Source organism: Euphorbia lathyris, chromosome 3, assembly GCF_963576675.1.
Source record: "Euphorbia lathyris chromosome 3, ddEupLath1.1, whole genome shotgun sequence".
Lineage (NCBI taxonomy): Eukaryota > Viridiplantae > Streptophyta > Magnoliopsida > Malpighiales > Euphorbiaceae > Euphorbia > Euphorbia lathyris.
The window spans coordinates 81,256,891-81,328,979 of NC_088912.1; the positions used below are offsets into that span (position 1 = coordinate 81,256,891).

Consider the following 72,089-nt stretch of genomic DNA (forward strand, 5'->3'; position numbering starts at 1 on the left):
GTATAAATAGAAACCCTAATCTATCATAATTCCAAGAGAATTAAAAGAGAGTCAGAAATTAGGTTTTGAGATACAGGATCTCCAGAGAATTTTTTCTCTCCTCTTTTTCCCTAAGCCGCCGCCCCTCTCTCTATTTTTGGGATTCGCCGCCGCTTTAGTTCGTGAACCAATTGTCATCCTCTCCCAATTCTATTGGCGTGGTTGAAGGCTTAACCGGTGATACTAGATCGGGTGATTGATCCGAAATCCTTCCGCTGCAAATCAAGAACGGGATCTGCGCTACAAGAGGTAACCCATAAACCCGTTTACTTATTCGGATAAATATATATGTTGTGAATATATGCTTATCCCAACACTATTCTTGCCCTTTATTCCCCTACAATACATATATTAACATATTTGTATGAAACAAAATTATTTATAACAAAACTTATTTTTTAAATAGCAAGACGCATTTCTGTACCTGATATATTCGGGATGAGACTTTTAAAATATGTATATATACTAAATATCACTTCCAAATTGTAACGATTTAGGTAAAAATTTATACACACTACGTTATACCATTTGCTCTTTCACATCTATATTGACGTCTTTTTCACATTTTGTCAAGATGAATTATGTAAATATAAAGCGTAACGGGGTATTTCCAGTATAGATTTAAATATGATGTTGTTTTAGTTTATATTTGGGACAAAGTTTAATTAATTTCAGAAGCAAAATATAATTTAGATGGATTGGACTTCAAATTCAATGTCTTATGTTCGTCCAGGCCCATGGGCTAAGAAACTTAGGAAATCCAAAACTTTTGCATGTTGGCACGGTCAGGATAACTCAGTGCACTTAATTAATATTTACATAACTATGTTGTAACTCAATTATTTATTCTCTTCAAAAACAAAACAAAAAAAAAGAAGAAAAACTCATTTATTCATTTATTATTTATATAGTCAAAATCTAATTAAATCGGTTTAGTTTGCGTTGGGTATAAATTGAACGCAATTTATTTTCTTTTTTTAAAAGGTAAATGGTTTTTTTTTTTTGAGCTTATAAATAGTTTTTTTTGGAACCATTATAAATAGTTTATTAGTAACTGAGTTTATACGTATTATATTAATTAGTCCATTTATATTTAAAAACACGCAAGGCCGGTCCTGGGTCTAGGACAGGATGCAATGGCCTAGGGCGCATGGGTGTAAGGAGGTCCACATTTTTTTTTTATTAACTATATATATTTATGCTGCAAATATTTATATCCAAACCAAGTAGACCTGTTCATGGGTTGGGCCGGGCCGGGCTCGGACTGGACCTAATCGGGTTTATCATGTAATTATTTTGTCCAAACCCAACCCAACCCAACCCATACTATATTTATATCGGGCTCGGGCCGGGCTGAGCTTGACTATGAAAAGTATTTCTCAAGCCCGGCCCAATCTGTCCAGCTAATATATTAATATTAAAAAATAATACTTAAAAAAAACTATTAATTTTTTTCCTTCATCAATCTTTTCCTCTCTTCTGCCTAGTATTATATTTCTTCAATTACCATCTGAACCTTTTTTATAAAATCCATCAAACTTATAAAATTCTGATTATACCTTAAAAAAACTGATTATACTAATTAATTAATTAGATATATTATTAGTATTAATTTATTCTCTATTTGTTATTTTAAATTTTCTATTTTTTTATCTATTTCAATCTATTACATGTAATTAATAAAATAAATAAATATATATAAATAAATAAATAAATAAATAAATATATATATATATATATATAGTTAATAATATATATAACATAAGATCGAGCCGGGCCGGGCTCACTTGGGATTTTGAGACAAATCTCAAACCCAACTCATTTTATGTGCGGGTTTAATCGGGCTTGGGCCGAGCCAGGCCAAACATTAAATATGAATGTTCAAGCCCAACCCATGAAGAGCGGGTCTGGACGGACTGGGCGGGCCAACGGGTTCATGAACAGATCTAAAACCAAGAAGTATCCTAATAGTTAAAATCACTTTCTCCATTGAAAGGGCCCAAGTTTGACCCATTCAAACTGCAATTTTTTTCCCCAAAAAATATAATCAAATATTTGGGTTTCTAAAAATATATATATAAAATATAATCAAATATTTGGGTTTCTTAAAAAAAAATATATATAAATTTTTCTTAGAATTTATGACTAAATATTTGGGTTTCTAAAAAAATATATATATATATAAATATTTCTTAGAATTTATGAATTAGAGTCTAATTTTTTTTAAATAAAAAATATATAAATATTAATATTAAGAAATTTATTTTTTAAAACTTATTTACAATCATGTCAAACTAATAAAATTATTATTTTTAATATATTTTAAAGATTAGGACTTATAAATTAAGGGGCTAGCATATATTTACTAAGTTTTAGCATTTTTTTTTGAAAGAACTAAGTTTTAGAATTTATGAATTAAAGTCTAAATTTTTTTTTTTTTGGTAGAAAAGTCTAAATTTTTTAATTTGAGTATAAATATACTTTATTTCTTATATATGAAAAATAATAATATATTGAAAATTAATTTTGATGATATGATTTAATTGTAATTTTGTAACCAATTGTGATATTAATGTAAAAAGCTCTAAAAATTATTTAGGTTTTAAAGGATCAAATAATTAATATTTTAAATTTAAAAAAGATCAAATTGATATTTTGAATATAAATTGAAGGTTAATTTAAGAATTAAACTCATATTTTGCTTTTGTGATATGCACAATTTTGTCATACCATTTTGTAACATTTTCCGCTTAAAGTATTTCCATAAGTGAAATTTAACTTGGATGAAAAATTAATCGATCTTGTTAAATTTTTTTTGGCTAAATAACACAACTTTTGATATGTGATATATATAAGTGACAATTGATTTAATTTTTTACCAAATAGATTTAATACGTAGATAAATAAGAAATTAATGAAATACTTTTTTGTTTATCATGTACTGAAATATAGTTTAAATATTTTTTATGTAAAATATTTTTATTAAAAGGGCCCTTATTTATTATTCTGCCTAGGGCCCATGAATTATCAGGATCGGCCCTGAAAACACGGTGAAATATTTATTAATTTTGACAAAACTAACTACTTAGTCCATTAATTTACAAATTTTATATAAAATGAAAAGTTTACATTTCTATCACTAATTAAATTTTATATATGTTTAATCAAGTTTTATATAAATTTTTTAGGGAAAATTACAAAACTAGACACTTGGTGAAACCCATTTACATATTTAGACTCATTTCATCACATGCTACCTAATTAGATTCTTCTATTATTAATTTTCCAAAAATACCCTTAGTATATATATAACAAACACTTGCAAGGATCAATCACTCTCAAGGATTTATCTTCCAATCAATTTCAAATATTTGTCTCCAAATCACTCTCAAACATTTGTCTTCAAATCACTTGCAACATCTGCTCCAAATTAGTGCAACATTTGTCTCCGAACATAAGGTAAGTTATTTTCTTGTTGAAGAAAACATATATGCGATTTATGTTATTCAACATTTTGATGTATATAACAGTTACATATTTAGGGTTCAAGGATCGCAAATCAAAAAATGTGATCCGATTGAAAAAATACGATAATCGCAATTAATCAAATGCGATCGCATTTATCTCATTGCGGCTCGCACTTGATCAAATGCGATCACATTAATCTCGTTGCGGCTCGCAATTGATCAAATGCGATCGCATTTATCTCATTGCGATCACTCACTTTCTTGAACTTTAACCCATTTTCAAACTACATTTTTCACAGATATGTCTACAGATATTATTATTTGTACGGTATCTTGGAATGGCCATTGGAACGAACTCGCATGGTTCTAAATATGTAAATGGGCTTCACCAAGTGTCTAGTTTTGTAATTTTCTCTTTTTTTTAATTATATTAATACAAGTATGAAAAGTAATATTAGTAATTAAAAAAAATATTAGTAATAAAATTATATTATTATTTAGTGTATTTTTAACTAAAAGTAGATAATAAATTTTATAATAATTTAGTATTTTAATTTAAATATATCTTTCATATAATATTTATTCCATGAGATGTTTTTTTTTTATTTACGTACTATTGAATTTCTAATTTATTAATTTATGATCTATTAAATGAAACATAAATTAAATTATCAATAATTTTTTTATAATCTAATGAATAAAATTAAAATTTATGAGATAGTTAATAATTATTTTCAATACATATTATTTTAGTAATTTTTTTTATAATTAAAGAATCATAAATGTTTTTCTCTCTGTTCATGTGAGAGCTAGGGTTTCTTTCTCTTTTTGTTAAGAGTTGCATCTTTTTTTCACCTGATAGTCGGCTTGCTTTTCGTCCACGTTCCCTTTCATTTATGCTGCCGATTTAATGGAGGACTGCATGGCAAACCTATCGATGTGAGAGGATGAAGCAGATGAAATTGTTTTACATAGGAATCCTTTAGAGTGGGCGGTCAGCATAGTTCATGAGATATGCCTCGTGGGATCCCTTTTGACTGATCAGATGGTGCACTTCCCATCCATAGAGCATAGACTTGCTGGCATTTTGCGCCCTGTGGAAGGCATATGCATTCATCGGTTAGTGGACAGACGATTCCTCTTCCAATTCTTTCATCTCGTGATATGAAAAGAGTTATGGACAGTGGACCTTAGGCATTCGACAATCACCTCTTGATCTTACAACAAGTTTCTAGTGGCCAGGACCTGACACCGGTGGACCTGTTCCATTCCTATTTAGGTATAAATCCATAACCTTCATGTGGGTTATATATCATTGGCTATAGGTAAACAATTGGGTGACTTCATTGGTTCCTTCTTAACATATGACTTGAATAACGACACTTGAGGATGGTGTAATTTTATGCGGGTTCGGGTTATGATGGACATACGTAACCCATTGAAATGTTGGAAAAGGATTAAAATGACTTCTCGCTCAATGCACCTTGCCTAGTTTAAGTATGAACATATGCATATTTTTGCTACTACTGTTGAGTGCTAGGCCACACAAATAACTTTTGCCCCAATCTGTTTGAAAAGGATGAGGAAGTTGTTAATAAGGAATGGGGCCCTAGCTAAAATCTCAACCATGCAAAGGGGGTGTATGAGGGGTGAAAAGTGGCTCAGGGGTGCAGATGGGAGTTTGTTATCTTCAAACAAGATGGGTGCTTTTTACTCACCAGGATCCCGAGCTGCGGAGGGGAAAAATTCAGGCTCTATCCCTATGATTACACGTAGTCGGGAGAATGAAGACAATGAACTAGATTTTGATCAAATAGAGGATAAAAAGATCAAACATCATATTAATATGGAGGTGGGCCCTGTGGGCCCCTAGGGGATAATCACCTTCAGAAAAAGGATATACCTTGATCAGTTGGGCCAGTTGATGGGTCTCGTTGGGAGCCATGACATGCATTAGCTGGAACTGTTATGGAATTGGCAACCCTCGAGCAGTATTGACTCTATAAAATATTTTTAGGAGTAATAAGCCCTCTTTTATGTTTTTAGTAGAGACGCTTGTTTAGGCGAGTAGGTTTGAACGAATTAAAAAAATAGTTGGTTTTAATAATTTCTTCTGTGTTGATCAAGAAGGTCACAGTGGTGGTCTCGCTATTATTTGGAATAATAATATCAACATTTTTATTTTGAGCTATTCTATTTTGCATATTGAATTTAATGTTCATGACTCTTCGTTGGGTGATTGACGTTGTACTGGATTTTATGGCCAACCCGATCATTCAAAACATGCTCTATCGTGGAGCCTCCTCTATGAACTTTACTTGCGATCTCCCATGCCGTGGTGTATCATTGGTGATTTGAACTGTATTTTACACCCTAATGAAAAAGGGGGTGGAGCTTACTCAGATCAACTTATTCGTCAATTTCAAGAGGTGGTTACAGATTGTAGTCTCTCTTATGTTCCCCTTGAGGGATATGGTTATAGTTAGGAGCGGAGTAGGGGTTCTCTGAACTTTGTTGAGGAACGCTTAGATATGTGCTTGATTTCCCTAACATGGCTGTCTTTATTCCTGATGTTCTCTCTCCATAGTCTTCCTTTCTTGTCTTTGGACCATTTACCAAATGTAATTTGGACAACACCAGATTCTATTACACTGAGTCGGTTGCGAGTGTTCCATTATGAGAACTGTTGGGTCTGCGAGCAGAAATTTATAGAGTTAGAATCTTAGTGCTGGGTGAATTTGTCGAGTCGGACTTCCTGTCTCGAATGGATAGTTCCTGTGGTGATATGCGATAATATGGGGTGGAGTTTCAGACCCAATTTTCATATGGTTAAAGGCCATGAAGAGCAGACTGGCCAGTATCTGATGACAGACTAGCCTGACTCGGTGTTAAGGCTCACAAACTGTCGATAGAAGCTTAACAAACAGTTAAATCAGGAAAATTATTATTGGCAACAACGGGCAAAATTGCAGTGGCTAAAAGACAGAGATTAGAGAAGCAAGTTCTTTCATTAGTTAACTTCCCATCGTAAGCGTGTAAACATAATTTCTTGACTTTAGTAGGTGGATGGGTTTTCGGTGGAGGATACTGCGAGTATCAAAATAGATGGTTCATGAGTTTTATTTGTATCTTTTCAGATCTCGTGATATTGACTCGGAGCGTGTGATCGACTATATGAACACTCAAATTTCTAGGGTGGAAAATGATTTGCTTATCAGTCTGTTTACAATTGAAGAGTTTAAAGTTGCAGTCTTTTAGATGCACCTTACCAAATCCCAGGCCACGGCAACTTGAACCCGGGGTTCTTCCAAAAATTCTGCCATCTTATAAGTCAGGATGTTTTTGCTGCTGGTACCTTATGGTTGGAGTCAGGTTAGTTTCCTCCCTCTCTCTCACACACTAATCTTGTATTGATCCCAAAAATTGATTCTCCAGCTAATGTGGGTCATTTTCGGCATATTGCTCTTTGCAACATACTTTACAAAATTATTTCAAGGGTCCTAGCTAATCTACTTAAGGAAATTCTTCCAAGTCTTATATTAGAGGAGTAATCGGATTTAATCCCCGGGCACCTCATTTCGATAATATCATATTTGCTTTCAAAATTATCCACTCTATGAAATGTAAACAAAAGGGTAAATCGGGTTCAATGGCGGTTAAAATATACATTAAAAAATCCTATGATAGTGTCCATTGGGATTTTTTGTAGGAAATGTTAAGGAAATTCAGATTCTTTGAAAAATGGGTTGGGTAGATGATGATGTGTGTAAGTTTTGTATCTTATATGATTCATGTTAATGGGAAAAGTGTTGACCCTATTATCCCAAGTCGGGCTCTCTCACCGTATCTTTACGTTACATGTGCTGAGGGCCTATCTTATTTGCTGCACCAGGATCAAAATTCTAATATTCTTTCTAGGGCCCAGGTTTGTCGGGGTGCCTCGGTGCTCTCACACCTTTTGTTTTCCGATGACAGTTTACTCTTTTGTGGTGCATCACTAATAGAGGCAACATGACTTAAAGTCATTTTGGATCGTTATGAAGTAGACTTAGGGCAATCAATAAACTATCAGAAATCTAGTATTTTCTTCAGTCAAAAGGTTTTGAAGATTGATCGTTTGGCAATTAGTGAGGTTTGTCAGTATCCATTAGGTTTTGGATACGAGTCGATACCTAGGTCTCCCTACTATGGTGAGAAGGAATAAACAGGCTATCTTTGTTTATATAAAAAATCATATGTGGCATCGATTATTTAGTTGGTTGGGTAAGTTGTTAACTCAAGTAGGGAAGGTTGTTCTTTTGAAAGCCGTAGCCCAAGTTATCCATACTTACTATATGAGTACGTTTCTGCTCCATGCGTCGTTGTGTGACGAGCTCCAAAAAATGATGAACTCCTTCTAGTGGTGTTCGAATCCTTTGAGAAAGAAATAGATTCATTGGGTGTTATGGTTAAATCTTTATATTCGGAAGGACCGGGGATGGTTAGGTTTTAGACATCTTCTCTCCTTTAACTATGCAATGTTAGCTAAGCATGGGTGGTCACTTGTCTCTAGGCCAGATGCACTTTTAATCGTGAGTCGGCTCTAGTCCGAGCCTAATTTGGTGAAGAATCTAGAAGTCAAGGGATGTTCTCTCACGAGGTTTGTGTTGGCGTATTTGAAATGGGTTGCAAATTCAAGTTTGGCACATCCCATAGCTCAAGGATAAACCTGAGTTTCAAGTTCAAACATTAATGGTGGCGGGTATGGAGAATATATCGGTAGTGGACCTACGACTGCCAAACTCGGCTATCTAGAATTTTCTTTTGTTGCAATCTATATTTAGTCAAGAGGCTATGAGGTTAATTATGGCTCTGCCTACAGGTTATATTGGTTCGAATGATCGATTAATTTGGAATTTTGATAGAAAAAGAATGTATTCGGTAAAGTCCGGTTATAGAGTGGCATGGGAGAATGCATTTGCTGTTGTAATGTCTCTGTCACAGGTGGCTTGGGAAAAAATGTGGGATTTTCTTCTCCCGCCTCAGATTAAAACTTTTATTTGGAAAGTTTGCAATGTGTTCTTCCCAATCAAGGAAGCTTTAATCATGAAAGGTGTCTTGAATGAATTGTGAATATGCTTCCAAACTTTGGAGTTTCCTATGGATCGATCACCAAGCGTCGGGTTCTGTATTTTTTGTTGATTTTTTGAAGGTTTTATAATATCCCGATCTGGCCGTGAAAACTAGTTAATGTGTATGGGACTCTAGGAGATTTGGTGCCAACAGAATAATGCTGACGGGAACAATAGATCATGTGCCCTGCCTAACATTATTGCATCTTGCTATCTTGATTATTTAAAGAATTGTGTTTCAACTGCTGCTGTAGAACTGTCGGTAGTAGCTCTGCCATGGATCTCGCCTTGACAACGCCACTAGAAGGACATTTGAAGCTCAACATCGATGCAACCTGCAATGGTAACTTGAATGTTGTTGGTCTATGAGGGGTTCTACACGATAGGAGGGGCCGGTTTGTTTCGGCTTTTGCGATCCCCAAAGTGGGACGTTTCCCAGCAGCCCTTGAAGAAACCTTCTGCCTTTAGTAGGCCATGTATTTCATTCGAAAGTGGCATATCATGGGAGTCGTTATCGAAATGGATTTCTACATGGTGGTCAAGGTCGTAATGTCTCGCTGTCAAGATTTCTCAAAGTTTGGGGGTACTTATTGCTGAATGTCGCAGGCTTTTGTCACTCTGTAATGAGGTGTTTGTAACCTTTTCTAAAAGGACAGCCAACAAAGTGGCGCATTCTATTGGTTCTTCCGCTTTGTCCTGATGAGGGCATCTCGTCATCAAGCATGAACTCAGAGACTAGAAATGAGACACGAAGAGATCCATTGGGGGAAGCAAGAGCGAAGGCAACCAACCGAACATGCGGGGCGTGTCTAAGAGCACGCGGGGCGTGGAGACCCCTGTTTTCGAAGGAAAGCCCAGTGACTCATCCACGCAGAGCACCCTAACTAGTACGCGGGGCGCGGAGAGAGACTTCAGGAGTGAATCACCCCAGGAGGTCAAGTACGGGGGGCGTACTCTCTTAGAAATCATGCATGACCCGCACCAAGTTGAGTCCTCAACTCTAGGAGGTCAAGTACGCGGGGCAGGTACCCAGACACGCCACGTGTGGAGTCCGTCTTCGTGAGCTCCCAATCCCAGAAACTCCTATACGCGGGGCGTATTCCAGGTGGCGCGGGGCGTGCTTCCGGAATAAGACTTCTCCTCCAAGTTCCTTCTTGTTGGGGACCATTTTCTGCCTCAATTGAAATTACTGTTTTTCCACTACTACTATTTACCCACACTACCCTTGCTATTCTCTTTCCCCATATGACCCTATCCTTAATGCTAACCTAGAAACCCTACTTGGGGCTTTAGGGTCATTTCCCTTATTATTTGGGAGAGTATATAAGCTCTTTTGTTTGTAATGGGAACCAACTTTGATATTATTTGAAATTAAAGCCTCCATTGGAGCACCAAGGTTATCCTTGTGGGTTTATTCAACCTTCTAATTGAGCTAGAAAAGCTTGTAATTTTTGTTGGTTTATGATTAAAACCTTCATCCGACTTCAATCTACATAAGTTGGTATCAGAGCCGAGTCTTTTTCCTTCCCGGAGACTTCTTCTCGGAAATGGTTTAACCCTGTATCACAAACAAAGCCACCAGACCCATGGAACAATGAGTTGATGCATTAGAAGGTAATGTGAGGCACCTAACAGAATCTCTAAGGGCGTTGGAGGAGAAACATGACATGAGTACCCGAGATATCCTTCTTGCCATTGAAGAGCTAAAGCTTGAGGGTCGAAACACTCAAGCTCTCCTCACCGGAGAACCTCACCGGCGACACGAGGAGCAAATCCGCCCCCAACTTGAACGACAACCAACACCACCCCCTAGGAGAAATCATGCACCATAACCAATGGGCCCTCGGGTTCAAGAGGTAAGACGAACTAATCTCGTGAACATTAGGAATGTTGATAGTGATAACGATGGAGATCTATTTGATGATTTTGAGATGCCTAGGATTGCTAGAAATATGGGGATTAGAATGGAGGATGATATTTCGAATGATAGGCATAGGGATAATATGCATGTGAATAATGTTGTTGATCCCGCGCACGTGCGTGCCGGGAATATGGATATTGCGCATGATAATGTTGTAGGTGGTTATGAGAGGGAGAATTTTGGTTTGAATGACCCGTATGGGGGTCGAGGTAATGAAAGAGGCGGATATAGAGGCGAGCCGAATCTGAGAATGGCTTATAGGGGAAACTTTGAGAGGGATGATGCCTTCAAGTTGAAAGTGGATCTACCGTCCTTTGGGGGAGAACTCGACATAGAGGGATTTCTCGATTGGTTACTAGAAGTGGAATGTTTCTTTGATTATGCGGGAATACCGGAGGATCGGAAAGTCCGTTTAGTGGCTTATCGGTTGAAAGGAGGAGCTTCGGTTTGGTGGGATAACATGAAAGAAGGGAGAAGAAGAGGAGGAAGGGAGCCGATTAGATCTTGGCTTAGAATGAAGTCGATGTGGAGGGAGAGGTTTCTACCACCCGACTACGAGCAATACATTTACAGTTCTTATCGGAATTGCTCTCAAGGTGCAAGGAGTGTGCACGAGTACACCTCGAAGTTCTCGCGGCTTTCGGCAAAGGCTAACTTGTCAGAAACCGAAAGCCAAAAGACTTTAAGGTATCTTGAAGGATTGAGGTATAACATCCAAGACCGGATTGGAACGCAAATGGTGATTCAGGTGTAAGACGCCCGTAATTTAGCATTGAAGGCCGAGTCACAGTTGAGTGTGAGGGGGCATGAGGGCTATAGGAGAGCCGGGGTTGAAGGTACTTATGGAGGGAGAGGAGCTCCTAAGGGGATTGATAAGGGCAAGGGCATTGCAAGTTTAAGCGATCCAAAGGCGCCAAGTGCGGGAAAGGCACCTAGTGGGGATGTGAGGCCTTTTAAGGCGACACAACCCCCTAGGGGCAATAACCCCTATGCGAGACCGGCTCCATTCAAATGTTTCCGATGCAATGAGCCGGGTCACCATTCTAATGAGTGTCCCAAGAGAAGAAGTGCCAACATGGTTAAGCGGTATGAAGATGATGATGAGTATGATGATGAAGGGGATGTTTGTTGTGACCCGATTGATGATGATTGTGAAGGGGAGTATGATGGTGGGCAAGCCATACATGTTGTGAGAAGACTCTTGATCTCGAGTAGAGTGGAAACGGACCAAAGGCATCAATTGTTCTGAACCCGATGTCTAGTGCAAGGGGTGAAATGCAATGTGATCATCGACAGTGGCAGCCAAGAGAACATCATTAGCGACACCGCGGCTAAGAGGTTTGGGTTGGTGACTGAAGTGCATCCTAGTCCGTATAGTGTGGGGTGGATCAAGAATGTAGGAGAGATGAATGTCACTCAAAGGTGTAGGGTACCTCTTGAGATAGGAGAGTACCGGGATGAGGTTTATTGTGACATTGTGGAGATGGATGTTGCCACCTATTGTTGGGACGTCCGTGGAAATTTGATAGGGATGCTACCCATGCCGGAAGAAAGAACACCTATCGGTTTGTGAAGGATGGGGTTCGTTATGTGCTCACACCTCTTATAGGGGAGTCCAAAGCCAAGGAGAAATCTACTTTGATCATTTACCCAACTCACAAGGCGTTTATTAATGAGTGTGAGGAAAGTCAAACGGTCTATGTAGTGATGGTGAAATCTAGTACACCGTCGGAAAGGGTAGGTAGCGAAGGTGAAGAAGTTCCGAAAGAAGTGGGAAATTTGCTTAATGAGTTCCGTGATGTGTTTCCGGAGGAGTTACCATATGGGCTACCACCCCTATGGGACATCCAACACCATATCGATCTTATGCCGGGAGCTAGTTTGCCTAGTCTTCCTCATTACCGGATGAGTCCCAAGGAGAGTGAAGTGATGAAGGAGAAGGTGGAAGAGTTGATAAGTATGGGCTATGTTAGAGAGAGCATGAGTCCATGTGTGGTGCCGGCTTTGTTGACACCCAAGAAAGATGGTTCGTGGAGAATATGTGTGGATAGCCGAGCCATCAACAAGATCACCATTCGGTACAAGTTTCCGATTCCCCGACTTGACGACATGCTAGACCAATTGGGTGGGTCCAAGGTCTTTTCGAAGATTGATTTGAGGAGTGGGTACCACCAAATTCGGATCAAGGCGGGAGATGAGTGGAAGACGACGTTTAAGACGCGTGATGGATTGTATGAGTGGCTAGTGATGCCATTTAGGATGACCAATGCACCGAGCACTTTCATAAGGTTGATGAACCAAGTCTTGCATCCAGTGATTGGGAAGTTTGTAGTGGTTTACTTCGACGACATTCTCATCCATAGTAAGACGTTGGAAGAGCATGTGGAACACTTGAGGACCATATTAGCCTTACTCCGGGAGAATCAACTCTTTGCCAACACTAAGAAGTGTGACTTTGTGATGGAGAGTTTGGTGTTTCTCGGGTATGTGGTCAGTGGGAATGGAATCCGGGTTGATGAAGAGAAAGTTAGAGCTATTCGAGAGTGGCCGACTCCGAAGATTGTTGGGGATATTAGAAGCTTCCATGGGTTGGCTACTTTCTATAGACGGTTCATCCGGAATTTCAGTGCTATTGTGGCTCCGATGACCGAGTGTTTGAAGAAGGGTAGAGGTTTCAAGTGGGGAGATGAACAAAAGAGCAATCTTGCCTTGATAAAGGAAAAGCTAAGCACCGCTCCGGTTTTAGCATTTCTAGATTTTGATAAGCTCTTTGAAGTTGAGTGTGATGCGAGTGGAGTAGGAGTTGGGGGAGTATTGATGCAAGAGAGGAGGCCCATTGCGTATTTTAGTGAGAAGTTGTGTGACTCAAGACAAAAGTGGGCCACCTATGACAAGGAGTTCTATGCGGTAGTGCGGGCTCTCAAGACGTGGGAGCAGTATTTTATTGGGAAGGAGTTTATGTTATACACCGACCACCAAGCCCTTAAGTACTTGGGAAGTCAAAAGCAACTCCAGAGCTCCATGCATGTGATGGGGCATATATCTAGGTAGAGTGATAATAATATGTGATATGACGTGTGTGTGCTTTGGTTATGGATATGATCTTTCTAAATGCTTTAACTCTACTAGACACTACCATATAGGGGCAAGTGTACCCCGTCGTATCAAGTAATAATCCGGTTAAGACCGGGTATCGAATCCACGGGATTTATACCTACAAGTATTAAACTACTCGGTTCTATTCGTTATCTAGGCGGTGAATACTTTAGGTTGGTTTGGGTGACAAGTACAAACTACTCCTAAACTACGGTGAGACAGACTTGTATAACCGAACTCTACGGACTATGATAAGTTATAATTATAATAAGCAAAGACTCCGAACATATACGATTGATACTTTACTCTTGCAAAGACGACTATGTGTAGACGGACCACACCGAAGTACTTAGACGATGTGGTTCCTAGTCAAGGCGTGTCTAATGCTGGGGATCAGAAACTAGGGCCCGTAAGTTCCGCGGCTTGTCAATTCCTACGGTTTCCGGAATGTTACTCCCGGTAGGGCATCACCTATATGAATCCCTAAAGATAACCCGTCCCTACGGGTCACCGGAAATCGTGTCTCCCCTACACAATAATAAATTAAGAATATCAAAACAAGTAGCAAATATCAACACGTATAAAGAACGGGAATTGCAAATCATATATTATAAATATGGAATGAAAAGAATATGAGTACAACCAAGCCTAGTACATAGGAAGAGTGCAAGCTAATTAGCAAGTAAAAGGGAAGAATCGGCCCTTAGAACTAGCTAACCGGACTCAAGGCCGTCACCTAGGTCTTGGAGGTGGAACTTCTCGAGCTTGGTGGAAGAGGGTGAAACGGAACTTCGGCGGGATGGCGGAACAAATGAACAAGCTCTCAAAGTGGTAGAGTTTAGCTATACAAAAATCTGAATGAGGAAATGAGTGCTAATCACTCTTATTTATACATATCAAGCTCGGGGGTAAAATCATAATTACATAAGTTATAAATAAGAATTCACACTATTTTTGCAGGTTTCACAAGGTACGCCCCGCGTGGATGGTGGTACGCCCCGCGTCTGTGCCACATTAGCCCATATCGTTGATAATTTCTTCTGCGTGGACTAGATTTAGACTTGTTGACTCAACCACGCCCCGCGTAAACTGGGATATGCTCCGCGTGGTTGAGCTCCTGGAACTTATTTGCTCGAAATATGCCTTGTACGCCCCGCGTGGTCTGGGTTACGCCCCGCGTAGTTGGGTTCCTGGAACTTTTGTCTTTAATTCACACCTTAGATGCCCCGCGTAGTATGATTTACGCCCCGTGTGGTTGGTGTTGACCATGTGGGAATGCTCAATTGACTGCCATGTGTTAAAGGGCATTGTTTTACGCACCGCGTGCCCTGTTTTACGCCCCGCGTAGTTGTGAATTAGTGCTTGATGGTTTTCTTCTTTGTACCTGAAAAATACGATCTTCGAGAACCGAGTTAGCTTGACGTTTATTTTTCTGAAATTAATCAAAAACTAAAGAAATCAACTAAAAACGTAGAATTTATTTTTATTTTGTAATTTATTTGAAAACATGCTATTTTTGTAATTAAACTTATCTATTAGGCTCGAAATTAAACCGTAAATCACGCTAAAAGATAGGGACAAAATGTCCCTATCAGCATGCTAGATGGTCCGCTTTTGTGGACAAGTTCCCTTATAAGCTTCTCCACAAAGCGGGTCAACAAAACAAGGTGGCGGATGCCTTGAGCCGAAGGGTAGCCCTCTTGAAAACTGTAGCTTTGGAGTTAGTGGATTTTGAGCACATCAAGGGAGAGTATCATGAGGATCCGGACTTTGGAAGTGAATGGGAAAAGTGTAAGAGCAGCGCCAACGGAGGCGAGTATCAGTTAGTGGCCGGGTTCCTCACGAGGGGTAGCCAATTGTGCCTTCCGAGTACGTCCATACGAGAAAGAGTGATCCGAGAGCTACACGGAGGGGTGTTAGGGGGACACTTTGGAAGGGACAAGACCTTTGAAGCGGTTAGCTCCCGTTACTTTTGGCCTAGGATGAGGAGAGACGTGGCGTACATCGTGGAGCGATGCAAGACGTGCCAAACATCCAAGGGACATGCTACTAATGCCGGATTACGTATGCATCTCCCGATACCTGAGACCATTTGGGAGGATCTCTCTATGGACTTTGTATTGGGGCTACCAAGAACACAACGGGGAATGGATTCCATTTTCGTGGTGGTGGACCGATTCTCAAAAATGGCTCACTTTATTCCGTGTAGAAAGACTAATGACGCCACCGCCATTGCCAAGCTGTTCTTCCGAGAGGTGGCGAGGCTACATGGGGTTCTGAAGAGTATAGTGTCGGATAGGGACACGAAGTTCCACTAGTGGAAAAATGGCCATTTGCATCGGCCCTTTCAAAATACGATGCAAAAGAGTCATTTGCATCGGCCCTTTATAAAGGACCGATGCAAAAGAGTCATTTGCATTGGCCATTTATAAAGGACCGATGTAAATGTCATGATATTTAGTATTTGCATCGGCCCTTAATAGGGACCGATGCAAATAACTACATTATTTGCATCGGCCCTTTCAAAAGGGCCGATGCAAATATTAATTGAATTATTTGCATCGGCCCCTTAACAAAGACCAATGCAAATATTAATTGAATTATTTGCATCGGTCCTTTATAAGAGACCGATGCAAATAGTATTAGTATAAATTTAAAAAATCAATAAAAAAATGAGGAGGGTATCTGTAATTAATTGTGGTCAATTTATAAAATATAAAAAGCTAAGTATAAATTTGGATTTTAGGGTTAATTTCTAATTTTCAGCCGCCTCCTCATCTCTCTCTTCTCCTCCTCAAAGGACCTAAGCCCAACTCCCTTTCATGGCTAGGTTTTCCACCTCCGACTACTTCATTCTCTTCTCTGTTCTCATTCTCATCTTTCGGCGACGAGTCTCAAATCCGTGCCTCCAATTCAAAACCTAAGAAGCTTCTACAATGGGGGCAACCTCCCTTGTCTTTGTTCGTGCTCTCTTCTTATTTCCTCTCCTCTTGTTTCTTTAATCTACAATACCGTCTTCCTTTAAGAAGGCGCAAGGAGGACTGTGTTCATCCGATCGGAATCAGACAAAGGTTCCCTGGGCGGTTAGGATCTGATCTTCAACTGTGATACTGGTATTTTTCCTATCCTCAGTGATTTTTATTTATTTCATTTGATTTGAGATTTGTGTGTATAAGTTGCGACTCTTTTCTTTTCTCGAATTATTTCTCTTAGCCTTTGTTTGGGAGTTTGGAGGTTAAAGGAGGTGAGAGTTAATGGAGGTAATGGAAAGGGAAGGGAAGTGATGGAAAGGAAAGTTAAAAATTAACCTTGTTTGGGAGTTTATAGGATGTTGTTTGGCTCTTTTGTGGGAAATTGCGGGCGTGCCAGATAATTATAGTATTATCAAACTATGGAATGAAATTGAGTGCGCCTAAATAACTTCTAATCATCAAACGATTGTATGGAATAAAGAGACCGAAAATTCCTAAAGGGTTCAATTATCAAAACGATACCGACCTTACAGAAAATGATTGAACAACAAATAAAATAAAATTGTACTGGAAAAGATGAATGAACTTTGACCTTGAAAATTAAATCTAAGGAAACAATCGAGAACTGTAAAAATGCTGAAGTCTAAAGGTAATTTGCTAGAGTTTTGGGTAGTTGTGTTGAGTTGTTGAGTTGGTTGATTATCATCGTGGTTTCTCCTTTTATAGACACTGGAGGTAACTTCCTGCTTCTTTCCACTACTCCACGTTCTCCACCACATTGAGTAACCGCTCAATTTCGACTTCCACTATGAATTGATTTTCACGCTTTCTATTTTTCCTGTTTTTCAATTGGCTCATAAACACACGTTAAAATATTAATTGGCTCTTGGTTCTCCTAAGTTTACTTCAAGTTTCCCTTGATGTCCACTATAGGAAGTTGGTTTTGTTGAAACACCTTTCCACAAGATTTTGATTTGACAAAATCATCCATGATTAAGAGGCAATTAAATTTAAATGCTTTGATTTAATTGTACTAATGTGTTTGTTCAATATTGAGTGCAAAAATATATATATAAAGTTAGACAGGACAAAAGTCAGCATAAGCCAAGCTGAGTGGAACGGAACTCAGCATGAAAGAATAGAAGCTGAGTGGAGTAGAACTCAGTATCAGAAGTCTTCTTCAAAGTTGCAGAACGAATCTGACTAAATTAGAAGACTCCTTCAGAATTGTATAAACAGAACGGAGCTGACTAAGAAGGAACTCAGCATGTAAGTTGAACATTCGAAGATAACGAATGGAGCTGAGTGATAGTCAGGATAGCATGAAGGATCCGTTCACTAAAGGACAAAGTCTACCAATCTTCTGCACCAATAATTGAAGCCTCGAAAATACACAGAAGACTAATTCCAAGAAACATGGGTCAATGGATTATTGGTAAAAGACAACTGCCACAAAAAGACAAGTCTGTAGGAAGAAGACAAGGCTGACACCTGAAGAAAATAGATGACAGGATTGGCCTGCAAAACTGAAGCTGACCAGAAGCTGTCTACTAAAAGAGCCGTTTTGGAATCAACGGACACACCAAATTCAAACGGTCTAATCTCCAGAATTCATCTATAAAATGGACAAGGATTTCACTTGGACATTTGCCGAATTACAAAGAAGAAAAATCCAAGAGAGAAATCTTCAAAGCACTCAAATACAAAGATCTTACACCAAATCTTCTATTCTTTGTGTAAATGCTAGATTGATTGTTATGTAATCATCTAAAGTGTTCTTCTGTTGAGAAAGAACAAGTTTATCAATTGTAATATTGAGAGTGTATGCTGAGTGCTTGGTTGTAAGCATTCAGTGGTAGAAAAATCTAAGTGATGGGTTGTAGTACTTAGTAGGAGCTGAGTAGACGAATAAAGGACGTACTCTTGCATACTCACTGCCTTGTAAAGGGTTTGTGCTCTACCTTGAAAGAGCTCAGTATTGGATTGAAAATCACAGGAGGAACTGGGGACTGGACGTAGGCAGAGAGGCCGAACCAGGATAAGTCGTGCTGAGTAACTTCTAAACTCTTTCTCTCAATATATATATATATATGTGCATGTGTTGTTTGTGGTATTTACTCAGCATATAAATTGTTAAAACTGAAACTGAGTAAATCTGAGTGCTGAGTTGGAAGCTGACCTCTCAAGAGTCAATTCCCAACTCTCAAGTCAAGCAGTCTTAGTCAGCATAGAACTAAAACTGTCTGACTAATCAATCGGCCGTGCTGACCAACACGCTGAGTTAACAAACTCTTAAAATAACATTAAGTCAGCATAATTAAAAGCGAAAAAGTTACATTAGTTCCTATCCCCCCCCTTGGAACTAATTACTAGGGACCAACAAGTGGTATCAGAGCTAAAAGCTCACTACTCAAAGATTTAACAATCTTGAGCTGATCCCGATAAATGGCTAAAAACAGCACTCGTTTCCTTCCAGGGAACCAAACAACACAGATACTCCCTGAGGGATTATCAATTAGTCGGCCTCCCCTATTCTTTGGATCTAATTATACATTCTGGAAGAATAGGATGAAGAACTTTATTCAAGCCACAAACATGAGTGCATGGCTTGCAATAGTTCAAGGTCCACATATACCTTACAAAACTGTTGATAATGAGAAAGTTGTCAAGAGTGAAACTGAGTGGACAGAAGATGACCTTAGAAAATTGCAAAATAATGCTTCGGCTATCAATATGCTTCACTGTGCTCTAGATGCTACAGAATACAATAAGATTTCAGGTTGTGAGTCAGCACAGGAGATCTGGAAGAAGCTGGAAGTGACTTATGAAGGCACAAGCAAGGTCAATGAGTCCAAAGTAAACTAGCACATGCAATTGTATGAACTGTTTGAGATGACTGACAATGAGGTCATCTCAGCAATGAATGCCAGGTTTACCAACATAATAAATGAGCTCAAAAGACTCGGGAAGAACTTCACTGAAGAAGAACAAGTGAAGAAAATCTTACGAAGTCTTCCCAAAAGCTGGCAAGCTAAGAAGACAGCTGTAGAGGAAGCTCAGGACCTGACCACATACAAATATGATGAGCTGATCGGTTCCTTGCTGATCCATGAAATTTCCATGAAAAACTTTGAAGCTAAAGAAAAATCTGAGGATAAGAAACAGAAATCACTAGTGATGAAAGCTGACTCCACAGAAGCTGAGTCAACTGATGATGAGGAAATGGCCATGTTTACTAGAAAAATGAAAAAGCTATTCAGAAGAAATGAAAGAAATAGTAAGCGGCCATACAAGAGAGGAGACAAATATAAAGCTGAGTCCGGTGACACCAGATACAAAAAGGACAGCTCCAAGCCTGTCACATGTTATGAGTGCCATCAAACAGGGCATATTAAGTCAAGCTGTCCTAATCTGAAGAAAGATAAGAATGGAAGCAAAAAGGCAATGGTGGCCACGTGGAGTGACAGTGATAAGTCAACATCATCTGAAGCTGAGCAAAATGAAACAGCCAACATATGTTTCATGGCAGATGATGGAGCTGACCAATCTCAATCTGAGCAAGCTGACCTCTCTGGAGATTCTGAGCAGGAGGAAAACAACAATGAGGTAACATCCTTACTTTTGCTTAGAAACGAAATGGTAAATGCCCTGAGTGACTTGTATACACTAACTAAGAAGTGTAACAAAAAGATTAAGGCACTCAGCAGGCGCTGCGACGAGATTGAGGAGGTCAAACTGAGTGATCTTCGATATCTCCTCCAAGACAACTCAACATTGCATAGCGACATAGAAGTTATGCACAAGTTTGTCTTGGAAGTCCAATCAGATTCAAAGAAACTGAAAAAGGACGTCACCACCTTACAGAACCAAATAAAAGGTTCAACTAAGAATAAACCCCATGCTGAGTACTCAGGTACTGGTCAGCATAAACAGTTTACTCAATCTAGCTGTTGTGGGAAGAAAGGACACACAAAAGCTGTGTGCTGGCATAACAAACAGACTTTCCAATGTGACTTCTGTGGTAAGAAAGGTCATACTACCAAGGTATGCTGGCATGCTCAGCACAACAATGCTGACCACACTCAACATCACCCTCAAAGGGTAACTCAGTGTGGCTTTTGTGGTAAAAGTGGCCATACTACAAAAGTATGCCGTCACAAACTAAAATATGACTCTGCATCTGTTTATACTAACAAGAAAGGACCCAAAAGGAATTGGGTACCTAAAGATGAATAGTTTAAAATGCAGGTCAGCTTGACATGCGTGGAGAAGTCAAAACTTTGGTACATAGACAGCGCATGCTCAAGACACATGACAGGTGATGAAACTCAGTTCATCACACTAGAGCTTAAACGAGGAGGTAGTGTAAGCTTTGGAGACAACAAGAAGGGTAAGATAGTTGGCTCAGGAACTATCAGAGGTAACCCCAGAATTGAGTCAGTCTCCTTAGTTAAGGGTCTCAAATATAATCTTCTAAGTGTAGCTCAGCTTTGCAAGAGTGGAAGAAAGGTTATATTTGATGATACTCAATGTCAAATACTCGAGGGAAAAACAAACGATGTGATTTTAACAGCCCCTCGTGTAGAAAATGTTTATATGTTGAGTTTAGAAAAACAATTTTCAAATAATATATGCTTAGTATCTAAAGAGGACAACTCCTGGCTATGGCATAGGAGACTTGGGCATGTCAGCATAGACCTCCTTGCCAAACTAGCTAGAAAGCAATTAGTTGAGGGATTACCCAAATTAAAGTATGAAAAAGATCAACTTTGTAATGCTTTTCAGCAAGGTAAACAAACCAAAAAGTCTTTTCATAGCAAAAATGTTGTCTCAACCAAAAGACCATTGGAATTACTTACATTTGGATCTTTTCGGACCTATCCAGTCACTGAGCATGGGAGGTAAGAAATTTTCCTTAGTTATTGTAGATGATTTCTCTAGGTATACTTGGATCATCTTGCTGAGTAGCAAAGATGAAACATTTGAGATGTTTACTACATTAGTCAAAAAGCTTGAAAATGACAAAGACCTAAGAGTAGCTCACATTAGAAGTGATAATGGTGGAGAATTCAAAAACCAAATGTTTGATGAATTCTGTGAAACCAATGGTATTGACCACAATTTCTTTACCCCTAGAACTCCTCAACAGAATGGAGTTGTTGAAAGGAAAAATAGGACAATAGTAGAAATTGCCAGGACAATGCTGAGTGAAAATAGGCTTCCAAAGTATTTTTGGGGAGAAGCTGTCAACACAGCATGTTATATATTGAATAGGGCTTTAGTTAGACCCATATTAAAGAAAACTCCCTATGAACTTTGGAAAGGACGAAAGCCCAACATTGGCTACTTTCGTGCCTTTGGGTGTAAATGTTTCATACTCAATACAAAAGACAATTTGGCAAAATTTGATGCCAAAGCTGACGAAGCAATCTTTTTAGGGTACTCAACAAACAGCAAAGCATATAGAATTTATAATAAAAGAACTCAAGTTGTAGAAGAGTCAGTCCATGTAGATTTCGATGAAACTGACCCTGCAGGTAAGACAACTCAACCTATGGAGGATGAGCCGAACTCAGCTCATACTGACCTAATTGGAGGTGCTGAGCCATCAGCACAAGAGCTGACCAAAGGTAAAATCGAAACTGAAATTACCTTTGCTGACCAATCTGTCCCTGCAGAGATTGTAGAAATACCTGTTCCAAACAACTCAACATTACCCAAGGAGATAAAAATTCCAAGAGGACATTCAGAAAAGTCCATCCTTGATGATGCCAACAACAAAGTAATGACTAGAGACCAGCTTAGGAAATTCCTTAGCAACGTTGCTTTCGTATCAGTTCATAAACCAAAGAACTTTGCTGATGCTGAGCATGATGAGTATTGGATCAATGCTATGCAAGAAGAGCTTGACCAATTCACGAGAAATGAGGTATGGGATTTAGTACCTAAACCTAGGAATCAAAAATCCATAGGAACTAAGTGGGTTTTTAGAAACAAACTAGATGAGCATGGAAATGTACTTAGGAACAAAGCTCGACTTATAGCCCAAGGCTATAGTCAGCAAGAGGGCATTGATTATGGTGAAACTTTTGCACCAGTTGCTAGGTTAGAAGCTATACGTATATTGTGTGCATATGCTAGTTTCATGAACTTTAAATTGTATCAAATGGATGTTAAAAGTGCATTTCTTAATGGCTTTATAAACGAAGAGGTATATGTTAATCAACCTCCGGGTTTTGAAGATCCAAAATTTCCAAACCACGTTTATAAACTCAAGAAGGCCTTATATGGCAAGCTCCAAGAGCTTGGTATGAAAGGTTGACCAACTTCCTGCTGACCAGGAATTATGTCAGAGGAAAAGCTGACACAATCTTGTTCATTAAGAAAAAGGGTAAACATACCCTACTTGCACAAATCTATGTAGATGACATAATATTTGGTGCTACTGACGAATCTTTGTGTCAAGAGTTTAGCAAACAGATGCAGACTGAGTTCGAAATGTCTATGATGGGAGCACTCAGCTTCTTCCTTGGACTTTAGATCAAGCAAGGTAAGAACGACATCTTCATTAGTCAGTCCAAGTACACCAAGGAGATGTTAAAGAAATTTGATATGGAAGATTGTAAGCCCATATCAACCCCTATGGGTACTGATACTGTCCTATGCAAAGATGAGAAAAGTAAGTCAATAGATAGTAAACTTTATCGAGGTATGATAGGCTCCTTACTTTATCTCACTGCTAGTAGACCTGATATACAGTACTTAGTATGTTATTGTGCAAGATATCAAGCTGACCCAAGGGAATCTCACTTAATTGCTGTAAAAAGAATTTTTAGATATTTGCAGAGCTCAGTTGATGCAGGTTTGTGGTATCCAACTTCAAATGACTTCACACTCATAGGATACACTGATGCTGACTATAGACGGGATAAGCTAGAACGTAAGATTACTTCAGGAGGATGTCATTTCCTTGGAAGCTGTCTAGTATCCTGGTTCAGCAAGAAGTAGTCATCAGTTGCTCTGTCTACAACTGAAGCTGAGTACGTTGCTGCTGGAAGCTGTGTAGCTCAAGTCCTATGGATAAAGCAACAACTTGAGGATTATGGAGTAAGAACTGAGACAATAGAGATCAAATGTGACAACAAGAGTGCCATTGATCTATCCAAGAATCCTATCCAACACAGCAGGATGAAGCATGTCAGCATAAGGCATCACTTCATCAGAGATCACGTACTAAAGGGTGAGATCAAGCTGACCTATGTGCCAACAAATGAACAGCTTGCAGATATTTTCACCAAGCCTTTGGCTCGTGAGCAATTTAACATACTAAGGGAAGCTATCGGTATGTCTAATCCTCTTCAATAATTCTAAATATTTGAATAAATGTTGAGTGATTGTCATGCTGACTGATATCAATCTAGTAACTACTGCACATTGAGCTTAATAGTCTATGCTGAGTAGATACAAATGTTGAGTAAATATTCTGTGCTGAGTAGATAAACATATTGAGTAATCACCTTATACTGAGTAGATGTACATGCTGAGTGATTAACGTATGTTGAGTTACTAAGAGATAGAAAATCCATCTACGTAGAATTAAATACTCAGTATCATAAACGATTCATATTCTGGCAAACTGAGTAAAAGCCCACTTGTACCAATGAACAATGACACGTGTAACAAATCATACCTAGAAAAACGCAAGTAATAATGAATACCCATGCGCCGAACCTGTCATAAATGGCATAATCCTTGTCGATTAAAATCCCAAGAAGAAAACGGCTAGTTCATTAATTAGGAATGATTCAAGACTCTATAAGTAGTGGAAGGATCCCCACTCATTACTCTTTACGCTTAAAATCTTCTGAAATCGAATCCTTCTCTCTCCCTAAACCTTAAAACCTTCATCTGTAACAATGGCTTCCGGCAAAAACGAAATCCCTAACTTCACCGCTCAGCTTGGCCAAACCTCTGGCAAACCCACTTAAGCTGACCCCGCCGGTTCATCAAAGCCAGTAGAAAGGAACATGATCAAGGTCCATAAGAAGGTCAACAACTTGGAGGTTCTAAAATGCAGATGGTTCTCTCCAGGATTCATCACTTCTGAGAAACCGTTCTGTGACTGGATCGAGAAGAACAAATGGATCGGTCTCTTCTCACTCACCGGAAAAACATACCCTAGGCTGGTCAGAGAGTTCTATTCCAACATGTTTGTTGATGAAGAAGATGCTGACTATTTGGAGACCACGGTCAAAGGACAGAAAATCACCATAACCCCTGCCTATCTAGCTACTCTGCTAAACTTACCAGACGAAGGAATGGAGTTTAGGACAACAAAAGAAAAGGTACCAAAGGAAAAGCTTGACCAGATCAAGGGGTTCTGCAAAACCAAGAATCATAAAGGTGAAATACCCAGCACCTGTATGGGGCAAGAACAGAAGATGGCTCACTACGTGCTGACCAATTTTATCTTCCCCAAGCTAAGCTCAGCTTCCTCTGCCTCCAATTTTTAACAGCGCTTCATATGGCATATGTTGACCTACACTCCACTTAACATGCCTGTCTTTCTGGTTGGGGCTCTTCAACGCAGTGGAAAGAAGCTCAGGCTGGGTTCTCTGATCACTAAGATCATTGAGGACCAAAAGATTGAGACAATCAATGAGACTGAAAGCTGGGGGAATGAGATTACAGCCGCCTTGCTGGTTGGGTTACTATACAATCAGCCATTAAAAGGAATTGAAGAGGTTGAAGATGAAGAGGAAGAAGATGTTGATACTGAAGAGGTTGAAGAACCTAAGTCAGCTGAGCCTGAAAAGAAGAAGAAGAAGAGAAAGGCCATTGAAACATGCTCAAAAGACATCAATTCTATCCCAAAGAAAGTAAGACTAGTGTCTCATGAAAAGAAAGCTAAAGCTGACCAGGCTAAGGAGAAAGCTGAGTCGGTAGAGAAAAGAAAGAGGCCAGAAGAGCCTGAGGATGAAGAAGAGGAAACTTTGGAATCCCCTTTGATGAAAAGGAAGAAGGTTCATACCTTAAAGACAGTTGAAGCTAATCCCTTGGATTGGGTTGTACCTCCAAAAGGTCATGAAATTGACCTAGACCAAACTCATGCTGAGCCGGTCAAGGATGCTGAGCAAGAAACTCCTACTGAGGAAGAAGTCAATACCGAGCAGGAACAACCTACTGATGTTGAGCAACATCAGGATGATGCTGAGCGGAGAATTGAGGGAGAAGAAAATGTTGCTGTGGAGGATCACATCGAGCAACATGAGAATCCAATTGTGGAAGAAGAGACAGTTGATACTGATGAGGAGGTTATTCATACTGACCCATCTCCTCCTAAAGAAACAAGGTTCAAGCGGCTCAAGAAGAAAGCCCATAAGACTCCAGCTCTTGACCTCCTTGCAGACTCTCCTCTTCAAGAACCATTTACTGACCTATCTGAGCTACAGTTCACGTACTTTGCAAACGATACTGAGTCTCCTTCAAAAGAAAAACAAGCCTCTGTTACTCAGGATGAGGAACAAGCCAAAACCTTTGAAAATCCAAATCCAACTGCTCAAGATGGAACAAATCCTGCTTCAACTTCACCCACTCAAGATGAGCAGGTCAACATGACTAACCAAACTCCACCTCCAACACAGCATGTTGATAAATCAGCTCCTGAAGCCAATCTGCATCAAAGTCCTGTCACCAATCCAGATGATCAATCTGGCAAACAGCCAACTCCACCACCATCAAGCTCAATTCCAGCCTCTGAGACAAATGCTGCTCAATTCACATACTTGAATGCTACTGAGTCAGGACGACGAATCATTTCCTCTGCTCAGTCCTTGCTTCAAGATTTGAACCCTCATCAAGCTGATGCTACTAGATCTTCTCATGGTGAGTCCTCACAACTGTCTGGTATCACTCAGCTTCTCAATGAACTAAGAGGACTCAAGGATCTTGTAAGTGTTATGACCACCGTTCAAACTCAGCAACCCAGGCAAGACCAAATAGCAAAGCTGACTGAATTGGTACTCACAATGGTGAACCATCTGAACTCGCTTGAAGGCAAAATCCAACAACTGTCGGAAGTTAATCTAGGGTATGCAACTTCCACTGAGCTTCAAGGCTATTTTGCTAAGTTAACTACAGAACTGAACAAATCAAGCGCAACTGGCAATCCTGAGTATGCTACCTCTGCTGAGTTACAAGACTGCTTTGACAAGCTAACTGCTGAACTGACCAGTACGCGTGAATTATTATCTTCTACCTCTCAGTGCACCATTGACCAACTGAGTGAAGCGGTAAGTCTACTTAACGTCAATAAGGCTCAGATGGATGTTGACCCAGTCTCCAATGGTCAACTCTTGAGCTTTTCCCAAGCAATTATGAAGGCAATGCGCATCAACAATGCTCAGCGCATGTTTTATGACTCTGCCATGCTGAAGATGTACCACCAATCTTTTGCTCAGATCACCAGCTCGCTCACCTGGCTTAGCAAATCACATGAATGCCTACTCAGCATGATTAGCAGCTCTCTCCGGATTCCTCGCCATGTCCAAGATGACAGTGTACCTATAATTGATGGCTTGCGTGAAAGCACAAAGAGGCTCCAGCGTTACTCAAATGTCCTCTCCACTGCTGCTCGCAAAAATACCTTCCTTTATAAACCCGATGATGGCAAAACGGGGGAGAAAAGCCAAGAAGGAACTCAGAGCCAAGAAGGAACTCGGCTTGCAGGTAATGCATCAGGAAGTAAAGATAAAGGCAAAGGAGTATATCGAGCTGACCATCAAGCTCAGGTCAATATGAAGGAAAAGAAGAAGAACTAGATATAGCTTAGTCAATATTTAGAACTTAGCATAGAATCTTTCCTCATATGTTTTTGCTTAATCTATGACAAGTACCATTTTCTCAACTTGGCTGATAAAATTGAACAAACAAATTAAGAAGTAAAACATACTCAGTATACATTAACACTAAAATACTTATGTAATAAACTGAGTAACAACATACTTCTAATATTTTTGAAAACTGACTTAAATCCAATTAGCTCAGATCTTGAAAAATCTAACATTAAACTAAGTCAGTATACACAAATGTCTTAAGGTTAATTCAATTAAATCTTGGAAGGTTTAGAATTAAGTTAAGACAATATGTGCAACCCTTACGGGGGAGTTATTTCAAAAATAAATCAATCATGGGGTAACTTATAACTGAGTTCCATAATTATGTATTTTGCCAACATCAAAATGGGGGAGTTTGTTGAAACACTTTTCCACAAGATTTTGATTTGACAAAATCATCAATGATTAAGAGGCAATTAAATTTAAATGCTTTGATTTAATTGTACTAATGTGTTTGTTCAATATTGAGTGCAAAAATATATATATAAAGTTAGACAGGACAAAAGTCAGCATAAGCCAAGCTGAGTGGAACGGAACTCAGCATGAAAGAATAGAAGCTGAGTGGAGTAGAACTCAATATCAGAAGTCTTCTTCAAAGTTGCCAGAACGAAGCTGACTAAATTAGAAGACTCCTTCAGAATTGTATAAACAGAACGAAGCTGACTAAGAAGGAACTCAGCATGTAAGTTGAACATTCGAAGATAACGAATGGAGCTGAGTGACAGTCAGGATAGCATGAAAGATCCGTTCAATAAAGGACAAAGTCTGCCAATCTTCTACACCAATAATTGAAGCCTCGAAAATACACAGAAGACTAATTCCAAGAAACATGGGTCAATGGATTATTGGTAAAGACAACTGCCACAAAAAGACAAGTCTGTAGGAAGAAGACAAGGCTGACACCTGAAGAAAACAGATGACAGGATTGGCCTGCAAAACTGAAGCTGACCAGAAGCTGTCTACTAAAAGAGACGTTTTGGAATCAACGGACACACCAAATTCAAACGGTCTAATCTCCAGAATTCATCTATAAAATGGACAAGGATTTCACTTGGACATTTGCCGAATTACAAAGAAGAAAAATCCAAGAGAGAAATCTTCAAAGCACTCAAATACAAAGATCTTACACCAAATCTTCTATTCTTTGTGTAAATGCTAGATTGATTGTTGTGTAATCATCTAAAGTGTTCTTCTGTTGAGAAAGAACAAGTTTATCAATTGTAGTATTGAGAGTGTATGCTGAGTGCTTGGTTGTAAGCATTCAGTGGTAGAAAAATCTAAGTGCTGGGTTGTAGTACTTAGTAGGAGCTGAGTAGACGAATAGAGGACGTACTCTTGCATACTCACTGCCTTGTAAAAGGTTTGTGCTCTACCTTGAAAGAGCTCAGTATTGGATTGAAAATCCCAGGAGGAACTGGGGACTGGACGTAGGCAGAGAGGCCGAACTAGGATAAGTCGTGCTGAGTAACTTCTAAACTCTTTCTCTCAATATATATATATATGTGCATGTGTTGCTTGTGGTATTTACTCAGCATATAAATTGTTAAAACTGAAATTGAGTAAATCTGAGTGCTGAGTTGGAAGCTGACCTCTCAAGAGTCAATTCCCAACTCTCAAGTCAAGCAGTCTTAGTCAGCATAGAACTAAAACTGTCTGACTAATCAATCGGCCGTGCTGACCAACACGCTGAGTTAACAAACTCTTAAAATAACATTAAGTCAGCATAATTAAAAGCGAAAAAGTTACATTAGTTCCTATCCCCCCCTTGGAACTAATTACTAGGGACCAACAGGTTTCCCACGAGGTACACTATGGTTTCCCCAGATGTCCACTATAGGAAGTTGGTTTCCCACGAGGTACACTATGGTTTCCCCTGATGTCCACTATAGGAAGTTGGTTTCCCACGAGGTACACTATGGTTTCCCCCAAGGTACACCATGGTTTCCCTTAAGGTACAGTATGGTTTCCCATGAGGTACACTATGATTTCCCCTAAGGTACACCATGGTTTCCCCTAAGGTACACTACATAGGAAGTTGGTTTCCCCTGAGGTACACTGTATAGGAAGTTGGTACACTATTTTAGATGTTTCCCCTGAAGGAAACTGAGGTTCACTCTAGGAAATCCTAAATCAATGGAAAATATGAAAAGTTTCCCAAAATTAAAAGTTTCCTAAACAGACCTTTTAAGAAAAAGTTTCCTAAAATGTTCTTTTAAGAAAAAGTTTCCTAAAAAGAAAAGTTTATCCCATGAAAAAGAGTAAACCAGGGTATGCAATAAAAAAAACTTTATTTTTGGTGCAAACAGATGTAAATGAGGTTAAATGCTTAACTTTGTTTGGGAGTTTAAATCTCGAGGGGAAAGAAAGTTAAATTTATTCTGCAGAGACAAGAAATTTTAAAAAAGTTTACGTTACTCCCATTAACCCCCAATTTGGAGGTTAGAGTTTGGAGGTTAGAGGAAGTAAAGATTTAACCCCATTAACCTTTATTTACTCTCAAAAAATAACTCCCAAACAAGGTTAACTTAATACTTAACCTTCCATTACTTCCATTTACTCCCATTAACCTCCTCCCAAACAAGGGCTTAGGTGTTAGCACTGAATTGGGTGATGTGGCTAGTTTCAGTGAGATCGTTCCTGATACTGCTATCTTCCATGATTTCCAGATAGGTTTAATTTTCTTTCAATAATTTAAATTCATTTTAGCTAGTATAAAGTGAAGCTTCAGTAATCAGTTTTACTTGTTAAATTTTTTTTAGTTGCTTGATTGGTTGTTAATTCGCAATTTTGATGCAGGTTTCCTCCAACGATAGCTATTGTTAACTCTTGGATACTTTTAGGAATTTTAATGGTGGATTTTGGTGAGATAAATTTATATTGATTCGTCATTCTTCTATTTTACTATATGTTTTTTTTGTTATATTTTGATAATCAATGTTAATTGTTTGATTCAATCTTCATCTTACAGATCATTTCAGAAGTCTCTTGACCAAATACCTTGACCATTATTTTTCTCCTAATTTCGGCTTCAGCTCAAACGACTTCTAAGATCTAATTGTTTTTTTTGTTCAAACCTAACACTGAACTTTAGTTTTTGATTAATCTTTAATTTGACGTTCTTTTGCTTTCCTAGATATGCTTTCTTGTTGCTGTTCTGGTGTAACTAACGTGATAAAGTGATAATCGCACGAATAAGTGGATTTGTATATTAAGATTCCTTGGATTTGGCAGGGGAAGGCTTGCCCCTAGTACATCCTTATGGAGGGACCCCTCTCCGGACCCTCGCTCAGCGGGGACGCGTAGTGCACCGGGCCGCCCTATACAGGGAATTATATCAATTTGCGTTAGCCAATTTTAACATGGCCAATTATTGACATGATTTTGGAATCATATTTTATTGTACTCAGGTCAATAGCATTCTCATTTAAACAATTCCATATTTATCAATTTACTTCACACTATTAAAGATGCTGATGATTATTATGTGCAGTGGCTTTTAGCAAACTTTGACTTTCTTTCTACAGAGGATACCAATTCTTGGCTGGATGTTTCAACAACCTTTTATCAGGTCAATAAGTTAGATTTATTTCAACTGTAAACATTGCTCTCGACTCACTTTAGATTTTATAATTTTTAGGGTAATTAATTTATTAGTCCCTATATTTTGACAAAACACACTGTTTAGTCCCTGTATTTTCAAAAACACACACTAAAGTCCCTAACGTTTTTCTCGGTGAACTGTTTAGTCCCTAATGTTTTTCTTGGTGAACTGTTTAGTCCCTGCCGTTAGACTCTCATGAAGATTCTGTTAGTCAATTTGGATTTGTGTTCTTCTTTTCCTTTATTTTGCTTTCCTTTAAACTCTAATGCATCTGAAATCAACTTTGAGTGTTCTTGTTCTTAATTTTCTTCTTAATCGTTCAAATTCGTAAGCGTTGAGTCTGTTCTTTTTATTGTTCTCCATGCAAATAGCTTCTTCTTCTAAATTGGATTACTCTTCTGAAGTTTGAAGGTAAATAGTAAAGGGTAATTTAGTCATTTCCGAAGTCATAAACGGTAAAAAATGTAACAAACAGACGGAAGGACTAAACAGTTCACTGAGAAAAAGGTTAGGGACCTTACCATGTGTTTTTGAAAATACAGGGACTAAACAGTGTGTTTTGTCAAAATATAGGGACTAATAAATTAATTACCCTAATTTTTAATATGTTTTTCGAACCTTTGAGCATACGTTGTGTGCTATGCAATAACTTTTTATTCTTTTCTTTATGTATGGTTCATTAATTATAGTATTTAAATAATTTTGAGTTCCAATCAATCAATTTTTCTTAATTATTTGCCACTACGGAAAATCCGTCACAAAATCCGTCAAAAGAAAAAGTCGTTTGCATCGGCCCTTTAAAAAGACTGATGCAAATGAGCGGCATTTGCATCGGCCCTTTTGAAAGGGCTGATGCAAATGAGGTGCATTTGCATCGGTCCCTTAAAAAGACCGATGCAAATGAGGTGCATTTGCATCGGTCCTTTTAAAATGGCCGACGCAAATGCTTTAATCATTTGCATCGAGGGCTTTTGCATCAGCCAATGGCCGATGCAAATAGCCCTAAATGGCCGATGCAAATGGCCTTTTTTCCACTAGTGTTCGTTAGCCACTTTTGGCGGACTCTTTGGGCCATCCTCGGAGCCACTCTGAAGTTTAGCACCACGGCTCACCCCCAAACGGATGGACAAACTGAAGCGGTAAACCGGACTTTGGGAAATTTATTAAGAAGTAAGTGTCGAGACAAACCCAAGATGTGGGATTATGTGCTTGCCCAAGCTGAGTTTGCCTACAACTCCGCCGTGAGTTCCACTATCAGGAAATCCCCTTTCGAGATCGTGTACACCAAGGCACCCAACCATTCACTTGATTTGGGGGAGGTTCCCAAGGGGGAGAAGAAGAGTGTAGCTGCCCACAACTTAGCCAACGACTATCATAGAATGCACCAAGAAGTCCGACACAGCATTGAGGAGAAAAATAGCAAGATCAAAGCCAAAGTTGATGAACACCGGAGGGATATACAGTTTGAGGTTGGGGATGAGGTGATGGTGTACTTGGGAAAGGAGCGGCTCATGCATGCCCCAAGTAGCAAGTTGAGGCCGAGGAAGTATGGTCCCTACCGGATCACGAAGAAAATTAGTGCCAATGCATACCAACTAACCCTCCCTAATTGGCTTGGGAAGATGTCTTCTTCTTTTAATGTGCAGGATTTGAGCTTGTGGAAGCCGGATGGGTCGTTGCCAACCAAGGTGCCTGAGACGGAGTCCGACTCTTTCCAAGAAGGGGAGAATGATGAGGGCATCTCATCATCAAGCATGAACCCGGAGACTAGAAACGAGACACGAAGAGATCCATTGGGGGAAAGCAAGAGCGAAGGCAACCAACCGAACATGCGGGGCGTGTCTAAGAGCGCGCGGGGCGTGGAGACCCATGTTTCTGGAGGAAATCCCAGTGACTCATCCACGTGGAGTGCCCTAACTAGTACGCGGGGCGCGGAGAGAGACTTCAGGAGTGAATCACCCCAGGAGGTCAAGTACGTGGGGCGTCCTCTCTTAGACGCCACGCGTGACCCGCACCAAGTTGAGTCCTCAACTCTAGGAGGTCAAGTACGCGGGGCGGGTACCCAGACACGCCACGCGTGGAGTCCGTCTTCGTGAGCTCCCAATCCGAGAAACTACTATACGCGGGGTGTATTCCAGGTGGCGCGGGGCGTGCTTCCGGAATAAGACTTCTCCTCCAAGCTCCTTCTTGTTGGGGACCATTTTCTGTGTAACATCTCAACTTGTGCATTTCATTTCATATAGACTTTATGCGTTACATGACATTATTAGGGACATTAGAAAATAATATTGCATTTTACATGTCATTGAATATATGATAATTTATGTGGATACTAATATTAGGATAAGTGAAAGTATATGAAATAGATATTTAAGCGTGTCTTAAAAGTATAGGGACTAAATTGAATAATCTTAAAAGTATAAGGACTAAAGTGTAATTTGCTAAATTTATAATTTAAATAAAATTATATATATAATTTTATATCTAATAAAATAATAATAATAATAACAAGAGTAATAAGGATAATCATAGTGTGATGAAACTTATATGATTGTAATAATAGGAGATATATATGGGCAAAAGGGGAAATCTACCCAAGATCAATTAGATAAGTTTGGAGAAGGGTTAGATGGGTTGTTCTAATCTCAAACTTTCCAGAACTTTAGAGAGAGAAACTCCTTTTAGAGTGAGAAAGTGAAGAAAAAGAGAAGAAGAAGAAGAAGTAGGAGAAGAAGAGAAATGTATGTTTATACACCACCTTGCACAAATTATTTCATAATTTTGGAAGCTGATTTTGAGAGAGTTGAAGAAGGGAATGTTTTGAGTTTAGGTCTTAGGTAAATCTCAAAATTTGTTTCATGCAATTTGGTTAAGTATTTTAGGAGATAAGGTATAATCTCTTAGACTAGCTCTAAGTTGAATCTCATACATAAAGCTGTTCTTGTGGTATATTTTTGAAGCCTTTAAAGACTTCATTTGGAGAGGTGTTAAAAATAAGAAATGTTCATATATGTCTTAATTAGTGATCTGGAAAGTTTGGTTAGTATTGTATTTGTATGTTAAGATATAACTAGAAAAGAAGTTCATATGTGCTATGTTGCCTATGTGTTGACACAGGGTCAGATTATAAATTCGGTTATAAATTGTACATAGCTTAGAAAATTCTGAATTTTGGATATAGTATATTCATGTTTGTCTAGTTTAAGTTTAAAAAGGAATCAGACCATTTGGAGCTATATCTTTTGAGTTATGAGTGATTTTGTGGAACTGGTACATGAAAATTATGATTAAAGTAAGACCCAAAGAGAAATTTTGTAATAAATTATGTATACTTGGACATTCTATAAAACTTTAGTATGGTATGCATATATGAGTCTAGGATAAAATGAAATTAGAATTAGTCCATTTAGATAAGTGAAAGAGGTGAAATTAGAATTAGTCCATTTAGATAAGTGAAAGAGGAGTTATAAGGCTTTTAAGGTTAAGAGGTCATACTAGTATAGGTACAAATATCATTTGGTGGAAACAAGTGTAATGAAATGGAAAATAAAAAGTAATAAGTAAATAATTTTTGGGTTTAAAGAGGGTGTAAATTATATTTAATCATATGCTAAATTATATTATAGGTGCTCGTAATATTGAAGATATTCCGGAGGAGGGTACAAGCCGTCATCGAGAAAATTAGCGGCTTAGAAGTGAGTATAAACATGATGTGAAGTTAATTTTTAATTGTGTTTGTGATTTGAGAATTGTGGTGTTTGATTGGATACATATTGATGTGAATTGTTGTAATTAACTTGAATAGATATGAATTGATACGTGTTGAATATTATTTGTGATAGTTGGATTTAAATGAGTATGTGTATATGTTAAATGTGATACGTGTTGAATATTATTTGTGATAGTTGGATTGGAATGAGGAGTATGTGTATATGTTAAATGTGATTTCATTAATATAGAACATATGTACATGATTGCATGAAACATAAATGGATGACGTTGTGACATACCAGTTCTGTCACTGTTATGACTACTTGAATTTATATGGACTACTTGGACCTATACGGTCAATATTTGGACTACTTGGAGCTATACGGTCAATACGTGGCCTACTTGATTACATGGACTGAAACAAGATTATGTTATACCTGTTACCTGTTATTTGATCCCGGGTAGTGACTGGCTCGTGGTGTCACAACATTAATAAACGGTTCATTCATTTACATTTGTATGACTTGGGTGAGAGACTTGTTTACATGATTGTGTGTGATTGGTATTCATTGATTGTTTATATTCACTGAGTTGCGACTCATATAAATTGCTAAATTTTCCAGCTAGTTGAAGTGAAGGTTAGACTGGACTTTAGACGCTTAAAGAACTATAGATTCCATGGATGAAAGGTGGGTCTGCTGGATTCCGTCTCACACTCTCTCCTCTCATTATAAGCATGTAGAATAAGTAAACTTTTGGACTATATAAGTTTGTAAGCTGTATGTATAAGGATATAAATATATGTATATATTAACGTATATATGTTTGATATACCTACGAGTATAAGTTGTTAATATATGCTTTTATCTAATGAATAGCTTAGTTTAAAAAAAAATTATACGTCTAGGGTGTTACATTTATTGGTATCAGAGCAGGAATATGACCATAGGGACATACATAAGCATACATTGCATGATATACATATCAGTTGTTTATAATATGATATTACAATCATATAGGTTAGAAGAAGTTGGAGAACATAATAGAAATGAAAATGAAACGAGGAGAGAGGAACCAGTCAGACCACCTTCTGTAGGAGCACCAGTTAATAACTCACTAGCATCACCTGCACATTCTCATGCATCAAATGTACACTATCAAGCTCCTCCTCATAGGCAGATACAAGGACCAGTGGTTCCAAGAGAAAGGCGGTTCAATAAACTGAAAAAGCAGGGTGCTGAAGAATTTACTGGTACCACAGATCCTACACAAGCAGAGAGATGGTTGAAGAGATTGGAAAGGGTTTTCAATTTGATGAAGTGCACTCCTGAAGAAAAGTTTGATTATGGTGTATTTTTACTCTATGGAGATGCATATGATTGGTGGGAAACTATTCCTAATAGCACAGTTCAGCCCCCTATGTTGACATGGGATGACTTTGTTCGTGAGTTTCGTAATAATTGTATGCCAGAGGTGTATGTAGATGACAAAAGGAGGGAATTTATGAATCTGAAATAGGAAAGAATGACAGTGGCTGAATATGAAGTCAAATTTAATCAACTGTCAGCTTATGTTCCTTCTTTGGTGGCTACGGAAAAAGACAAATGCAAAAAGTTTGAGGAAGGTTTGAAATATGAAATTCGAAGTAAAATTACAGCTTCTAATCTTGAAACTTATCAGAAACTAAAAGCTGCAGCTATTAGAGGTGAGAGGTTGGAAAAAGAAAGAATTGATTCCAAGCTAAAAGGGGTTATAGTCATTCTAATGCTGAGCAGAGTAACAAGTTTGTCAAACGTCAAGCTAATTCATCTCATTCACAGTCAAAAGCTAGAAGTGGATATTTTGCTAACAGAGGGGGAAGAATGCGTGCTCCATCTTATTCAAAACAGAGTCAAAGGCAAAGCTCAGTATTGAAATCAGCTTGTAATATATGTGGAAGATATCATGAGGGAGAATGTAGGAAATTGACTGGGGGATGTTTCTATTATGGTTCCTTAGATCATTTGCTACGTGATTGTCCAAAAAGGGGAGTATCTGGCAAAGAAGGTTCAGAGGCTACAATACAGAATACAAGGGTGAGTGGGGCTGTTATACCAGCAGGTAGAGGTAGAGGCAGAGGAGTGACAATGAGTACTGCTGGAGGTATTGGTAGATCTGAAGCTCAGGGTTCTAGACCACAAACTCAAGTTCGAGCATTTGCTTTCAATAGACAGGAAGCCATTGCTGCACCACAAGTTGTGACAGGTAAACTTTCGATTTGCAATCTAGAAGCTTATGCATTAATTGATTCTAGATCTTCTCATTCATTTATATCATCAAATTTGGCATCACATTTGCATATAGATTGTGAATCCTTGGGGTTTGATTTAAATGTGGGGACTCCATTAGGAGAGTTTGTGATAGTAAATCGGGTGTATCGGAATTGTTTGATTCAAATTGGCTCGGCAGAATTGGGTGCAGACTTGATATTGCTGAATATTAGAGAATTTGATGTGATACTGGGTATGGATTGGTTGTCAAGGCATTATGCAACTGTTAAGTGTTTCACTAAAGAGGTTATTTTTGAACCACCAGATCAACCAAAAGTTATCTTTCAAGGGGATCGTCAGCTTGTACCAACTTGTTTAATCTCTGCCATCAGTGCTTTCCGTTTAATGAAGGGTGGATGCCAAGCATATTTGGCGCATGTCATTGACACTAAAGCAACAAATGTAGCACTTGAGAATATTCCCGTGGTAAATGAATTTCCAGATGTATTTCCTTCAGACTTGTCGGGTATACCTCCTAGTCGAGAAGCAGAGTTTACAATTGATTTGATTCCAGGAACTTCACCAATTTCTATCTCACCTTATAGAATGGCGCCAGTTGAATTAAAGGAGTTGAAAACACAATTACAAGAACTACTTGATAAGGGGTTTATCCGACCTAGTGTGTCCCTGTGGGGTGCTCCAGTTTTGTTTGTCAAGAAAAAGGATGGCACAGTGCGATTATGTATTGACTACAGACAGTTGAATCGGGTCACCGTGAAGAATAAATATCCTTTACCTCGAATAGATGAATTATTTGATCAATTGCAGGGAGCACATGTATTCTCAAAAATTAACTTGAGATCGGGGTATCATTAACTCAAAATTTTAGAACCAGATGTTCCAAAGACGGGTTTTCGAACTCGATATGGGCATTATGAATTTCTTGTGATGCCGTTTGGGTTGACAAATGTGTTGAAACACCTTTCCACATGATTTTTATTTGACAAAATTATTTAAGTTAATCCATGATTAAGGGGCAATTAAATTTAAGTGCTTTGGTTTAATTGTACTAATGTGTTTGTTCAATGTTGAGTATAATTCTAAGTGAACAGAAATAAAAAGTACGACAGAATGAAGTCAGCATGAGGCACAGAAGCTGAGTAAAACACGACTCAGCATATTAGAAGAAAAGTCATCTTCAGTATAAACGCTTGAAGATGAAAGCTGACCAAAGAAGCTGAGTGGAACACAACTCAGCATAATAGAAGAAAAGTCTTCTTCAGAACAAATGCTTGAAGACGAAGCTGACCGAAGAAGCTGAGTAGAATATGACTCAGCCTCGCCAGAGACAAAGATCGAAGGCAACGTCTATCAGAGTCAAGCTGAGTGTTCTTCAGGACAGCGCCAATGATCCGTTAACTAAAAGACAAGATCCGACAGAGATCTGCGCCAATTCAGAAGCCTTGGAATTACGCAAGGAGATAGTTTCGAGACGCATGGGTCATCTGGCCGTTGGCTAAAAGACGAAACTGGCGCTAGAAGATGAACCTGGCGGAAGAAGACAAGCCTGATGCCTGCTAATTTCAGACGACAGGATTGGCCTGTAAAATCTGTATGCTGACCAGTGAATGACGCAAGGAGCCATTTGAATTCAACGGATACATCCGAATTCAAATGATTGAGGCATCAGAAATTCACTATAAAAGGACAAGTCCAACTCTTGGATCCTTTGCCGAAGTACAAAAGAAAAGAGCATACATACAAAGCACATTCAAACAAGAAAAGAAAATCTTACACCAAATTCCTATCTCTGTGTAAAAGTCTAGATTGAGTTTGTATTCATCTAAAGTGTTCTTCATCTAGAAAGAACAAATATGTATCAATTGTAAAAGTTGAGAGAGTGGTGCTGAGTACTCGGTTTTAGTACTCAGCGGTAGAGAAAATCTAAGTGTTCAGTTATAGCGCTTAGTGGGGTTGAGTAGACGAATAGAGGAAGGTACTCTTGCATACTTAATTTCTTGTAAATGGTTTGTCCTCTACCTTTAAAGAGCTCAGTATTGGATTGAAAAAGCCCGGAAGGATTCTAGGGACTGGACGTAGGCGGTGAGGCCGAACCAGGATAAGTCTGCTGAGTAATTTCTAACCCTTTCTCTCAATATATATATGTATGTGTTGCTTGCTTAAATTACTCAGGATATAAATTGTATAAGCTGACACTGAGTAATCAGAGTGCTGAGTTGGAAGCTGACCTAAGTGTTAATTCCCAACTCGCAAGTAAAACGGTTCTAGTCAGCCTCTGACTAAAGTTGTCTTACATCTCTCTCGGCCGTGCTGACCAAAACTGAGTTAAGTGATTTAAAGAATTGATTAAGTCAGCATTATTAAGCGAAAAAGTTACATTAGTTCCTAACCCCCCCTTGGAACTAATTACATGGGACCAACAAAATGCACCAGCAGCTTTTATGGCATTAATGAATAAGGTATTTCAAAAGTACCTTGACAAGTTTGTTATTGTTTTCATTGATGACATACTTGTGTATTCAAAGAGCAAAGAGGAGCACGAACATCATTTAAAAATTGTGTTGCAGATATTGAGGGAAAAGCAGTTGTATGCAAAATTTAGCAAATGTAAATTCTGGATGGATCATGTTTTATTTCTAGGACATGTGATTTCAGGTCAGGGTATACAGGTAGATCCTAAGAAGATTGAAGCAGTAGTTAATTGGGAAGCACCAAAGTCTGTAGCAGAAGTAAGAAGTTTTCTGGGGTTAACTGGATACTATAGACGATTTGTTGATGGGTTTTCTCTTATTGCTACTCCATTGACTAAACTATTAAGAAAGAACATTTCATTTCAGTGGACAGACGCTTGTCAGAAAAGTTTTGAGGAGTTAAAAAGACAATTGACTTCTGCTCCAATTTTGACGATTCCTTCTAGCTCGGGAGGATTTGTGGTATATAGTGATGCGTCTCATCAAGGTTTAGGGTGTGTTTTAATGCAACATGGTAAGGTAATTGCATATGCATCGAGACAATTAAAACCATATGAATTATCATATCCAGTGCATGATTTAGAACTTGCTGCTGTGGTGTTTGCTTTGAAGATTTGGCGACATTATTTGTATGGAGAAACATTTCAAATTTTTACTGATCACAAAAGTCTAAAATATTTGATGAGTCAAAAAGATTTAAATATGAGACAGCGAAGATGGTTGGAATTGTTAAAGGATTATGATTGCACAATAGAGTATCATCCTAGAAAAGCGAATGTGGTAGCAGATGCTTTAAGCAGAAAACCTGGCAGTGTTTTGGCTCATGTTCAAGTATCTACATTTCCTTATTTGGTGCAACTACGTGCTATGAATGTTGAGCTAGATTTGAATGAGAATGGAGTTCTGTTGGCCAACTTTAAGGTGAGACCAGTGTTACATGATAGAATTAAGGAAGCTCAAATCCGGGATCCACAGTTCAAGGAAATAATGGAAAGTGTAGAACGGGGGAAAAGTACTAATTTTGCAGTTGAAAATGGTACTTTGATGATTGAACAAAGAATTTGTGTGCCAAATGTTGATAATCTACGTAAGGAGATTCTAGAAGAGGCTCATACTGCTCCATACGCCATGCATCCTGGAATGACAAAGATGTACAATACTTTGCGGTCTCATTTTTGGTGGCCTAGAATGAAAAAAGATGTGGCAGAATATGTTTCTAAATGTCTAACATGTCAGCAGATCAAAATAGAACATCAGGCTCCAATTGGAAAACCACAGCCATTATCTATACCAGTCTGGAAATGGGAAAGGGTAACTATGGATTTTGTTTATGGACTACCAAAGACTCCAAGCAAGAATGATGCTGTTTGGGTAATTGTGGATCGGTTAACAAAGTCAGCTCACTTTTTACCTATACGGTGGGGTTGTTCACTTGAGAATTTGGTTAAGAAGTACGTGAATGAGATTGTTAGATTACATGGGGTGCCAGTATCTATTGTATCAGATAGAGACCCACGATTCACATCTCGGTTTTGGACGAGTTTACAACATGCTTTGGGTACACGGTTAAATTTTAGCACCGCATTTCATCCTCAGACTAACGGGCAATCTGAAAGAACAATTCAGACATTAGAAGATATGCTTCGAGCTTGTGTTCTTGAGTTCAAAGGTGCGTGGGATGAATATATTGCTTTGATATAATTTGCTTATAATAATCATTATCATAGTAGTATAGGTATGGCACCGTATGAGGCATTGTATGGAAGAAAATGCAGAAGTCCTATTTATTGGGACGAAGAAGGCATGCGTGTTTTAGAAGGTCTTGAAATTATGCAAGATGCAGTGGAGAAAGTGAAGGTAATCAGAAACAAACTTAAAGCAGCCCAAGACAGACAGAAAAGTTATGCAGATCAACACAGAAGAGAGATGGAGTATGATGTAGGGGAGAAAGTATTTCTTCGAGTTTCACCTTGGAAAGGCGTGATAAGATTTGGAAAGAAAGGAAAATTAAGTCCAAGGTACATTGGGCCGTATGAAATTCTTGAAAAAGTTGGCCCTCTTGCTTACAGATTAGCATTACCTCTAGAGTTAGCTCAAATTCATGATGTTTTTCATGTAAGTATGCTCAGAATATACCGATCAGATCCTACACATATAATAAACGACCAAAGAAATGAAATTGCCGATGACCTCAGTTATGTAGAAGAGCCAGTGGCAGTCATTGAGTATAAAACAAAACAGTTAAGAAATAAAGAGATACCATTGGTTAAGATTCTGTGGAGAAGTCATTCAGTAGAAGAAACTACATGGGAAACAGAGGAAAAGATGAGGAAAGAATATCCGTACTTGTTTCACGAATCAGGTAATGAATTTCGAGGACGAAATTCTTTAAAAAGGGGGAGAAATGTAACATCTCAATTTGTGCATTTCATTTCATATAGACTTATGCGTTACATGACATTATTAGAGACATTAGAAAATAATATTGCATTTTACATGTCATTGAATATATGATAATTTACGTAGATACTAATATTAGGATAAGTGAAAGTATATGAAATAGATATTTAAGTGTGTCTTAAAAGTATAAGGACTAAATTGAATAATCTTAAAAGTATAAGGACTAAAGTGTAATTTGCTAAATTTATAATTTAAATAAAATTATATATATAATTTTATATCTAATAAAATAATAATAATAATAATAATAATAATAACAAGAGTAATAAGGATAATCATAGTGTGATGAAACTTATATGATTGTAATAATAGGAGATATATATGGGCAAAAGGGAAAATCTACCCAAGATCAATTAGATAAGTTTGGAGAAGGGTTAGATGGGTTGTTCTAATCTCAAACTTTCCAGAACTTTAGAGAGAGAAACTCCTTTTAGAGTGAGAAAGTGGAGAAGAAGAAGAAGAAGAAGAAGAAGAAGAAGAAGAAGAAGAAGAAGAAGAAGAAGAAATAGGAGAAGAAGAGAAAGGTATGTTTATATACCACCTTGCACAAATTATTTCATAATTTTGAAAGCTGATTTTGAGAGAGTTGAAGAAGGGAATGTTTTGAGTTTAGGTCTTAGATAAATCTCAAAATTTGTTTCATGCAATTTGGTTAAGTATTTTAGGAGATAAGGTATAATCTCTTAGACTAGCTCTAAGTTGAATCTCATACATGAAGCTGTTCTTGTGGTATATTTTTGAAGCCTTTAAAGACTTCATTTGGAGAGGTGTTAAAAATAAGAAATGTTCATATATGTCTTAATTAGTGATCTGGAAAGTTTGGTTAGTATTGTGTTTGTATGTTAAGATATAACTAGGAAAGAAGTTCATATGTGCTATGTTACCTATGTGTTGACACAGGGTCAGATTATAAATTCGGTTATAAATTGTACACAGCTTATAAAATTCTTAATTTTGGATATAGTATATTCATGTTTGTCTAGGTTAAGTAGAAAAAGGAATCAGACCATTTGGAGTTATATCTTTTGAGTTATGAGTGATTTCGTGGAACTGGTACATGAAAATTATGATTAAAGTAAGACCCAAAGAGAAATTTTGTAATAAATTATGTATACTTGGACATTTTATAAAACTTTAGTATGGTATGCATATATTAGTCTAGGATAAAATGAAATTAGAATTAGTCCATTTAGATAAGTGAAAGAGGAGTTATAAGGCTTTTAAGGTTAAGAGGTCATACTAGTATAGGTACAAATATCATTTGGTGGAAACAAGTGTAATGAAATGGAAAATAAAAAGTAATAAGTATATAATTTTTGGGTTTAAAGAGGGTGTAAATTATATTTAATCATATGCTAAATTATATTATAGGTGCTCGTAATATTGAAGATATTCCGGAGGAGGGTACAAGCCGTCATCGAGAAAATTAGCGGCTTATAAGTGAGTATAAACATGATGTGAAGTTAATTTTTAATTGTGTTTGTGATTTGAGAATTGTGGTGTTTGATTGGATACATATTGATGTGAATTGTTGTAATTAACTTGAATAGATATGAATTGATACGTGTTGAACATTATTTGTGATAGTTGGATTTAAATGAGTATGTGTATATGTTAAATGTGATACTGTTGAATATTATTTATGACAGTTGGATTGGAATGAGGAGTATGTGTATATGTTAAATGTGATTTCATTGATATAGAACATATGTACACGATTGCATGAAACATAAATGGATGACGTTGTGACATACCCGTTTAGTCACTGTTATGACTACTTGAATTTATATGGACTACTTGGACCTATATGGTCAATATTTGGACTACTTGGACCTATACGGTCAATACGTGGACTACTTGATTACATGGACCAAAACAAGATTATGTTATACCTGTTACCTGTTATTTGATCCCGGGTAGTGACTGGCTGGTGGTGTCACAACATTAATAAACGGTTCATTCATTTGCATTTGTATGACTTGGGTGAGAGACTTGTTTACGTGATTGTATGTGATTGGTATTCATTGATTGTTTATATTTACTGAGTTGCGACTCATATAAATTGCTAAATTTTCCAGCTAGTTGAAGTGAAGGTTAGACTGGACTTTAGACGCTTAAAGAACTGTAGATTCTATGGATGAAAGGTCGGTCTGCTGGATTCCGTCTCACACTCTCTCCTCTCATTATAAGCATGTAGAATAAGTAAACTTTTGGACTATATAAGTTTATAAGTTGTATGTATAAGGATATAAATATATGTACATATTAACGTATATATGTTTGATATACCTACGAGTATAAGTTGTTAATATATGCTTTTATCTAATGAATAGCTTAGTTTAAAACAAAAATTATACGTCTAGGGTGTTACATTCTGCCTTAATTGAAATTACTGTTTTTCCACTACTACTATTTACCCACACTACCCTTGCTATTCTCTTTCCCCATATGACCCTATCCTTAATGCTAACCTAGAAACCCTACTTGGGGCTTTAGGGTCATTTCCCTTATTATTTGGGAGAGTATATAATCTCTTTTGTTTGTAATGGGAACCAACTTTGATATTATTTGAAATTAAAGCCTCCATTGGAGCACCAAGGTTATCCTTGTGGGTTTATTCAACCTTCTAGTTGAGCTAGAAAAGCTTGTAATCTTTATTGGTTTACGATTAAAACCTTCACCCGACTTCAATCTACATCATGTCCTTGGCTACTCCTTGTGTTTGGCATACTGAGCTGTCTTTCATTTCTACTCTTATGCGCTCTGATGTAAACTTTATTCAGTAATAATATCATTTGGTTTAAAAAAACAATTAAGATTGGTTTGAGTGGTTAAGTGGCCTCAAGTATCTTAAATTAAAGATCTCGAGATCTGAGTCCTAATACATATCGAAAAGTTTAATTTTGTTAAAGAGAGAGAGTGTGTGAATTTGAGGGGAGAGAGGTGTGGGTGGGTAGAGAAAGGGTGAGGTCAAAGACTGGGTAGGAGAAAAATAAAAAATAACTTCTAAAAAACTAAATAGAAAGATAAAATTATCTTTCTAACCATTTGACTTTGACTGTCACGTCAACTTTTTTTTAACACAATTAGACTTTTTGTACCTTCATTGCTAACGGAATGAACATTAAGGCCCCCGTTTATCAAGTTTTGAAGTACGACACTATGTTTGAAAATAGTCGACACCACATGGTTTATTTTTATACAATTCTCTATGTAAATGCAATTAAAATATGTAATATTATTTAAAAATAATAATATAAAATAACTTAAAATAGAAAAATATGCGTAATTGTAACATATATCCTTAGAATGTGCCAACAAATAAAACTTCAATAATAATATCATTAAAACAACTAAAAAAAAGTAAAAAACAATGTTCATAAAATCTTAAACATATCATAGAAACAAATAGAACACGCAATTAAATAAAATATATGAAATAATAAACATAATTCACCAATAACAATAAAACAATGTTCAAAAGTAAATTATAATAAAGCAAAAAAAAATCAAAATAATAATTTTTTTTTGTTATGATCACTGTTAAGGCAGCGTCTAGGCGGTCTAAGCGCCCTAAAGGGACAAAAAAGTCTAGAGGGTCTAGATGAAAAAATCGGAACAAATTATCAATTTTGTGCGTTTAGATGAGACTTATGCAGTCTAGATGGTCTTTTCTTGAACACTAAAGAGGAGTATATCATGTTTAGAAAGTAATGTTGGATTAAAAATCTAACACTAGATCCTGATTATAATGAGATATCTCATGTTTAACAAGCAACTGTAAAAACATCTCCAATGCAAGCAATCTTAAAAATTGCCAAAACATAACAAATCATCCCAAAATATAATATTTATTTTTTTCTCTAATTCATATCATGTTGACAATTAATTTTTGAAAAAAATGCTCTAATACTAAACAACTCAAAAAGTTACTACTATGGTCCCTTAAATCATTTTATTATTTAAAAATATATTTTTTTTGAAACAATTTAAAAATATATTTGATTATTGAAAAAATTGATAATGTTTCTAAAAATTTGGTAACATTGCAATATTTATCATTCCAATACATGACATTATTTAAGCATCCTCCACTTCACAAGCACTCATCCAATCAATCCTTATTGGAGATGCTATAGGGAGGTGGCAAATATACCGTGGGTAGTAGTTGATATGTAGCGGAACATAAATCTTCTCTAAGATTTTTTTTCAAGTCAATTTAACCAAATGATGAAAAGATAACAATAACATTAGAAAGTGTTACCTTAGGAAATATTCTATGGAAACATCCTTTATACGCGCAGTGGCGGATCTAGGATTTAGAGGGGGCAAACCTCTACGTAAATTTTTTTAGACTAATATTTGTAGCCAAGAACAAAAATACTCTTAACGTTTTGGGTTAGAAGCAATTTTACCCATAATATCTAAAATAGTGCAATTTTACCCTAATGTTTGTAGCCAAGAGCAATTTTACCCCTAACGTTGATAAATTGGATCAATTTCAGACACTATTATAACATATAGTCATTTTTTTCTTTATTTTGCACCAATTGTATATCAATTTGCTCTAAAAAAATGATATAATGTTTTTTGTAATTAATAATAAAATTGGAGATTAGTATTTATAAATTCGGTGAATTTTTTGATTTTTTTTTGTCTAATTCGTACAAAAGACAGTATATTTTTACTATTTTTTCTTATTTTTTCACATCCCAACATATGTTTGTGATTTGTTACTGATAAAATAACGCATGTGTGAAGTATAGATGACAAGATTCATGACCGAGAAGACAGTTTGATGAATTATTTCTCAAATTGACCTAATTTATCAACGTTAGGGGTAAAACTGCTTTTAGCTTCCAACATTAGGGATAAAATTGCACCATTTTAGACGTTAGGGGTAAAATTGCTCATGATCCAAAATGTTAGGGGTATTTTTGCACTTTAACCCTTCTTTTTGGACTATTTTTTTTAGGGATGGGGGGGGGGGAATGCCCCCTTTGACCCCCCTGCATCCGCCACTGTATACGCGGATCAATGTCACCCTTTAGATTTGAAAGATTCATAGGAATCATCCGATCTAAAGAAATAAATATTTTCCTGAAGATGTGATGTCACATGAAAGAATCCCCCACCGTCCATCCTAGCAATCGTACGGTTACGAGAGCAACAGTTGGATCAATATAAATTTTTGCATAAATGACAGGAGATTAAGGACAGAGCGAGCCACTTGACACTTTAGAGGTCCGAAGGCCGTAGGTCCAATGAAACCAGGACACCTGACATCACACTTGCTACATGGCAAGGTGCACTATCTGAAGCCGTCACATTCTGAACTTGGCAGAGCCAACTGAAGGCTGACACATATCTAATGACTCATTAGGACGAATTCCTAGAATGACGAAGATTACCCTTAGTAGCCACTATAAATTAAAAAAAGTATGTGATCCATATGAGGCATGTAAACACAATTATTACCAATACTTTGATTATCTTCAATCTTCCTCTAACCTTTGCTAACTTAAGCATCAGAGTAGAACGCTGACGCCTCTTTGACATGCCGTTGTTCTTATCTCAGATCAAGGAAGAAAATTCTAGAAAACTATTCAGATTCAACGATATTAGAAAGTATTTCTAGGATTCCTATATTAGGTTAATTATCTTACTATAATAAAGGTGTAAATTGATAGCATATAGTACGTTAAGTATCTTTATTTCTTACCCTTTTTCCTTTAATCAACTTTACATGTTTTTTCAGTTATGGAGGGTGAATGGTGATGCATTAGCTTGGAGAGTAAAGATCCATTAACAAAAATAAACAAATGCATAATTGGCACACCCAAAAATTAGTGAAATTTTGTTGGTTTTGACTATATCTTTATGGTCCAACTTCATATTACTAATCCATTTTTTTATTAACCAAAAGATAGCAAAAAGCATAGAGCACTCTTTCATTATCAAATAATTGTAATGTTTATTGATGTTTAGAGGAACATGGTTTGTAAATCATAAGGACATGATGATGTTGGATATACGAGGCACTTTTTTTTAATGGCAAAAGATATAAATTACTCTATACTTTTTATATATATTTTGAAAAGATACTTTATATATTTTATTGATTGAGTTTTTTTTGTTGGATTTTCTTAAAACAATGTTTATTTTGATGATAAATTCCAAAATAATGCTGGGTTACAATTTATTATTATTGTAATGCTCATTTTAATCCTGTTATAATTAAATTAAAACCGGAAGAAATTTAATTTGTCAAGACTCCGAATCATATGCCATATCAATCATTGTATAGTAGTGGCTGATGCAACATTAGCACACTGATATCAGAGAAGAACGGTCCAATATCAGTCCTTTCATACTTGAACCTTTAAAACAACTCTATACTCCAACCATTACCACATCACCGTTTTACACTATTACAAAACATCATTCAAGTTAAAACATTCTTTTTAAAAAATCATTTTTAGTACTAAAGGAGTATAGTTCAATTAGTACATCTCTAGTTTCAGATGTGAAAGGTTATGGCTCTCACACGTCATATTTTATTTTATTTACCTTAATCTAATTTTTTTGTATTATTAATATTTATTAACAATAAGTTATTCAATAATATTAAATGTTATTGATCAATAAAACAATATTTTTTACTATTTATTATTTGAATGAATTTAATAATTTGATTAATCTATTTAATTGGAAACAAATAGGAATGCCCCTAGTCACTGCCACATCAACTCTAGTTGCGGCCTTCCTCTCCCTCCTTGCTGACATACGAGCACGAATATCCGAGTTAGACATGATAAAGACCTACTATACAAAAACAAAAGCATTGATTCAAGAAATTCACCTCAAAGAAGTCTAGCATACTCATCCATGCTAATAGCATAAAATATCTCATCCGAGCCTCTCAAAACATAAGGTAGGCCGCTCCTAAGCATCTCGAGCATATTCACACAGTCCCATTCAACATCAAAGCTTATAAGATGCTTCAAGAGTATCTTCAAGGGTCGAATTCCAATCTACAGAAAAAAGGAAGACCACATCCTTCTTGTTTGAACCAACAAGGAACCACTTCATCTTGAAGCCCTTAAAGCTATCTTTCTTCTTCGCTAGAAAAGTGGTATGATCCTTTTACATCCTCCAAATAACAAGGTCATTTGTAATCCTCAACCTAGTTGTCCAAATATGGTGAAAGATATCCCCATTTAATGCAATTCTCAAATTTTGCGCAATCTTCACCCAGGACTTGGAGAAACCTAAGAAGGGAAACGAGAGAACTCTCTCAAAATATTTATTGCACTCCCGAATATAGGGAATTGCATCCCCAACTCCATGTGTTGGGTATAAATGCCCAAATAGCTATCACGTCTAGTGTTTACCCTATATGAGGCGGAGGAAAGACGAACATCCATCCTTTCCAAACCAGGACGAACAGAAACAAAAGACTATAATTTTTCTATAGTTAACAAAGAGGGATGCTCCTCAGTCCGTGAGTTAGACTTTTTCCTAGAAGATTTATCGACCTCGAAAGGCTTCTTAGGGCCTTGCTACTTGGGCACCATAACTAAAAATGAAAAGTACTGGAAAAGAAAAATAAGATAAAAGAATACTTACGTTCAAACCAAAATTTCTAGAAAAAGAAGAAGAAAAGTCATCAAGAAGGCAATGGACAAAATGCAAAGAGAAACTCGCCAACCTATTGCCCTTTTTATACGCTTGAAGAAGAAATTGAAGCGATGACCATCATCATTACTAAGCAATTATGATCAAAGAGCATTAATTTCTCTTGGTATGCCCCTTTAAAAAATGTGAAAGGCGACATATGGAGAGCAGAGACAAATCGCCATCAACTCGAAAGACGGGCAATATAGATAAATACGTTTTGACACAATCATAGTTAAGAGCATACAAAAAGACGGGCAAATCAAATCGATAGAAGCCCACACAACCTCCTTATCAGTCCCTCAGTTCTTTAAAATCCCAAAAATATCAAGACCATGGCTCGGGCCCCTTTTGATCCAGCAAGACTAAATAAGCACATCGCCCCCTGAGGCCAGGGCTTTCTCGTCCTATAAAACGATAAACTTAACCCCATGAGGGGAATATCTGATATCAGATGAATATAAAGACACCCACGTGACACTTATGAAGCTCGAGCCACCACTCGGAGTTATAACTCACGTGGGATCATCACAGGGAATCAACTCCCGGTATGACCCAATCTCACAGTCTTGGCCCGAGAGATCTACGTCGATCCCATCAAAGATCAACATGCTACATCAATCATGCTCAATCTCATCAATCACGAACCAAGTGGGCTTAAGGGATAGTAAACCTCGATCCGCAGGCACACGTTCATCTATCAATAAGTGACACATAACACAACACATTCCAAAGCTTACAATCGCCTCTCATAGCTCTATCAGAGTATAAATAAAGTAAGACATCCTCCAAGGTACACTACTTCATTCATATTCACTAAGTTTTCACCATAGCTTTGGTTTACTGTTGTGTTCATTCTCAATTCGTCCCTAAAAACTCACTTAGGCATCAGAGCGGGTTAGTCGGACTCTGATCCCTCCTTTGACCACATTTCTGTCTTATTTCAAGGTTACAAGATGACTTGCAATATTCAGCCATATCACGAGCAAACAAACGAGGCTTTAGATTTTGCTCCCTTAATATTGATCTGACATTAAGTTAAGTTTTACAAAAGCACTCCATAGCTCTTTTTTTGTAAGTACTTTCAATTCAAGCTCAATCCAACTTTCCAATATCTTTCCAATTTCAACATTTACATCTTTGTGCTTTCATTTAATTAATTTCATCCCTTCCGAGTTTAATTTAAACCTAATTGCCTACTTGTTTTTTTTTTTTTTCTGACTTTCACAATCCTCATATTAGAAGTGAAATAACGTAATTTACTTTTACATTTTAGGTGTAACAACTCATTGTTTGCTAAACCCCAATTTTTTCAATTCTCGGTAAAGGAGAAACAGGACTATTAACTAAATACATAGTAATATACAGCAAAGATTGTATTTCAGCTTTAGAATATATATAAAGAAGCATATGAATTTCTGGCATTGACAGTATGCAACGAATATGAACATTATGCTTTCAAATAATTGTGAATATTTGGCAAATACATTTAAATTTCACTACGTAATTTTAATGGAATTGGAATTTATGATCTAAACAGAACCGAATAACAAAAAGAGAAAGCGTGTAAATTATTGGATTAGAATGATAAATGCTAGTAGTTTGTAGGCACTTGTTAAAAGAAAGTTGCTAGACTAGAGTAGAATTAGCATAGGTTTAGAATTATCAAAATCAGGAAATTCTTTTTGAAGGATACGTTATATCCATCTCTAAACCCTCAATTAAGTATATGGGAATTTCTTCTAATCTTGGACCATACTTCTTTGAGAAAATTAAAATTATAAAATCTGAGAAGGATAAAATTTAAAATACAAGAAACCAACAAATAAAAGATATTACTGAATAAAAAAGAAAAAGAAAAAAAAAAACACCGCGGTAACTCACATCATTAGGTTAAATGATGCATGATCTGTCAACTTCGGCCTTACATTTTTTTAAGGGCTATAAGAATATCTCCAACAGCTTTGACTCTTAAGTTAAAATTTGAAGAGAAATAGTTAAAAATCAGCTCCAATAGCTTCTTAGTGGATTCTCAAATCACGAAAAGTCTTTTCATCCTAGCATTTTTCCACCTCTTAGCGCATCATTAATTTATTTTTTATTAATAATTTAATATTGACGAGTCTCTCTCCTCACACTATTGTTAAATATAACAATAAATAATAATTTTAATAATAAAATAATAAATAAGGAGTGAATATAAGAAGTATTGTTGGAGATGATATATCTTAGTCACTACTAAATCACTAAGAGTCAATTATTTGTATTATTTTTAAAGAGTGCATTGAGAGTCTCTTGGAGATGCTCTTAACATCAAAACTCGACATAAAATCTTAAAAACTTGCCCCTTAAGTAGTATAAAAATAATGGGTAAAAAGTTTGTATGGTAAACTAAAATATGAGTTTTATGGAACATTGATCACTAAAGTATTTTTTTGACTTAATAGAGTCATTAAAGTAGTAAATTTGTATCACTAAATTCACTCCAGATCCAGCCATTTAGGCCACCGAAAAGCTAATGTGGCTACCATATCAACAACACCTCACAATATTTGATACATGTTGTCATGTGACAGCCACATAATGACACGTGATAATTAAAAAATAAAGATGACACTCGATAATTAAAAAAAATGATTTTTTTTGAATATTTTAACTTGTAACCCATGTTCCAAATTGATCCATTTTTCTCTTTAAAGAAATTAATTATCATATGGCGACATGCATCAAACATCGTGAGTCGCGAGTTGTTGATGCGATTAACCACAATGGTTTTTCGATGGTCCAAATTATCGCATCCGACTATAATGATTTTATTGACACAAAATTGCCATTTAGTTACTTTATTATGTCAAAAATTACCTGAGTGACCACTACCGCATAAAGTCCCTACTATAATGACCATAAAAACTTTTTACCTTAAAATTCTCTTTAACTTTTGACCTTGCCCATAGAAGGCAACATTTCTAATATATGACGATCTGAGATGAACTTTCCAGAGTCCTTCCAATGTCCGAGGTAAGATAGAAAAAAGATCAAGGAGGGGGTCGAGGACCAGCAACCCCACTCTGATGCTTAAGTCAGCAAATCTAAAGAAGAACGATACTAAAAAAGCATATAGTTGAGGTGTGCAAGAAGAATGTTACATTTTTTGTGAGCTAAGTACCTTTCCATTTATAATATAATAGATAATACGATTGTGAGCCTCCAATGAGCTGGATTCCATGTGACAATCAATTAATGGTGGAGGTTGACTATCAACATGAAATGGTTGCATATGTTGTAATTGCGATATGCAATTCACAATAGAGGACCCAGGTCGAATATGTGTGGCTCAATAATCCTTCCTTATTAGTCCACATGAAACTTTCAGTTGCTTCATTAGGGGAGATTATCTTATTGGGCCACATGTAACATATTTTCCATGTGATGATATCAGATACCGCTAGTAAGTTAGGCTAAAGTGTTTCAGGCTTGTTGGTGCAAATGTCTGAAAGAGGGATGTTCTTACTAAAAGTTTGCTCAAGGATAGACCGCAGACCTTTGGTGGGCATGTCTGGTGAAAATGTCTTTCCATTGAGTTTTTTTTACTATTATTGTTTTGTTCACACGTGTTCCAAACAATTCTATAATATATTTATGGCTTAAATCATATGCAGCCCCCTAAACTTGTCACTTTTGGTCATTTTGCCCCATGAACTTACGGGACGACTTATTTGCCTTTTAACTATTTAAAAGTTGTATTAGCAACCACCTCATTTCATTATAACGGAAACAATCATGAAATGTTCTCATTGCAAGCACTAAGGTCATAATAAAAAGGAATGTGCACTACTAAAACAAGCTGCAAATGAGGTTAGTATAGACAGTACATAAATTCTCTTGTAAAAATTGCATACAGCTTTAACTCCTTCTAAATCGTCTACATATATACAGGCCGGTTCCAATACTTCCATGAACACTTGTACTAATGTTGGAACTTCATTTTGATTCTGTTATAATGAAAATAGGAGGTTGCTAATACCACTTTAAAAATAGTTGAGGGGGCAAAATGACCAAAATTGACAAGTTCAGGGGGCTGTGTATGGTTTAGGCCTATATTTATATTTATATTCATATCATAATGTAATGTATTATTTTTTATACAATTTTTTTTATTAGTTTATGGAGGAGGAGGCCAGCACCATTGCATAGCTGATCAACATCATCCGCATTTTTCAGACTACCCAAGCTGTGCAAATGGCGGCACAAATGAAGATTATCTAGCAACAGAGAAGCCTCTAGGAAGAAAACGCAAAAATCTGGCAGTTCCTCAAGACCAGCACCGACATGGCGGAGCATCTTAGTCATTGAGATACCATTGGCATGGCAGAACCTCTAGTTGCACCAGCACCATGTCAACCACCGATCACCATATACTTATCTGGATTGTAGGTGCTCATCAGCGGACTAGTGGCTCAGGGCATGGCGCCCCAGGAGGTAGAAGACCTGCTGGAGTCTAAAATTCAGCGTTTTTTTAACAAACAGGCTCTTGAAAGAGTAATGGGAGAGAATGCCACTTCCAGCAAGACACCTCTTGTTCACAGATCATCATCGATACTCATTTTCCTAGGGATTGGAAGGCCCCCGCTTGGCCTACTACATAGGAATCGAACATGTTAGATAGTTTGGTGATAGAAGTACTTTTAGTTTGGTGATAGAAGTACTTTTAGCCATTGAAGAGGATTCCAATGATGCAAAAATTTGAGCCACTGACGATAGTTTGGTCCTGAAAATGTTAGATTTTGAATTTGATTTTCTTATAAAGTTTATGGAGAACCTATTAGCAATGATAAATTAATTATCAATAATACAAGTTAAGGATCAAAACATACTAAGTGCTATCAACATAATTAAAATGGTGAAAAATAGCTCACAAGCATATAGAGAAGATGGTTGTGAGAAGTTGTTGAAAGGAAGTTATTAAATTTTTTCACACACGAAAAAATACATGTGAATAATATGGAAAATATCATTCCAAGTCTTGCTAGACAGCTTATTGATGGAGACTAAAAGACTATCTCTGCTGTTTTCGTGTGGATACCTATATCAATGTACTTTATTTTTATTTTATTTTATCAAATAATATAACTATAAATAACATTAACCTCATTATATTCTAAATTATTTTTATTTACATATAGGTTATTGAGTTGATCAAGAAATGAACAATCGTTTTACTGAATCAACTTCTGAGTTACTTTTATATGTATACCGTATCTTGGTTCTTCAAATTCATTTGCTAATTTTGATTACGAGAAACTATTTTATCTTGCTAATTTATATTTAGAAGATTTTTCTATTTAAGAGATGGTTGAAATTAACCATCAACTTAACCTCTACATTCATAATATGAGATCAAATTAAGCATTCGTTGGTGTTCGTGATGTTGACGAGCTTGCAAAAAAGATGGTGGAGAAGCAATATCATATTTTTTTAGTGTATCGACTTTTCGAGTTGACATTAGTCTTACATGTTGTAACAACTACTCTTGAAAGATGTTCTTCGACAATGTATATTGTTACGAAATATTTACGCAATCAGATGGAAAACAATTATCTCACATATTGCTTGGTGTGTTACATTGATAAGGATTATAAATTTTTACTTAACGTTAACATTAAATTTGTTGGCCGTTCTGCGAGTGGTGTGACTCATCTAGCTATCTATTCTATATCACTAGAATTTATTTATCCAATTTTATATTTTGATTTTTATTAATATATCGGTTTTATTTCTTGAAAAACAAAAGAAAAACGTGATAGATGTGAATTCTTTTCATTATGATAAAATTGTACCAAAAATTAGATTGAAAATCTTTGTGTAACTTAGCAGCCACATAAAGGGAGAGGTTCCCAGAATCTACAATTGGTTTCTTATCGGAATATTCTGTCCCTATTGTTAGTGCCTAATCGGATAAGTGCGTTTCTGAATTTAATTCCTCCGAATATTCCCTTGTTCCACACTTATTCTCCTTTAACCAAAAACCCATGTAATTAAGAATGAATTACACTCATAATCCCTCGACTTTTTCTTTACTTTTATTATAACTCTTAAATTCAAAATTGAAAATTATGGCTCATCAACTTTTAACTTTACTAATTAACATAATAACCTATTAGAAGAGCATGTAACACTATATTCTACATTTGATCAAAATGATATTTTAAGCAATTTAAAAAGTTGATTTTTTTTTGTTTTAAAGTCATTTACGTATTGTTTGGTTAAGAAAAAGAAAAATAGTTGTTTAAAGAACTAAAGCTTCGAAAGCAGTTGTAAAATCAAAATTGGTGATTATAAAGAAAATATAGTTCTAATTGTGGATTTTTTTTTTTTACTGTGAGAACGTTATTAATCATTTTAACTTAGTTACAATTTAGGTATTTTGGTACATTATCCCTACATATAATGTATTTAACTTGTTTATATTAATGTTCTTGTTATTTGTATTTTTTATTCGTTCTTTCTCTTTTTAACTTTTTTTTACTACTATAAAGGGATAAGAAATACTATTAGGGTAAATACGATCATAAGTGGTGGGAAATACCACTTTTATGGAGTTAAGGGGGTAAATAGGATATTCTATGAGTTGAGAATGGTAAAATGACAAATTTGGACAAGTTAAGGGGGTGAGAAATACCATTTTATTGGAGTTAAGGGAGTAAATAGGATATTCGATGAGTTTGAGGGGTAAAATGACCAATTTAGACAAATTAAGGGAGCTGGAGAAGCATTAAGCCTTATTATATTAGTAAAGGGTAAATTATACTCATGGCCCTTGAACTTTATCATTACTTTAATTATGGTCCCTATACTTTAAAATGAACATTGTTGCATCCGAACTTTACACTTTACTAATATAACGACTCTTTTAACGTTTGATTAAGATGATTATTCTAATTACATGTAATTCTCCATTATAGAATTGATAAAAACGATATTATAATCAATTTTAATTCTTAATTTTTTTTATATCATTTAGATGTTGTTTGGTTAGGAAACAGAAAATGATGGTTTACAGAGAGAAATATCTATAAATTTGGAAAATAAAAAATGGTAATTCGAATGGAAACATAATTCTAAACACTTTATTTTTAGATTTTTTTCTTTTCATTCTGAGACCATTAATTATGGTAAAAAAAAACAATTATATTATTAACATGCAAAGTTGAGAGGTCATAATGTTCACTTTTAAAGTTTCGGGGTCATAATAAAGTAAATACAAACTTCATGGACCATGAGTGTAATTTACTCTATTACTAAAATGTAAATATGAGTTGGTTTTTGAATTTAAGAAACCTTAATAAATTGAGCCTAAATACAGTAAAACCTTCGTAAATTAATACTCGATAAATTAATAATCTCTTTAAAATAATAATTTTTTATGCTCCCGACTTAAATATTTATACTCGATAAATTAATATCTCTATAAATTAATAAAATTTCATCATCCCTTTTATAAAAGTTTTATTGTAGTAACTGTATGAGCCATAAATACACAATTTAGTAGCCATAAATATAATATACCCACCTAAATAATTAATCCCCACTCATACAACAATCCAACGGCTAAGACAAAATCACGAAAGATCGAGTTTTTATGACACCCTTTTGACCGTTGGATCGATTGAACCATTTATCTCCACATAACAGTTGTAAAAGCAGAAATCGAGCAGAAATAGAAATTGTAGCATATGACATTTAAAAAAAAAATTAATTTCTTTTCAAAAAAATAATAATATTCATGTAATATTCCTTTGCCCCGAAACCATATTAATTTTTTCACATATAAATACCCCTTTCTTCCTTCCCATTTTGTTCACTCAAAACAACCCTAACACAGCAAAAAAAAAATCCTCTTTCACTCACTTTCACCAAATTTCAGTACCTAGAAATGGCTGAAACTGTGGTGATTTTCGACTTCGATAAGACGATCATCGACGTTGATAGTGATAATTGGGTCATTGATGAATTGGGTTTCACTGATTTGTTCAATCAACTCCTTCCTACCATGCCTTGGAATTCTCTTATGGTTAGTATTAGTCTTACTATTTATTGTAATTAGTCTGGTATACATGCGAGAATTAACGAAAGAAGAACCAAACGGACATTGAATTTGATTTTCGGATTCCTAATTTGCAGGATAAGATGATGGAGGAGATTCATTCTAATGGAAAAACCATTGAAGACATTGTTGAGGTTTTAAAACGTATTCCTATTCATCCCAGGATTGTTCCTGCCATCAAATCAGTTCATGCTTTAGGGTATTTAATGTTTATTATAATTTTTTAATTTAATTTAACATTTCTGTTTTTTAATTATGATTTAATTTTGCAGATGTGAGTTGAGAATTGTGAGTGATGCAAATATGTTCTTTATTGAGGCAATATTGAAACATCTTGGAATTAGGGAGTACTTTTCAGAAATTAACACAAACCCAGGATTTGTTGATGAAGAAGGGAGATTACGAATTTGCCCTTTCCATGATTTTACTCAATCTTCCCATGGTTGCAACCTCTGCCCTCCCAATATGTGCAAGGTATATTCTAATTTATTCTAATTATTTTTTAATTAGCAGTATTTAAAAAGGGGCAACAGGGGGAGGTGGATACACGTAATTAAAGTCATCCACGTGTTTATAATATGCACAGAAAAGTTAACGTTAAATGAATCCAGAATGTTTGGAAATAAACGATTAATATTACCAAGATACCCCACATGTCACAACGCTCCATTTATATTTTATATGAAATCAAGAATTCAATTTCTAATTTCTTAACCCACCAAGTGTCACTTTGTTTTTATTCTTTTGATTGTTAATGATGCAAGGGTGTTTTAGCGTTTCTAGTAGACGTGAGAAATAAAAAATTCTCGACAATGGGAGTTCTTATATTAAGTACCCGATTTTTCATATCACTTAGAAGACCTCTAATTCACATTTGATATGGAGAGCCGACTGCTTCTAATAATTTGCCCAAAAATTGATAGGAACATCTCCAGATACGTATTCATAATTATCTAAAATATAAAATTCGTCTCTCAATTTTTTAACGATTTCTTCTTTTTCTGTCTATTTTGATTAAAATTATACAGTAAAACCTCTATAAGAATACACTTGGTCAGACTATTTGTATAACAATTGAGAGGTTATTACTAAATAGAGTTTGGTAATAGAGGTTATTACCAAATTCGGACCGAGTTTTTTTATAACAAAATAGAGGTTATTACTATATAGAGTATTCCTATATAGAGGTTGTACTATATAAATTAAAATTTTCTATTTCATAATTTTTTATTCAGTTCAAAATTAGGGAAATTGAGAAAATTGAAAGTTTCTATTTAACTAATAATTAATTCTTTATATATTTCAATTTAAAGAAGTTATTTATATTTTTTTCTCCTATAATCTCTTACTCTTGAATCTTGAATTTGTTCTTCCCTTTTGTCTTTTTAAATATTTATAAATATGTTCTTATATTTTTAATATTTACATGTTCTTTGAGGTTTGTGTTATTTATGTTTTTTACATTTTTCCCACTGTCCGTTTCTGCTTTTCCTAATCTCAAACTAATTAATCCGAATTAACTAAATTTGGTTGAATGAAACAGGGGAAAGTCATAGAAAGAATTCAAGAATCATTAGGAAAGAAGAAAATAATATATCTTGGAGATGGAATAGGAGATTATTGCCCAAGTTTGAAGCTTACAGAGACAGATTATCTGATGCCAAGGAAGAATTACCCAGTTTGGGATTTAATTAGCAGAAATCCAATGGTAATTAAAGCAGAAATGCATGAATGGATTGATGGAGAAGACTTTGAAAGAATTCTTCTTGAGATTATTGCTGGGATTTCAGTGTCTATTGATCACTTGTTTTCAGCTGATTGCAAATTGCAGACAATTCCAATTTCTGCTATGCCTAAAGCTCTATCTGTTCCTCACTAATTAGCAACCCCAAATGTTTAGGAGATGCTAATGCTATCAAATTAACATTTTTCTTCTTTAAGTTTCTACTTTTAACAAGAAGTAATATGAGTTTGTAGTTCTGCTGATTCTCATGTTAAGAATTGATGTAATAAGTTCCATCAATATATCAAATGTGTGTTCCTGCTCGTAAAAGAATTAATGTCCGTTGTTTCCATTTTTCAAAACTTCCTTTTGACTTTGAATTCTAAATATAATTAAAAGGAGAGGAGAAAAAAAGTGTTTAGTAAAAATTCGAAAAGGTGTTTTAACCGAAAAATTAACTAATATCTACTAGTTATCGGTCACAACAAACAAGAACACATGAACCAAACGAGTTTTAAGTGCCCGTTCGTTTCAATTTTTCGGAATTGTTTTTTTCATTTCAATACTAAACATGAAACAGAAAGTGTTTGGTAAAATTGTAAAACAACTGCTTTTTGCAGAAAAAACAACTAATATATACTGCTTATCCGTAACAGCAGCAAACAGGAACAACTGAAACAAACAGGCTCTAAGGGTCCGTTTGTTTTACCTACTGTTTGCTGTTGCTACTTGGTGTTGGAAACCTGCTTTTTGGAAAAAGCAGAGATTTTCTGTTTTTATAAAATGTTGTTTTTTAGGTGTAAAAAGCAAACATGATGTCACTAACCAAACACATAATGCTGCTTTTCAGGTGTAAAAGGCAAAATGGAAGGTCACTAACCAAACACCTAAAACTATCCATTTCGAGGTGGAAAGACAAACATGAGCACGAAAAGGAGCAACCAAACACCCTCTAAGTTTTGTTCTGTACTTGCTTTTGGCATTAAGTTTAAGTTTAAAAGTCGGTTTGTTTTATCTATTGTTTGTTGTTACGTTTGCTGTTAGAAAACCAAACACCTAAAGCTCTCCATTTTGAAATTAAAAGACAAATAAGAGAATGAAAATGAGCAACCAAACACTCATGAGTTGCATACTACTGATAAATTGTGAGCTTAAATTTAGATAGAAGAATATGAAAAATTTAAAACCGCGAGACTAAGAAATGAGATTTGAATTAAAGTGGATAAACTAACATGAAGCAATAATGATGAAAGTTTCCATTTAAGCCATGCATCATCTATTTCTAGATGGTGGATCAAATTGATCAGAAGTTTAAATAGATGGTGAATCAATTGTTGCAAATTTTAATTTGACAGGTAAGTTCTTTCTATATCTAAATGCCAACTGATGATGCTGACTTTATCATTAAAAAGATTAGCAACAAGAAACATGTAAATCACATAGTAAACAAGTTTTAATACCAAATAGTATATTGTCATATGTAATATAATATAATAGATATATATAATTAATGAAAATTAGTATGTTATTGCTAAATATATTATAATTAAAAAGACAATTTGGAAATTACAGTCTTATACTAATTAGTACTGCGAAGATATATATTATTTTAGAGAGAGAAGGGGCATTCTCTGTGCCTTTTCTTCCCCCTAGTTATTATTCTCAACTGCTAGTTCTACTCGGTTGCCTTCTTTGCCGCCTATGGTTTCTCTTCCTTTTCCTTATTTTTCCTTGTTATAGCTTTCTAATAAGGTCTACTTAGAAGAGAAAGAAGGAAGCTCGTTTTTCTCATCTACCTTCTATTTATGTTTTAGTTTCAGTTTTTAGCTTATGATTTACTTGTTATTGTTGGTTTGAAGTTTATATATCTCATCGAACTTTTTTTTCCGTTAGATCTACAACTGTTAGCTATACTTTTTTGTTTTTTTTTCTTTTTTCTGTCTTACTAAGAACGGAAAAGGTTCATCTTGTCCATAGAGTTATAGATCTGCGTGGTTGGAAAAAAAAAAAGAACCCAGATTTGAATGTCCACAAGAGCCTAAAGGATGAAGAATGGATTTCAACTTTTTTCAACAGGATTCGAATTATGAGAAGGATATAATTTTTATTTTTGTTGTATTTGTACCTTTTTATGGTTCTTGCTTTTTTGTAGTTGTTTTATTGCTCTTTGTAGTCTCTGTATCCCTTTATGGATCTTGTTGTTGGAGGTTTTATTCCTCTTAATTTTGGTGATGTATCCGTACTCTTTAATCTAATGGAATATATGCATTTTTATAAAAAAAAAAAAAAAACTATGAGGTGATTACGTAAAGATGACTCATGAAATCTAAGGTACACTATACAAGTCTAATATAGTCCTATTATTTTATTTCTCTTGGAGAAAATACTATGGGGGTGTTTGGTAACTGCTTTTCGACCTCCTGTTTGCCTTTTCACTTTGAAAAGGAGAGTTTAAGGTGTTTGGTTAGACACTGTTTGCCTTTCGTAGCCGAAAAGTAGCTTTTTATAAAAGCAGGGAATCCCTGCTTTTTGGAACAGCAGCCTTTTCAAACAGCAAACCGTAACAGAAAACAGCAAACAGCAACAACAAACAGCAGATAAAACAAACGGACCCTAAATTAGACATCAGAAAGTCTCCTGCTAGCTATTGGTATCTATATATTTTTATAGGAAGCAACTGAATACAAAGGAAAACAAAGCCTATTAGCTCTAGAAATTAATTCTTACTATTTATTACTGGTATGATGAACGTGGATTTAAGAAACCATTTTACCGGGTTTTGAGACGGTGACTATCGACTGCACATGCAACATGGAGACACTCGCTGTCCCACAATCAATCAATTGCTATAGAGGGTTACTTCCACCCTAAATCACAACGATGCCAACACTTCCATTACTGTTCTTACTACAATTGCCACACAATTGAATGTGAACATGACATGTGATATCACCACCTTGTAACATTTCACATCAAAACAATTTAAAACTTCTTATTATTTAAAAGAATAGTATAATACCTTATACTAAGATGGCCAGATGAATATAAAATTTCCAAATTAGTAAATATTTTGTTATTTGGTTATGGTTGGAGAAATAACATCTCTAAAGGAGAGATTTCACTGTACGCTCAACATACCATATTTAAGGTTACAAACGAGTTGTAGAGTATTCGTCCCATAAGAATTCAACCCAATTGAGACATGGAATCACCATGGCAGGGATGAGGCGGAGACGGAGACCTCCCAACTCTAAATTGATCCTTATCAGTACGTAGTTTATATCCATTTTCATAGGTTTATTTTTATATTTGGATAATTTTTCATTTATTTTTATATTTAAATATATTGATGTATTATTTATGAATTATGATTGGTGTACTTTCTCTATTTAGTAACTAAAATTTTGTGAATCACATTTGTGTAACTGCATTATACAGTCAAACAATTCAATTCGAATTTTATCTAAAATTTTGAGAAATAAGGAATGAGGATTTCCATAAATGAAGAGGATGAAGACTATACTTTTTCCCATTTTATAAATGGGGATGGGTGTTCCCCATCTGGACAGGAACATGAACATGAACGAGGGATGCAGTCTTGGTCCCATATCGTCCGATTTGCAATCCTACAGCTCACGCACCACATCATACATATATCAAACAAATAATTTAATGTCACATAATATATTTTAGGGTTTAGAGTTTATTATTTGCTTTTTAGCCTCTAAATTTTTTTTTTATAAATATACTAAAAAATATATATAATTAATTACACGGTGTTAATATTTATTAGTTGAGATATTACATAAGTAAATTATTTGCTGGACATATTGTTTTGGTTAGGGTTGCAAATGAGTGGACTGGAGATAAATATTGCTTCCTTTATCCCTATCTAGATTGGATAGCATCATCCTCATTCCTATTTATAAAATGGAAAAAGTATAGTCCTCATTTCCGTCTCATGGGTATTAAAATTTTCATGAGGATTTCCATTCAACATTTCTCGAATTCTAATTTTTTTTAGTGAATTTAAATATTTTGACGTGTAATACAGTTAGAAAAATATAATCTATAAAATGCTAGTTATTAGATACAAAAAGTACATCAAACATAATATATAAATTTATTAAATATAAAAATAAATAAAAATGATCCAAATATAAAAATAAATTTATGGAGATCCTCGTGCAGTTGAGAGAGGTCTCATCTCCAGGGAATGTTTTCTTATCGCAATCCTATATGAAAAATAAATGAGAATTTCTTGTCCCTATTGCTGCAAATCTTCACCGAGGACGGATAATCCCTTGCTCCATTTGCAACGTAGTAAGATGTAGTATAACTTTTGCAAATCATTGTTTTTTTAGTAAAGTCAAAAAAGTCTATGCACATTCACGTTTTAGCAAACTAGTTACTTGTGGAATTTTTTTTAGCCAAACAAGGATTTAGGTTTCTGTTTTGTTAAAAACGAGTAGTTTGTTACTATAAAAATAACCGTTAACGATCTTAAAATGGAAAATTTTAAGAATTAAAGTTATTTAGTACCACATTTCCTATGCAAGCAAAATTTTCATTTTCTAAAATCACAAGTTTTAAAACTTTTTATATCTAAACATTCATTGACGCATAGAATAATGTGTCGTAACCAAAGCGTTCAGCAGTTGCACAGAATACAATAGTTTTTAAGTATAAAAATAGATTTTAATTATCAAAATATAAATACAATAAATTTCAAATATCGAAAACATATATTTTTAGAGTTGATTGATTCTGGGTTAATTTGACTGTTTCTAACCAACTCTAAGAACACCCACAATGGGTGTCTCACTTTTTTTTGAATTATATCCCAAAAAACCCACTTTTTTATAAAAAAAAATCTAATACACTCAACCACATCTCCATTATAACAATTTGTATCACTTTTTTACGTAGCACCCACTTGTCATAAAACTCTTACACATTTCAAATAAATTATTATTTCTTTCTACCAAACAATTAATCTAATTATTTCACCATTCAATTTAAATAATTCCATTAATCTATAAATTAGTTAAAAAAATAAATATCAATTATATCTATAATTATTTTGAACCGAAATAGTTAATTAAAAAATATAATTAATTGCAAAAATAACATATATCACAAACGATATTTTTTATTGAAATAAAACACGAGAATACGAAATGGAATAAAATACAATATTTAAAAACGAAAAAATTACATTGAAAGCACGAAACAAGGGACGATAAAAAAAACAATGACATTAGAACACGCAACATATTAATCAACTGAACCGCTAGGTCTTTGGTAGAGATCTCTCGTTCCATGACGTCGCTATATATGCTTAACTAGATCATCAGTTAGCACGATATATGTCGCTCTATTGCAAATTGCCAACTCCTGTCTAACTAAGTTTTCGAAAACAATTGGAGGGTTTCCTCGTGCAGCGCCTTCAATGACTTCCGCTGCAAATTGCCAACTCCTGTCTAACTAAGTTTTTCTTGCCTTGACGTTTATCCATACTTCTAAAGGATTTAGGTGAGTTTATTTGTTGTATAAGGATTTGGGTCATATGAAAAAATGTAAAAGAATAGGGTATTTATAATGAAATTTTTTAAAAAAATAGTTGTTATAAAATGTTACCGTTTTATATCCGTTGTATATATATATATATTTAATTATTTTTTTTAAACAAAAACCAACAACGGATATAAATTGAAAAAAAAACTGATCATTCAAATTTTTAAACTATTTAAATCAACACCGCCTCTGCTTTTTAAATTTTTTTTACAAAAAAAAAACACATATATATATTGCTCAGTCCACTTTTGCGGCTGAGACGCGCCTCAAGCGCGCGTGTAGCACGCGCGCCAGCTGAGGCACGATCTCAGCCGCAGGATAGGAAGTGGACCACAAATACCATTTTGTTCTCTTTCCTTCGTGGGTGTTTCACAAAAGTGATACATTTGGTTCTCTCTCCTAATTTGAGACAACGTCCCTAATACAGTAATACAATAAAGTGTATCACTTTTCTAAAAGTGATACACCCACTGCAGGTGCTCTAAGAGCACCCACAATGGGTGTCTCACTTTTATTGAATTATATCCCAAAAAACCCACTTTTTTCAAAAAAAAAAATCTAATACACTCAACTACCTCTTCATTACACTCATTTGTATCACTTTTTTACGTAGAACCAACTTGTCATAAAACTCTTACACATTTCAAATAAATTATTATTTCTTTCCATCAAACAATTAATCTAATTATTTCTTCATTTAATCTAAATAATTCCATTAATCTAAAAAATATTTAAAAAAAATATCAATTATATCTATAATTATTTTGAACCGAAATAGTGGTGAAGCTATTAGCCTAGTGGTTGAGAGCTTACCTATGCCTTGGGAGGTCATGGGTTCGAATCACATCCGGGTCTGGTGGGGATTTTTCTTTCTTCTTTAATGTAAGCGCATTGCGCAAATTTAAAAAAAAAAATAGTAAAAATAACATATATCACAAACGATATTTTTTATTCAAATAAAATACGAGAATACGAAACGGAATAAAATACAAGATTTAAAAACGAAAAAATTACATTAAAAGCAGGAAACAAGGGACGATAAAAAAAACAATGACATTAGAACACACAACATATTAAGCAACTGAACCGGTAGGTCTTTGGTTGAGATCTCTCGTTCCATGACGTCGCCATATATGCTTAACTAGATCATCAATTAGCACGGTATGTGTCGCTCTGTTGCAAATTGCCAACTCCTGTCTAACTAAGTTTTTGAAAACAATTGGAGGGTTTGCTCGTGCAGTGCCTTCAATGACTTCCGCTGCAAATTGCAAACTTCTGTCTAACTAAGTTTTTCTTGCCTTGACGTTTATCCATACTTCTAAAGGATTTAGGTGAGTTTATTTGTTGTGTAAGTATTTGGGTCATATGAAAAAATGTAAATGAATAGGGTATTTATAATGAAATTTTTTTAAAAAAATAGTTGTTATAAAATGTTACCGTTATATATCCGTTGTATATATATATATATTTAATTATTTTTTTAAAAACAAAAACCAAAAACGTATATAAATTGAAAATAAAAGCTGATCATTCAAATTTTTAAACTATTTAAATCAATACCGTCTCTGCTTTTTAATTTTTTTTTAATATATATATATATATATATATATATATATATATATATATATTGCTCAGTTCACTTTTGCGGCTGAGACGCGCCTCAACCGCGCGTGTAGCACACGTGCCAGCTGAGGCGCGATCTCAACCACAGGATAGGAAGTGGACCACAAATACCATTTTGCTCTCTTTCCTTTGTGGTAGTATCACAAAAGTGATAGATTTGGTTCTCTCTCCTAATTTGAGACAACGTCCCCAATGCAGTAATACAATAAAGTGTCTCACTTTTTTTTTGAATTATATTCCAAAAAACCCAATTTTTTCAAAAAGAAATCTAATACACCCAACCACCTCTCCATTATACCCATTTGTATCAGTTTTTTACGTAGGACCCACTTGTCATAAAACTCTTACACATTTCAAATAAATTATTATTTCTTTCCACCAAACAATTAATCTAATTATTTCATCATCCAATTTAAATAATTCCATTAATCTATAAATTAGCTAAAAAAATAAATATCAATTATATCTATAATTATTTTGAACCGAAATAGTTAATTAAAAAATATAATTAATTGCAAAAATAACATATATCACAAACAATATTTTTTATTGAAATAAAACACGAGAATACGAAACGGAATAAAATGCAAGATTTAAAAACGAAAAAAGTACATTAAAAGCACGAAACAATGGACGATAAAAAAAACAATGAATTCGAACACGCAACATATTAAGCAACAGAACCGCTAGGTCTTTGGTTGAGATCTCTCGTTCCATGACATCGTCATATATGCTTAACTAGATCATCAGTTAGCACGGTATGTGTCGCTCTATTGCAAATTGCCAACTCCTGTTTAACTAAGTTTTCGAAAACAATTACAGGGTTTCCTCGTGCAACGCCTTCAATGACTTCCGCTGCAAATTGCCAACTCCTGTCTAACTAAGTTTTTCTTGCCTTGACGTTTATCCATACTTCTAAAGGATTTAGGTGAGTTCATTTGTTGTGTAAGGATTTGGGTCATATGAAAAAATGTAAATGAATAGGGTATTTATAATGAAATTTTCAAAAAAAATAGTTGTTATAAAATGTTACCGTTTTATATCCGTTATATATATATATATATATATATATATATATATATATATATTTAATTATTTTTTTTAAACAAAAACCAACAACGGATAAAAATTGAAAATAAAAGCGGATCATTCAAATTTTTAAACTATTTAAATCAACACCACCTCTGCTTTTTAATTTTTTTCTTTTTAAAATATATATATATTGCTCAATCCACTTTTGCGGCTGAGATGCGCCTCAAGCGCGCGTGTAGCACACGCGCCAGTTGAGGCGCGATCTCAGCCGTAGGATAGGAACTGGACCACAAATACCATTTTGCTCTCTTTCCTTCGTGGGTGTATCACAAAAGTGATACATTTGGATTTTCTCCTAATTTGAGACAACCTCCCCAATGCAGTAATACAATAAAGTATATCACTTTTCTCAAAGTGATACATCCACAGCAGGTGCTTTAAGAGCCCCCACAATGGGTGTCTCACTTTTTTTCTTGAATTATATCCCAAAAAATCAACTTTTTTCAAAAAAATCTAATACACTCAACCACCTCTCTATTACACCAATTTGTATCACTTTTTTACGTAGGACCCACTTGTTATAAAACTCTTATATATTTCAAATAAATTATTATTTCTTTGTACCAAACAATTAATCTAATTATTTCATCATTCAATTTAAATAATTCCATTAATCTATAAATTAGTTAAAAAAATAAATATCAATTATATCTATAATTATTTTGAACCGAAATAGTTAATTAAAAAATATAATTAATTTCAACAATAAGATATATCACAAACGATATTTTTTATTCAAATAAAATACGAGAATACGAAACGGAATAAAATACAAGATTTAAAAACGAAAAAATTACATTAAAAGAACGAAACAAGGGACGATAAAAAAAACAATGACATTAGAACACGCAACATATTAAGCAACTGAACAGCTAGGTCTTTGGTTGAAATCTCTCGTTCCATGACGTCGCCATATATGCTTAACTAGATCATCAGTTAGCACGGTATGTGTCGCTCTATTGCAAATTGCCAACTACTGTCTAACTAAGTTTTCGAAAACAATTGGAGGGTTTACTCGTGCAGCGCCTTCAATGACTTTTGCTGCAAATTGCCAACTCCTGTCTAACTAAGTTTTTCTTGCCTTGACGTTTATCCATACTGCTAAAGGATTTAGGTGAGTTTATTTGTTATGTAAGGATTTGGGTCATATGAAAAAATGTAAATGAATAGGGTATTAATATTGAAATTTAAAAAAAAAAATAGTTGTAATAAAATGTTACCGTTTTATATCCGTTGTGTACATATATATATATTTAATTATTTTTTTTAAAACAAAAACCAACAACGGATATAAATTGAAAATAAAAGCTGACTATTCAAATTTTTACACTATTTAAATCAACACCGCCTCTGCTTTTTAATTTTTTTTTTAAAAAAAAAATATATTGCTCAGTCCACTTTTGTGGCTGAAACGTGCCTCAAGCGCGCGTGTAGCACACGCGCCAGCTGAGGCACGATCTCAGCCGCAGGATAGGTAGTGGACCACAAATACCATTTTGCTCTCTTTCCTTCGTGGGTGTATCACAAAAGTGATACATTTGGTTCTCTCTCCTAATTTGAGACAACCTCTCCAATGCAGTAATACAATAAAGTGTACCACTTTTCTCAAAGTGATACATCCACAGCAAGTGCTCTAAAAGCACCCACAATGGGTGTCTCACTTTTTTTTGAATTATATCCCAAAAAACCCAATTTTTTCAAAAAAATCTAATACACTCAACCACATCTCAATTATAACAATTTGTATCACTTAGAACCCACTTGTCATAAAACTCTTACACATTTTAAATAAATTATTATTTCTTTCCACCAAACAATTAATCTAATTATTTCACAATTCAATTTAAATAATTCCATTAATTTATAAATTAGTTAAAAAAATAAATATCAATTATATCTATAATTATTTTGAACCGAAATAGTTAATTAAAAAATATAATTAGTTGCACAAATAACATATAACACAAAAGATATATTTTATTGAAATAAAACACGGGAATACGAAACAGAATAAAACACAAAATTTAAAAACCAAAAAATTACATTAAAAGCACGAAAAAGGGACGATAAAAAACAATGACATTAGAACACGCAACATATTAAGCAACTGAACCGCAAGGTTTTTGGTTGAGATCTCTCGTTCCATGAGGTCGCCATATATGCTTAACTAGATCATGAGTTAGAACGGTATGTGTCGCTCTATTGCAAATTGCCAACTCCTGTCTAACTAAGATTTCGAAAAAAATTGGAGGGTTTTCTCGTGCAGCGCCTTCAATGACTTCCGCTGCAAATTGCCAACTCCTGTCTAACTAAGTTTTTCTTGCCTTGACGTTTATCCATACTTCTAAAGGATTTATGTGAGTTTATTTGTTGTGTAAGGATTTGGGTCATATGAAAAAATGTAAATGAATAGGGTATTTATAATGAAATTTTCAAAAAAAAATAGTTGTTATAAAATGTTACCGTTTTATATCCGTTATATATATATATATATATATATATATATATATATATATATATATATATATATATATATATATATATGGGTGAGATCCAGCGTGACAATGGCTTAAGTTGTGACAATGAGCTTATTGTGTGACATAACAAAACTACGTAGTTTTGATGATAATTAAAAAGGGCAAGGTGGCAAATTGGTAAATAAAATGAAATAGAGGATAGAGAAAATTGTTTTATTTCTTTTCTTTAAAATACATTTTTTCGACATCTCTAACATCGTTTTTCAAAAAATTTTATACTATTAGACGTATAAATTAGACGGTCATTTTAAGATCCCTGAAGCTCAAGTAAAAAAATTTCCGGTGAACGGAATCCGGGTGGGCATTTTTTGGCAAGAAAAAAAGTGCCCAGAACATTCTCAACAAATTCCAGAAAATGTAAAACATTATTCTAAGAAACTTTAATTCTTGGGTCGAAACAGGATTTCTTACGGTTTAGTCCCAATAAAACGTTTTCCTTAATTTTATCCATTTTACATGCTTCAACAATTTGTTGGGACTATACCGTAAGAAATCCCGCTTCGACCCAAGAATTAAAGTTTCTTAGAATAATGTTTTACATGTTCTGGAATTTTTTGAGAATTTTCTGGGCACTTTGTTTCTCGCCAGAAAACGTCCACCCGGATTCCGTTCACCGGAATTTTTTTTACTTGAGCTTCAAGGATCTTAAAATGACCGTCTAATTTAGACGAGTCTAATAGTATAAAATTTTTCGAAAAACAAGGTTAGAAATGTCAGGAAAATGTATTTTAAAGAAAAGAAATAAAACATTTTTCTGTTGGAACAATACAAATATTATGTTGGAACAAATGGTACACTGATTTAGAACAAATGGTACACTGATTTGGAACAATATAAGTAGGATAAAAAACGTGCCCATAAAATTATCAAAAAATTCGAAAACATGTAAAACATTATTTTAAGAAACTTTAATTCTTGGCTCAAAGAGAAATTCCTTACAGTTTTGACCCAATAAATTGTAGAAGCATTTAAAATGGATAAAATTAAGGAACAAGTTTTATTATGACTAAACCGTAAGAAATCCCACTTTGACCCAAGAATTAAAGTTTCTTAGAATAACGTTTTACATTTTTTGGAATTTTTTTAGAATTTTCTGGGCACTTTTTTTCTTGCCAGAAAACGCATACTCGGATTCCGTACACCGGAATTTTTTTTACTTGAGCTTCAGGGATCTTAAAATGACTGTCTAATTTAGACGAGTCTAATAGTATAAAATTTTTCGAAAAACGAGGTTAGAAATGTCAAAAAAATGTATTTTAAAGAAAAGAAATAAAACAATTTTCCGTTGGAACAATATAAGTATTATGTGGAAACAAATGGTACATTGATTTGGAACAACGTAAGTAGGACAAAAAACGTGTCCAGAAAATTATCAAAAAATTTCAAAACATGTAAAACATTATTTTAAGAAACTTTAATTCTTGGCTCAAAGCGAGATTCCTTACAGTTTTTACCCAACAAATTGTTGAAACATGTAAAATGGATAAAATTAAGGAAAAAGTTTTATTGGGACGAAACCGTAAGAAATCTTGCTTCGACCCAAGAATTAAAGTTTTTTAGAATAATGTTTTACAATTTTTTGAAATTTTTTGAGAATTTTCTGGACACTTTTTTGCTTGCCGGAAAACGCCCACCCGGATTCCGTTCACCGGAATTTTTTTTACTTGAGCTTCATGGATCTTAAAATGACCGTTTAATTAAGACGAGTCCAACGGTATAAAAGTTTTTAAAAAACAAGGTTG

At 35.5% G+C, this 72,089-nt stretch overlaps 1 protein-coding gene and 2 long non-coding RNA genes across 3 annotated transcripts; all 3 read left to right on the plus strand.

Moving 5' to 3' along the window:
* Positions 1-33,782: 33,782 nt before the first annotated feature.
* On the plus strand, positions 33,783-35,543 carry LOC136223004 (uncharacterized). The gene is made up of 3 exons (XR_010685785.1): positions 33,783-33,843; positions 34,729-34,797; positions 35,437-35,543. It is a non-coding gene; the product is annotated as an uncharacterized lncRNA (long non-coding RNA).
* A 6,838-nt stretch (positions 35,544-42,381) lies between these two features.
* Positions 42,382-44,423, plus strand: LOC136221850 (uncharacterized). The gene is made up of 3 exons (XR_010685341.1): positions 42,382-42,538; positions 43,386-43,454; positions 44,093-44,423. It is a non-coding gene; the product is annotated as an uncharacterized lncRNA (long non-coding RNA).
* Positions 44,424-57,544: 13,121 nt separating this feature from the next.
* LOC136224727 (inorganic pyrophosphatase 2-like) lies at positions 57,545-59,880 on the plus strand. The gene is made up of 4 exons (XM_066013141.1): positions 57,545-57,762; positions 57,873-57,994; positions 58,068-58,269; positions 59,339-59,880. The coding sequence occupies exons 1-4, from the start codon at positions 57,625-57,627 to the stop codon at positions 59,672-59,674; spliced, it is 798 nt and encodes a 265-aa protein (XP_065869213.1). The 5' UTR covers positions 57,545-57,624; the 3' UTR covers positions 59,675-59,880.
* Positions 59,881-72,089: the final 12,209 nt, after the last annotated feature.

What these genes read in the sequence shown, in the direction of transcription:
- LOC136224727 (XM_066013141.1), top strand. Translation starts at nt 57,625, where the DNA reads ATGGCTGAAACTGTGGTGATTTTCGACTTCGATAAGACGATCATCGAC. An exon ending in TGCCTTGGAATTCTCTTATG is followed by an intron (nt 57,763 to 57,872) that starts GTTAGTATTAGT and finishes CCTAATTTGCAG; the next exon opens with GATAAGATGATGGAGGAGAT. An exon ending in AAATCAGTTCATGCTTTAGG is followed by an intron (nt 57,995 to 58,067) that starts GTATTTAATGTT and finishes TTAATTTTGCAG; the next exon opens with ATGTGAGTTGAGAATTGTGA.